The 72,089-nt window shown below is 30.3% G+C and overlaps 3 protein-coding genes and 1 long non-coding RNA gene across 4 annotated transcripts; 2 read left to right on the forward strand and 2 right to left on the reverse strand.

Moving 5' to 3' along the window:
- Positions 1 to 2,256: 2,256 nt before the first annotated feature.
- Positions 2,257 to 9,790, reverse strand: LOC100241072 (isopentenyl-diphosphate Delta-isomerase I). The gene is given in 6 exon segments (NM_001317130.1): positions 2,257 to 2,749; positions 3,139 to 3,276; positions 3,362 to 3,464; positions 6,026 to 6,117; positions 6,701 to 6,756; positions 9,552 to 9,790. Coding segments are annotated over 6 exon segments (882 nt in total). The 3' UTR covers positions 2,257 to 2,495.
- Positions 9,791 to 12,204: 2,414 nt separating this feature from the next.
- Positions 12,205 to 12,929, reverse strand: LOC132253592 (uncharacterized). The gene is made up of 2 exons (XR_009465456.1): positions 12,817 to 12,929; positions 12,205 to 12,678 (listed from the first exon to the last, which is right to left on the reverse strand). It is a non-coding gene; the product is annotated as an uncharacterized LOC132253592 (long non-coding RNA).
- Positions 12,930 to 35,235: 22,306 nt separating this feature from the next.
- On the forward strand, positions 35,236 to 48,289 carry LOC100854667 (uncharacterized). The gene is made up of 3 exons (XM_059736591.1): positions 35,236 to 35,299; positions 35,377 to 35,518; positions 47,626 to 48,289. Exons 1-3 carry the CDS (start codon positions 35,236 to 35,238, stop codon positions 48,287 to 48,289), a joined length of 870 nt encoding a protein of 289 aa, XP_059592574.1.
- A 10,585-nt stretch (positions 48,290 to 58,874) lies between these two features.
- On the forward strand, positions 58,875 to 59,477 carry LOC104879162 (uncharacterized). The gene has a single exon (XM_010650996.1). The coding sequence runs from the start codon at positions 58,875 to 58,877 to the stop codon at positions 59,475 to 59,477; it is 603 nt and encodes a 200-aa protein (XP_010649298.1).
- The last annotated feature ends 12,612 nt before the right edge of the window (positions 59,478 to 72,089 follow it).

Raw genomic sequence — 72,089 nt, forward strand, 5'->3', positions numbered from 1 at the left:
TTCTATTCTTGACTCATAAGACATAACTCATTCAAATTCTTAACAAAATGAAATTCCATGAATTTAGGTTGATTTCTAATTTTAATACCAAAATCATAAAATTTAAATTAAAAATGAATTTACTATAAATTTTCAAATTTAACCACTTATGGAAGAACAAAGCCAAGACAAACGAGCTGAAATTTTTAAAATTAGAACTCTAAGACACAATTCACACTCACGTTCATATCCACTAAAATCAATCATTCTAGTTCATTCTTAAAATAATAATAATAATAAAATAAATAAAATTAAAAATCCAAAAATTAATAAATTAATTTCAACATCAAAAACATATCTCAATCACAAATATATACATTTGAAGAAATACCACATAAAAGTAATCATTAAAACTTAAGTTAAAAACCTTAACAACTAAGGATAATTACCAATTTTTTAATTAATTATTATAAAACTTTTGCTATTGTCATAAATTCTAGTATTATGAGATAAAAATATATTAAATTACTTTTTTTAATTATTTCTTAATTATATAAAATAAAATGAAACATAATAATTAATTTTAGAAAAATTATCAACATATAAAAATAAAAATAAATTTTAAGTAATTAATAATGTTAAGTATTATTATTTATTTATTTATTTATTACTTGAGTGTTAAAGCATCTAACTTTAAGACTTCACTCATAAGACAATTTTATCTTTTATTTATTTATTTATTTTTATTTTTGTTTACTTTAGACTTCATTCAAAAAGAGTCATTTGAAATATAAAAGATAATTCTAAAATTTTAAAAATAACTTAGATATAAAAAAAAAATATTGTGAAAAATGAATAATTTAATTAGTAAATCATCTCATGGGGGCACGAATTAGGCGTTAAAAGATGTTTTCAAGATATGATATTCGTTCTAAACCTAAAGAGGACCTTCATGGCTTTAAAATGGATGTACAATATACATATATATAATGAAGAACATCACAAACAACCTAATTAACCTAACCTCAAGTTAGTTGAAGTTAACAACACTTGTATTTTTCAAAGTCTGTGTTTGTAAGACTAGGTTTAGGTTAAACTTTGAATTGGTGAAGCCTCCACCCACCCAATCTTAACATTAAGGCTGCAACTTAGGCAGGTTGATCGGGATTCAAGGCTAACCCAAACCCAATCCCAATTAAGAAACAATAAACTTAAGTTCAACCCAATTTGAAGTCTAAACTAAGATACTCAACTTAAGTCCAATCCAATCCCATTTTTCTAAAATAGGGTTAAGCTCGAATAGATCGAATTAAAATTAGGTTGCTCGAATAAAACTTAGGTTGCTTGGATTAAACTCAAGTTTATCAAGCTAAATTCGAATTGGTTGGGTTAATTAGATTGGATTATTCAAAATTTATTCATAGTGGGGTTTCTTTTTCCCTTAAAATTCTACATATTTATACCAAAATTTAAATAATAAATAAGACAAAATTTCAAGGTAGCAATAAAAAGTAAAAATAAACTTATACATCTTTTTTTTTTTAAATGAAGAAGTATATGATATAATTATAATTTAATATTTTTTTCCTTTAAAATCTAAAAAGAAATGGGTGCAAGATTGAACTCAAAATCTGCAGAAATAAGAATCAAATAAAAAAACAAAAAATTAAACCCAAAAATGTAAATAAATGAGATTTTTTCAGAAGGGGATTGTGATTAGATTAGATGTCACTTTTTGATAAGGTAGATAGACAAAAGAAAGAAAGCAGAAGAAGCAACATGGTGTTCTGTTCTCTGTTCATCCTAGTGAGACAGACTAAAGAGATTTCCAAGCACCCATACAACACTTAGACGACATATGACCGTAAACAGCATAATTCTCACTAGTTAGTCTATTACAGAGCAATTGTGGATTTGTACTTAAATTTAGCCCCTCAAATATGCTAAGCAGAAAGCTCAATTCAATTTCCTAATCACAACTTGAATTTTCAACCGAGTGGATGGACTAAGGACTCGTTGAGTTACAAAATTTCAAAGATACTAATTTAGAATGAGCCTAGCCAATAAATGAACTAAAAGAATCCTGCATCATGAACTTTGTGCAAAACTTAGTAGGACACTAGAAAATCATTCAAGGGAAGATGAAGAAACAGAAATTGCATATGAATGAAAATACAAAGAAATGAAAGGGGCTTGGACTATATTTGCACTCTCACTGAACCCCAAACATCAACAAAAACCATTCAAGATAACGATGAAACTCAAGATCACCAATGGTAGGAAAAGAGGCTTCTTCCTGTGGTTGGAAACCACCAAGCCAAATTTGAATTACCAGTTCTCAACAGTTCACAAGATATGACTCCAAATTGGACATAACAACATACAGATACGCGTTCATGACAAAATTAGAAAACAAGGAGGATATTCGCACACCTTTGAAAAGAGGGGTTTGGAACTCTTGCAGCCAAATTTATTCCAAGTTATGTAATAGCACTGAAGGTGGCTGCTCTTTTCCTTCAAGTCAACTTGTGAATGGTTTTCATATCTGCAGCTTCAAGGAGGGTCCCCTTCTCAACATGGTCCCACCACTTGAAGAGGAAGTTGTCGACCACCAGTCTGAACCAAGGGGACAGCTTCAGACCTTCCTCACCAGCATCCGCTTTCCTCAACAGCTCTTTCAGATCATTCCGGGACACATACTTAACATCAGCAACTTCATCAGGGTTTGGATTCACATTAACATCTCGGACAATGAAGAGTAGATAATCAACTGTAATTGTGGAGATAAGGAAAAAAGGGTCAACATTATAGTTAAAGGTAGAAACACTCACAACTGGCAGTATAAACCGGGCAGCTGGCTAAGCTAATGAGCTTTACAATGGATAAAAACAGGTTTTGAATAATGTGAAGGCTATGTATAGCCTAGGAATATGTACATAGCCTAGGAATATGGATTTTCCATGAGATTCCATCGGCAACATCATTTTGTCAATCGACAGCTATGCATTTTGTCAATCTTGGTTCGTTTATAGCCATTACAACTTGAGCTTAGAACTTATGACCCTGGCTCAAAGCTTCAGACAACTTTATGAAACAGTTAAAACAAAGCACCATATAAATCAGTTGAGATTTGAAATAAATCAAAGTTCAGATTATTACGTTCATGCTCTCCCCACTTGCCATCTGATGGTGCCTTGTAAAGCATGCGGCCCAGTGGAGTGAACTGATCAACAGGTGCATCTTCAGCAGGAATGCCGAGTTCATCCAACAGCTTTCTTTGTGCAGCATTCCGCACTCCTGGTTAGTGAATGAACAAACAACTAAGAAAAGTCATAGTGACAAAGCATAATGGCATTCCAAAAGAAGAAAGAAAATGGAATACCAAGCGCATTCTCATCAATAAGCTCTGATTCACGGTAAAGAGGATGGCTGCAGCAGGTGTTTGTCCACACCAAAGGGAATGTCACCTTTGTGGCAGACCTTTGCTGTACAAGAAACATGCAGAAAGAACACAGCATGTGATTCTCAAATTCTGGCTGATGTTTACAAAGAATGCTATATCTTGATAGAATCAGGGTGAAACAAGAGAACACGCTGCGCTGTATTCTATGCAGTATCTAAATGGCAAGAACAAGGGGACTCTGAGGGTGGACCTGGAACAAGGATGCTTTTGAGAGTGATGTGCTTCCAATTCTTATTTTAAAATTATGGGGAGTCCTTGCTTTTGTAGGGACCAAGGCAGGAGGATGTCCTGTTAGGATTTTACTCCCAAATTGAGCTACAGACTAAACAGTTAATGTTGACTGGACAGTGTGAATAAGATGTCAATAGAACACATGACATATATGATAGGTACCAAAAGGCATTGCTAGAAGGAGAGAATACTAAAAATCTACTCCCTTATTTAGATCGCATCTAATCTACAAAATCCATTAAAGACATTGACCTTTTCTATGTAAAATGCTAACCCATAATGCTAGATTTCTAAGGAAATAGCACTTTAGAGATTGAACTAGTTGCTCTTCACTTTCAAACACTCTTCAATTCCTTTCCTTCCAAATCGTCCAAAAATTGCATAGGAGAGCGATTTTCCAGACTTTCTCGTGTTTTTTCCCACAAAAGAGTCATGTCAAATTAAAAGAGCCTCCTTAGCCATAGAGGGAAGGACCCACACATTGCCGAACAAAGTGAAAAGAAGCTGCATAGTGTAGGAGAATATAATCCATTGATTCCTCTTTTGCTTTTGCAAAGGAGATGTCTGTTCACCAATGACCACCCTCTCTTCTAAAGCTGAACTAAAGTCAACATCTCACCCTAACTAGCTTCCCATGCAAAAAGCCTCACTTTAGATGAGACCCATGAATTCCAAATAACGGCATTTGAAAAAAGGAATGGCATGCCCTAACTTCAAAATGGAATATAAAGATTTAACAGAGAAGACTCATTCCTTGAGACCATCCTTATTACCCTATCCTTCTCTTCCCTCTTCATGAACCTTCCTTGTAGCCTTGAGAAACAAGCCTCTACATTATCTAGCTCCCAATCATTCAAGTTCCTAGAGAAACAAGGATTCCAATCCATGCCCCCCTTCCCAGGATTCCAACGGTTGGCCCCTTTCCCAAATCATCCTTAATATCCTCCACCCGAGCTTTTTTTGACACTATTAAGGCATACAAGGAGGGGCAAGACAAACATGAGGGTTTGTCCCCACACTACCTATCATTCCAAAACTTTATCCTCCAATTTCCCATCTCAAAGGATACTCTACTACTGACCAGGTCCCATCCCATTATGATATTTTTACATACCCCAACCCCATACCTTTCCCTCATTTTGGAAGAACTTCCATGAATAACCTTTGTCCAAAATATTTCTCCTTTTGAAGCATATGTCCAACACCGTTTTCCTAAAAAAACCCTATTACATAAAGGAAAGCCTCTCATCACCAGGTCCCCCTTTCTTTTCTCCTTGCAAATAATTGATCATTTCACTAAATGCGTCTTTTTCTTCAAAATCCCACCTTCCCAAAGGAAATCTCTCTAAATTTTCTCAAGCCTCAATCTAACCTCTCTGGGCATGTTGAATAATGACATAAAATATACAAGCAAATAGGACAACATACTTTGTATCAAGGTAAACCTCCCCCCATTCAAAATATATTACCTTTTCCGCATTGATGGTCTTCTGCAAAATATTTCTTTCACACAATCCCAAATTAATGTTGCTTTTGGATACAAGAAGCCCAAGGTAAGTAGTTGGAAGCTCCCCAACCTTACATCCCAAGTCTACGGCCAGAACTTCCACATCAGCCACCCAGCCAAAACTTCCACATTAGCCACCCTACCTATTAGAATCAATTCACTTTTCTCAAGATTAATTTTCAGCACCGAGATAACTTCAAACCACATAAGCACCTGGTCTAAATATAACATTTGACTTTTTTTTTGTTGTCCTTTCCCTTTGGGGTTGTGCCCTTTGGCACCCTTTATATATGTTATGTATACCTTGGTGTATGGTATCCTTGTTTGTCATTTATAAAATTTACCCTTTTACTTATCATATATTTATGAAGAAAACATTATTTGACCTTGTGTGGTCTCACAAAAGAATAGAGTATTATTTACAAACAACAAATAGGATGCTCCCACCCCCTTACCGCCCTTCACCCTAAATCCCCACAAAAAAACCACCCTCCCTGACCCTTTGCAATAGACTGCTGAGTGGCTCCGTTTCCAACACAAATAGATAGGGATACTTTGTTTTGTTTTCCCTTCAACTTCTCAAGGATGATGACAAAAGGTAAAATCCTCCAAAAACTACAATACCCAAATTTTACAACAAAAACTTTCTATGATGATATAAATTATACTGCCCTAGTTAGGCATAGTCTCATTATGTACTCTATGATATAAAATTATTTGTGTAGATTTTTATATGATTACAAAATGACAATAAATGAACCACTGAACAGCCTCGTCAAGTTCCATATTTGCACCCACACCATGCAAGCAGGAAACTTGTCACTTCCCAAAATTCAACCACATACCTGAAGGAGTAATTCAAATTTCGAGTTAAACAGAAATACACTGAAAGCTCTGTGCAGCAAATTCTCAGATTCAATCTTTTCCATCAAATGACCTGCAAATGAGCAGTAGCTCTGAATGATGAGTAAACCAAGATATCCATACATTGAAACATCAATCTGATGTCACATTGTGAGTGCAATTCATGCATGTGGACAGCGATTTGTGATAATGGTTCCTATACTCAACCAGCAGGAAACACAATAGAAAGCTCACTTCATATTTCAAAACAATAAAGAGGCTTGAAAGAAAAAGGGCCCTCACTTTAGAGAGACCATTCTTTTAATGATTTAATAGAGGAACTCCTTTGTTCCCAGATTAAAATTAACGTGCAGCACACAATAGAAAAAAGATAAACAAAGAGAAAGCCCAAGAAGCAGTGTCACTCTGGGAAGAATGAAATTTCAAATAGCAAAGCAAATGTTATTATTACAGTGAACAGAATATTCTTCCAGGGACATGAGACAACCAGGTTCTAAAACTAACATGACAGCATCAGCCTGAACATATCAGTTAAGAAAGAGAATATATGCCTTTGAAATGAAAGAAACTTGTTCAAATGATCACAATTTTTACAGTGTAATAACCAATGGTCATCACCTCGACACAGAAAGTAGTAACATGGAAATCTTACTTACAATTGTATTTGGTATCATGACCAACAATACGATCATTCTCATCCACCAGAATACATCTGAAAAGGGTCAGAAAGAAAGAAGTGTTACAATAACTAGGAAGAAACATAGGCTTCCTGTATTGCTAAACAGAGAACCTAATTAATAGGTTTGGAATAGAAGCAAGGGAAAATGGCTCCAAATGGAATGAAATACTAAAACAAAATTAAATTAGAAAATAAAATAACCAATTTCATCAAAACAATGACATGTGGTTTTTAAAGTTCAAAACATTTTAGCAACTCAGACATACAGGGTAAAATACAGAACTGATTAAAAGCTACTAAAAAACATATTAGTAATCAAACGAATACACATCGACAGAAGATATAAAACCACTTCAACCAACAGTAGTTCTACCTGTGCCTAATACTGCACATTAATTTTCGGTCAGAAGCTTGATTGATGAACACAGTGATTGAATTACTGAACAGTCATCCAAGAGTACACAAAAGGCAACTCATATAGAGGATTAGAGAAAGAAATTCTCAATGTAGTATCCCAAGGAAGATAGATCAATATATCTAGAAGAAACACTTCCATTCAATGTCAATATATTATCCCTGTTTGTCCATCTAGAAAAAATAACTCCTACATTAAAAGGCCTCCTCAAGCATCATAGTGATAATGAGATTGAATGTGCCCTTGAGGTACGGCTCAAGTGAAAAGGGCATGGAGAACAAGCGGACAGAAGAAAAAAAGGTTACCTATAATCAATGAGATTGAATGAGTTTCAACCCTTAACCAGATAACAGACAACTACTGTAACAAGCTCAACCAATCTTGGTTACACCCATGGATGCAGATAGGTTTCAAGCAACAAAAAAAAAATAAAAAAAAATGGAAGCTCAAATAGCAACAACAACATTATACAAATCCTGATTAACTGCACCTTACAACCAAACTACAAACCCCTTTCCATTTAGCATGCTACCAGAGAGTAAAGTAGGACTTTGTTTCAGTTTTGAGTAACCGGAATCCTACTAGATTATCCATATATCAGATCATCAAAATTGAAGCCATTTGAGGGGAAAAGTCTTCTAGTGCTATTGCTATCAAGGGTATTAAACCTTTTCTATTTTGATTTCAGCATTCACTGTGGACCCAACAAGAGTTGAAATCCCAATGCAAAAGAAATGACTATCTGCCCCTCTTAAAAGTATATTTAGGGGCTGATTTTAATATGTTAAAAGCAAAGAAAGAAAAGTACAATTTACATATATATAAGATAAGCCAAATAGATGTACGAGGTTCAGCTCATCGGGTGCTTTCTAAGTTCTTTCATTTTCTTCATTTCTCAGCAAACAAAAAGAGGGTTGAGCAAAAGAAAACAACAAAAGAGATTGATAGAACAGCAACATGCCAAATACAAACAAAAGATTATCAATCAAATTTATGAAGATGACAAATTATATCATCAGCAGTGACCAAATATGAGAAGAGCCCGTTCCTGTAATTCACACAGAAAAAACAGGTCAATATAATTATCCGTATGTTTGGTCAGTGGAAAAAAAAGTGGGGAAACCAAAGAAAAATCAGAACTGCAAAACTTGCATCCTTCATTTAGAGCTCCAAAAACAACAACCTCTTTCACAGCTATTGCTTTAGCTGAAGTGAATTAATAATTTCTTATTTCACAAAAAAAAAAAAAAACAAAAACAAAAACAAAAGGGTAGAAAAAAAAGCCTCTCAAGGTTCCAGTTCCTCTTTCCCAGCAACCAAACAATGAGCAACAGCCAAAAATTAAAATAGGAATAAAAATAAAGTGTTCCATTAGCACTTTGACAATCATGGATTGGATTGGAAATAAATAAAATGTGCAAAATTCAAATTCAAAGAATCAAATCTAATTCCTTTTGACAACTGAGAAAAGGCAAGACCCTCCACACCAAAAAGTAAAAATAATAGGAAAAACCGAGAAAAGTTCATGCTGATTAGGACACCACTAAAAGGTCCGACCATGGAAAGTTTTGCATTCTTCAGAAACTACAAGAAAATAAAACTTACAAACTGGAAATTTTCAAATTTCTTTCCTTTTCCTTCATTTTCTCAGCAAAACTTTTTCTTCACATATTTCTTTCTCAGAAGCCAAACACATGGCAACAGTAGGAAGGAGACAAAACATGTAGTACTATTATCAATATGACTATCACAATATTGAATTGGACATACAAATAATACCGAAAAGTCAAAGTCGGACAAAAGAGAAGAAAAATGAGTGGGTAATCATCACCATCTAAATAGAATAGTGAAGATTGAAAGTCAAACCATCGAACCTTAGCCCTCTTACAACTGAAAAAAAGCAAGAAAAATTTAGAGAGGAAAATAGAAATCAAATCTTCCACTCAACTAAGCAGTTTCTCATTTTTCCAATTACCAAACAAAATAGAAGAAATTCAATAAAAACGCCAAACAAAAAAAATCACAACCAAAATTTTCACTTTGCTTCATGTTCTCGGCAAAAAAAAAAAAAGAAAAGGAAAAGAACCGCATCATCATCACCATCGCGATCACAGATTGGGTATAAATAGTAAACACAACATCAGTAGTTCTCCGTCAAACCACCGAATCCAACTCCGTTGGGCAACTGGGAAAAAGCAAGAAAAAAAATGAAAGGCAAAAAAAAAAAAAAAAACAATCAAATCCTACAAATTTTCACTGATCAACAGGCTACGAACATGAACAACTTCTACTCAGTCGAGCAGAGACAAAAATCCAACCAAAAAGTTCCATTTTCGTTCAGTTTCCTTGATTTTCTCAGCATCCAAACAGATCAAAAACAACGAAAGAGAGTACAGAGAGAAAAGTGACTCACTCGTCCTCGAACATGAGGCGGCGCTGAACAGCGTCCATGCCGGCGTCAACAGCGTCACCCATGGCGGTGGAGCGGGTGGAAAAGGACAGAGATGCCCTCCGAAAGTGGGAAGCGAAGGGGAGGCTTCTGGTGAGAATCGGAGGGTATTTTAGGGGAAATGATGGAGAAATTTGAGGGCGAGCGCAGTGCTTCGGAAGCTTCGGAGAAGCAAAAGTATATAAGCGAGAAGACAGAGTCATTTGGGTGAGTTTTAAGATTGGAAGCGACCACATCTTAAAAATCTATATATATTATTTTTATTTGTGACTGTTATTATTATTATTTGGAAATATTGTAAATGTGGATTTGTATGATCTTACTTTCTTAAATTTATTTATTTTTTTGAAAAAAATATTAATATTATAATTTTTTTATAGAGAGAAATTCTAGGCATGATTGAAAAAATAGTGGGGGAAAAATGATTAAAAGACTTTTCTTATTTTTTAATAATTCCCATATTAAATTACTCATACTTTTAAAGTTTAATCCAGTTTTATTTATTTCATTAAAAGTAGAAAAAAATTACAACTTTTGGATATATCATCAAAAATACTATTAGAGTCACTCTTTCGTATTCTTAAGTGTTTTTCATAAAAGTGGTATAGAAAAAAACATTTCCAATGAAATTACTTCTATTACAACTACGGCCAAATCGCCTCTATAAATAATTTTTTAGTAAAAAATGTTCTTAAAATTTATCAAAGACCTATTATTTTTTTTCAAAAACATTTTCTAGGTTACAAGTGCTTTTTAAAATTACTGTCAAATGAGTTTTTTAAGTATTTTTCCAAAACGCTGCAAATAAGTTTTTGTATTGATTTTTTAAAATTTTAAAAATATTTCATAAATTTAACCAATCACTTAAAAGTGTATTTGGTAGTGATTAAATTTTTGTATTGATTTTTCAAAATTTTAAAAATATTTCATAAATTTAACCAATCACTTAAAAGTGTATTTGGTAGTGATTCGAAAAAACGTTTCTAATTTTTTTAACACTTAAATGGTATAAAATTTCAAGTATTAAAAATATTAGAAGTGTTTTCTAAAATCACTATCAAACATATTCTTAAAGCGCATTTAAGAGTGATTCTAAAAAATATTTTTATACTTTAATGATAAAAAATTTTAAGTACCAAAAATATTAAAAACACTTCATAAAATCACTACCAAAAGAACTCTTAATTTAAAAAAAAATATTTTTTTAAAATTAAAAATATTAATTAGAATTGAATCTAAAAATTATTATTATATATTTTTTAAAATTTATTTCATTTATTTTCTTCAATTACATAAATATTAAATAATTTTAAAATATATAAAATTTTACCTAACTTTAATATTATTTTACTTTTTCATATTTGTTTAATAATGAAATGAGAAAATGATTTTCTTTAACATTCTTTTTTTCTGAAGTACTTTTCGAGAAATAGCAGCATTAAAAAACTCTTTCAAATATGATTTAAAAATAAGAATAATTTAAAAGACTTTAATATTTTAATTAAATAAAAATATTTTTCTTATTTTGTATTCACGCACTGATTCTTTCTAAACATAAATGAGAGAAGTATAAAACTCACGTTTATCCAAATATTTTTCAATGTTCAAAAAAATAGTTATTTTTATGAATAAAATTAATTGTTATTTTTATTAACTTATTAAAAATGAGTATTTTAATGTTGAAAAAAAAGAGTATATTTTCAAAAATTCCCAAAGAAATGTCTTAATCACAAACCCTAGAAGAAGCTTAAAGCTTCCTTCTTGTCATTTTTGGGATCCAGTCCATGGTATCTTTGGATTCGTCTATGTATGGAAGAGAGAGATCCACTCGAAGCGCATGGAAGAGAAGACACAAATGAAATGTAGAAACAAAAATGAGAATAAATAAGGAACCATTTCTAGAAGAAGCCCTCTTAGGATTGGCAACGAGGTGGGTTTGGGCCGGGCCACCCTTGCCCCATTCCCGTCCCAATTATCTGAATCTCTTCCCCATCCCCGTCCCAAACCCGGGGCGGGTTAATGTGTCCCGTTCCCGTTTAGAATAGACTTGATAATCCCATCCCCGTACCAAATGTGTTTTCGGGGCGGGGCGGGGCTCGGGTTCGGGTTCGAGTTCGGGTATTGGGTTTTTCCCAGTTTGAAAAATTCTGTGACATAGGTTCCATGGTTATTTTGCTGTCTTATTCAACATCACAATGATATAGATTGCAACTCTTAAAAACATCAACAATTAGCATTTTCTTCACATACTATTTAGCATTCAGTCAATGTGGCAAAACACAAATTTATTTTCAATAAATATACAATCTTTTGAATCTGTTTTTCTATGGCAAAAAACACAACCTAAATAACAAACACAACCACTACATGTGCCCACTCAGCAACATTCTTCTAGTGATACTCCTTTCTGCTAAAATTCCACTGTCACCTGATAAACAATTAACGAAATGGCTAATTGTGATGTTGCCCTACCACTTCAAACCTCTGAGATATAAAATAGTCAAGTAATTAAACTTCCAGTGGCCATTCAAATGGTGACCACAATGGATGACTCTGTAGCAACTGCAACCCACCTCTGTTATGCAGAAAATACTTCAGAGTTGGGTAACATTGGAAATCGGCATCACCTACATCCTTATACGATTACTTGTCCACTGTGCAACATCCACCAATAGCAATGTGCAGAAGATGAGCATAAAGCTTCAGATGCGTAATGTACATGTCTACATCAATTTGCCTTTGGGAATTGGGAAAAAGTGCAGCCTTAACCAAAGACATTAAGTTTATGGTTTTTTTGTTTCTTGTCCCAGAATATATGGCTGGAACTTAGACCATTTGAAAGAAAAATGGAACATTCTATACGTTACTCAAACTAACAACAGAATGCAGCTAATTCTCCACAGGGCACATCTGAATACAAGTAAAATGCATTTTATTAGTGACATCAACAGAAGTGCAGTGTAGCTACATTGCACAAACCTCTCTTCCACATTTTGCAAGGCATCTATTAGAACCTAGTCTCACCACTGCCCATTGGCAGTGCTTAGCAAGAAATTCAAGAGCAGCCTCAGGACTAGCATTTTCGTCATCTCTACAACCATCATAAGAGAAATTAGCACCATTTACCACAAATTGCACCAAAAATTTTAAGCTGGATGAGGAGGATTAATTCTCTTTCATCACCGATTGTTTTAGCATGATAGGTTAGGAAAAATCAATTGGCAATCACCTTAACAGCTCTCTTGTTTCATCCTCATTGGCAAAGCAAAGATCTATATCCCCTGATTGCAGTAACTCTAGAAGAGGTCCTCTAAAGTTCCGAACCATCTGGCCAAGGTAAAAAAAAAAAAAAAACAATGGTTAAAAGAGACAATTCCTCACCCAGTAATTCAGAACAAGTCTATTCCAGTGCATGAGTAGGATATTGCAGTCAAGATTTATTTCCTTAGCAGTGGCTGGAGCATAAAAAAGAACATGTCGAAGTAGCAAATGCAACAAACATATTATCCTAATAATGCATTATAAAATGAAGCCAATAAAATCACTAAAATGCAACAAATGGAATGATAACTAGTATCAGCAATTGAAGGGGCATAATAGCTAAAAATTTTAAATCCTAAATATCAGTAGTAACAAGTAAATCGCATCTCTAGAATGAGCATCCAATCTGACATAATGCATAGTTCTACAGTGACTGCTTCACAAAATGACAGCATCATTATCTTATCTGCCAAATATTATCATCACAACTGGGCAAAGTGGTTTTAATACAGTTACCACAGCCTGATCCTGTCAGAATGAAGATGTAAAAACAGGCCGCCTCTATAAATGTCACATAGATGCCACTTAAGCATTATTCATTTGGGAAGCCAAAGTATGGCTCCACTTTCAAACAGGATTATATTATGTAGAAAAACAGGGTGCCTTAAGTATACTTAATTGTTAAACATCACATTATGCACTCAAACCATCTAACAATAAGTACCTTCTAGCTTCTTCATCTCGTACTTTTGCATCAAACTCTTTACTGTGAGGATACTTAGGCAAGCTTGAAGGATCACAAGGAAGTGGCTTTACTGTAAAGAACTGGGAAACATAAATCAAAACAAGTCAAGAACTACTACAAGAGAGAGAGAGAGGAGAAATCAATTAAAAAAGAAGGAAAGGGCTCCCAAAGGACCCAATTTCTCCAGAATTTCATACCTCACTTTTAAGAGCAGAGGCTGCAGATCCACGATCAGTAGGATCTATGGAAAGAAGTGTTTCCATAAGCCCTAATGCAGGTGTAGGAAAGTCTTTAAATTTTTCTGCAACACAGCGCCTATAAGGCTGTTGGGGCTTAAATATGGTTGCATGTGGCAACTTTGATTTTCTCCAATAATCCTCAGATGGAGAGCCACAAAGCTTGAAAATTTTATGCAACTGTTCCACCTACAAAGGAGAAGAACCAAACTTAATGAGGACATCCTAAAGTTGAAGAAGTAGATGGAGATGTTACTTGATTAGTGGCAGGCCCAACGAAATAATTAAATAGAAAGAATGGGGGCATAGATTCAAAATTCTTCAATGAAGATAAGCAAAAATAGAATGAACAGACTCACAATAGAATATAAGAATGAAATTTTTTCCCTTCAATTCATTAGTTATAATGGGCTAGACTATAATTTAAACCAGCCCACATCCTATAGAGTCTACAGCTGCCAACTCCACCATCTCCACCAATAATAGCACCCCCACTAACAGAAGCATCCTTACCATTATCAACCACCAACCACTGTATTGCCACCATGTCAACCCATAACATGAACTTCCTTCACCACCAGGCAACCACCACCAACCATCATACTACCAGCACCACCAACATTGCACTACCTCTAAGCCCACTTCCCACCTACACACCATCACAACCTTAGTTGTTAAAATCCTACAATGTACCATTCACAACCTATAATTGCAAAGTGAAACTCAACTGGATTATTTGATTCCAGATCTAAACCGTTTTTTTCCAAGAACTACTTCAAACCCCTCCTTAATTTTACAATGATATAAATCCTAACTGCCATCAATAATTCTGACTTTAATTGAAAGCCAAGTGGTATTGTTTTGTACAAAATAATAGACTCTAATTCTCTTTTTTTTTTTTTTTTTTTTTTTAACTTTTTCCTTTTTATAGCAAGAAGATGGATTAATTGACAAAACCGCATGTTCATGCTAATAAATTGTAAACTCCAAACACTGAAATCTGTTCCTAGCATCCAATGTGAAATAATTCCAAAGCAACTTCAATGTAAAGTGATGAACCCAAAGATAAGCCAAGTCTTTGGAAACTATCTCCAATTTGCACCATAATCTGCCACAATTTTTGCATTTTGGAAACCATTCCAACATGAGAATCTCACTTTTAATCTGAAATTTATAACGGAAATTTTCATAATGATTGAGACACTATTTCACAGTTTATAAATGTGATATAAAAAATCTTCTATGCAGATTTTGTACCACTAGAAACTTCAAGGTGTTGCAAGGGAAATTCATCACCCAGCAGCATAAGTGAGGGCAAGTTTGGGGCTTGGACTTTATCGTTTAAAATCACATAGGTAGCAAACTTCAGCTGGATTGTTGAGCCTCATTTTCAGTGAGACTAAAAAAAAAGAGTGATTATTATAACATGTTACCTAACACAAATTAAAATGGAAAGTTTCAGTGTTCAGCACTAGTTTGCCATCAAACAGCCATTAAGAGTAAACCTCTTTTCCAACATTTTAGTCATGATCCTGAGATGAATGTCACCATTTTTATTTTTTTTATTTTTTTCATATGCCTGAAAGTAAGCAGGTAAAATCAGACTCAATTACTGTTAGTATTTTACATCCAATATTATGTTCAAAACAGAACTCTAATAACAACAAATGCTAGGTGTTTTTTCCAAAGAGAAAAAATATGTAGATTGCACAATCATGATTCCATGAATAACAGGCAGTACTCTGCACATCTTGTGGGAAATAAATAAGCATAAATGATACCTCTGTTCTTCCTGGCATTATAGGCTTGCCAGCATATAGTTCAGCCAGTATACAACCAGTGCTCCATAAATCCACAACAGTCCCATAGTAAGTGGCTCCAAGTAAGAGCACACAAGCCTGTTACCATCCAAAGCACTAAGAGCACACAAGCCTCTCAATAAAGTTAATGCCTCAGGCTTTAAACCCAATCCAACATATTAAAGCACATTTTTACAGTCATATTGAAATCATTCCATCATAAATTATTCTTCAACAAAATTGCTTCTGAAAACAATGCAAACAATAAAATAAAATAAAATAAAAACTTCAACCTGATTTGTTGTTGCTAGTGTTCCTCAAAGATTCTTAGGTGTTATTTCAGCAATAAAGACTGGTACCTGTTCATCCAGAGGAAGAGAGAGATGTTTAATGCTTCTTAAGTTGAATAATTATTGGAACTTCATATCCAAGAAGAGAAGCTTCTCATAAAAGCATACCACATAAGAAAGAACACCAATTCCATATAAGATGAAGAAATCTCCTAAAATAAAGGGAAAAAGATCCCTACATTGAAACATCCAGAGGGTAAAACATGAAGAAAAGCATATACAAATATATCAAAATTATAATTGAAAATTGGAGATATCCTACAAAAGATAAAGTAGATTGTGAGCCATCCTGCTATACAGATCATGGATGACATCCCCATGGCCTGATTCCACCCACAAAGAAAGCAAGTTGTGAGAGAAGGTTTGTGTAGGAAAAATGCTCAAATATGAACAATCTTGACAGAATATCCTCCATCTTACCCCTTTTCGACCACAACAATCTGCCCACTTATGATAGCACCAATCATTACCCCTTTTTTGACTAATAGAGTGGGTTAGGATTCGAATGAACAGGGCATAGAAAATAATAACAATAATGTAGTCACTGAAACAAAAATGATTACAAGTTCTTACCTCAGGTGCCCGGAAGCCCTTGGTTCCAACACAAGGGCCCTCTCTCTTTTGCTTTCCATTTCCTAGGAACAAATTAAATGTGATTGACTCTAGAAGAAAAGATAGATTTATCAACCCAAATCATCCAAGTTATTTAGGCAGTATACCTTTGTTCTTTAATAATCTAGCACCAGCAACAACAATTCCGAGAGGCATTGGAGAAATATAAACACTAATGCCCCAACAAGCAGCCCCAACATCTTCATTTACTGCAATTAGGTCAGCAATAATGCCTTCTTTGCCAAAAAATACAACTTTGATGCTTAATACCATGGATATAACAATATAAATTATAACATTAAGATAAAAATGAAAAATAAATAAATATCACAACTACAACATATAAAAATAGAAAATCTCCATGGATATGGCAACATTAAAAAAAAACATTAAACATAAAGTCTTCCCAACATATTCATACATATAACCACATTAAGATTAAAAAGAGCATTAAAATAAAAAGTGTATCTTGGGTCCCAAAATATATCTCCAATACCAACTTCACTTCAAGAAAAGAACCTACAGCAAGAGTGATTCATCATCTTCATCCATGATTGTGAGTTTGCCCCCTGGGTTAACAAGCAAAGAATCACCCAATAAAAGTAAGAATAACAAGAAACAACTTTATTAAAAAATTCAACATAGTTGTTTCATAAGATTGAAAATATTTTAGATTAACTACCTTCCATTTCATTTCCCAACCAACTTTGAGCACACATTAAGGCCTCCAAAGTATTTGGATGGAGTCTACTACGATGTTTTGATACCATCCTACCACCCGTACTGAAGGCTGACTCAGATGCAACTGTAGATACTGGAATGGCATAGATATCTCGAACAATCATTTGTAAAGTCGGATACTTAATACCATTTGTTTTCCACCAACTCAAAACATCAAAATCTAAAATCCTTGGCAAAACAGTTTCTTCTAAGTAGTAGTCTAACTCCGACTTCGCATGACCTTCTTCACTAGTACTATGAACAAATAAGTCAAACTTCGAAAGAGGATCTTGTTCGTCATAGGTCAACTCAAAGAGATTTGAAACTGATGAAGCACCATGAGATGAAGTTTGTTGACCCATCTTAGACTTTGATTGGTACTTAGAAAGCAAATCATAACATAGTTGACGAATTTTTCCAATCTCACTTGAAGCTTCAGACCCATACATTATCGGAAAATAAAATTCTAAAATCTTCATCTTGTATCTTGGGTCCAATACAACTGCTATTGCCATTACAATATGACATCCACTCCAATACTTGTCAAATTTTTCTAACATACTTGATGTCATTGTGCTTACAACTTCATTTGAGCAAATCAACCAATCATACAATGCTTCTTTAATCTCACACACTTTGATGAAAAATGTATTCGCAGTGGGATAATTTCGCCCTGAGAACAACTTTGTTATATTATAAAACAATTTCAGCCTTTCACATATTTCTCCTGCTAAATTCCATTCTTCCTCTGATGGCACTATGGTGTAGAGCTTTTCACGTTGCTTCAAACACGGGAACACATCTTTATAAGTTATAGCTATTGATAGCATCAAGTATGTAGAATTCCATCGTGTTTTACAATCAAGGCATAGCTTCTTGTTACATGGAAGACGCAATTGGCGAGCTGCATCTTCAAACTTTTCCACTCTTGATGGTGTTGCTGACCAATATGCAACACTCTCACGAATTTTTTCAATTTCTACTCTAATGACATCTAGACCTTCCTTCACAATCAAGTTCAAGATATGTGCTGCACATTGCATATGAAAGATTTTTCCATTTAATAAAAGTGAACCACTTGAAGATAATTTCTCTGAGAGGATATCAATCATGCCATCATTACTTGAGCAATTATCCACGGTGATTGTAAATAGTTTCCTATCCATATTCCAATCCAATAAAAAATCTAATAACACATCAGAAAGAACTTCTTTTGTATGTGGAGGAGGCACATAAACAAACCTACATTAAACGATATATAAAAACATATTATTAATATAAGTGACATCATTAAATGATAATAAAATAAAATAAAAATTGAAAACTTGAACAAATAACATATCTAACCTTACAATATGATGATGTAGTAACCAAGACTCATCAATGTAATGCACAGTGATAGCCATGTAACCTTTCTTCTGATTAGATGTCCACATATCAATTGTGATAGCCATTCTAGTTTCAAGCTTTTCCAAGTAGCTACTCATTTTCCCTTTCTCAAACTCATAAATCTTCATTATGTCATCCTTAATTGTATTGCGGGAAACCATCTTAAACAAAGGTTGAAGGCTACTAGCAAAATCTCTAAAGCCTGCATGGTCAACAATTGAAAGAGGGTACTCATGCAATATAATTGCACATGCAAGCTTCTCTCTTGAGATATCTTGATCAAATGTGAAACCACCAATTTGCACTTTTCCATAGCCTTTTCTCTCTATTGCTAAAAATTGTTGCTTAATATCAACATTTCTCCGTTTGATGCACCTATCTAAATGTACATGCAAATGTTTAGTCCCATTCTTACTATCGACCTTGAGTTTTGATTTACAATGCTTACAAATAGCATAATCTTGTCCATCTATTATGACTTTCTCAAACTCATTCCAAACAATTGAAGTCAGCTTTCTTTTTTTACATGTCAATGATCCATCAGTAGTTGAAGTACTACCTGTAGCTGTATTAGAACCAGTACTTGGCATGAAAAAAATTTCCTCCTCTTCTGATGTCATTTTGTTGAATCCTTAGGATATTCCGAAATAGTTTGAAACCAATTTAACCACAATAAAATTCTATTTGTATGTTTCTGGAAGCATGAATAATATGTTTCCAGAAGTTGTTTAGAAAAAAAAAATAGGGTTTTCATCTATGAAATTAGATCATTCTCTTATAACAACTTGTTTATGCAAAAACATGAATACCAAAATTGAACCCTAAAATAATGAAATTATAACAACTTGTTTCTGCAAAAACGTGAATACCAAAATTGAACCCTAAAATAATGAAAAACCCATAAATCATCATTCTTATTTGTATAAACCCCAAAAATCAGTTTATATGTGGATGAAATTGATTTGGACAGGGTGAAAAATAAAGTCAGAAACATGAACAATAAGAGCCAAAGACGAAAGTTGATTCAACTGAAAAATACATATAAAACGAAGACCAAGAGTGCATATAAATTACAAATCTACTGATAAACAATTGAAAAAACCTCAAACTCATAAACTAAAACCAAAAAAAAAATTGAAAAACAAGCCAAATTTTAACAAAGCTTCAAAAGTTAAGGTTTTCTTACCTGGAAGGAAGAAATCCACAAGAACTCCAATAATCACTTGTTTACGAGATTGAAAATCTGGTTTTTAGAACAAAGATTTTGATTTTAAGGCCACTCGAACTGAGAAGATGAAACCTTTCTTCCAAGAGAGAAAAACCCTAAACCCATAAACTAAAACCAAAAAAAATTTGAAAAACAAGCCAAATTTTTAACAAAGCTTCAAAAAATTAGGGTTTTCTTACCTGGAATGAAGGAATCCACAAGAACTCCAATAATCACTTGTTTATGAGATTGCAAATCTGGTTTTTAGAGCAAAGATTTTGCTTTCAAGGCCGTTCGAACTGAGAAGACGAAGTCTTTCTTCCGAGAGAGAAAAACCCTAAAACTCTAGGAAGGATAAATTATATATACAGAGGAGATTTTGGGTATTTTATAATATTTAAGGGCAAATTGGTAATTCTAATTCCGGGGCGGGGCGGGTGACCCGATTGACCCACGAAATTGCCATTCCTAAGCCCTCTCTCTCTCTCTCTCAATTTTGCTAATAAAAGGAATCCACCCAAATTCTCTTTCTCTCTCTCTCTCTATGCCATCTCTCTCTCAATTTTGCTAATAAAAAGGAATCCGCCCAAATTCTCTCTCTCTCATTTACTTAAAATATCTTATTTTTCTCTTTCTCCCACTCTATTTACCTTTCTCGAATAAATATTACACATGAATCATATTTCAAAACGTCTTATTTATTAAAGTGATATTTATTTTTATGACTAAATAGAAAAAATCAAATAATTTATTATTAATAAATTTAATTTGCTTATGTTAATTTATATTAATATATTACTTTTAACTGAATAAATAAAATAAAATATTTTAAACCATAAAACAAATATTATCTAAGACTATGTTTGATTCTTAGAAAATATAAGAGAAAACATTAGGGAAAAAATATAAGAAAAGAAAAAAAATAAAGAAAAATAAAATTTTGATTTAAAGTCAATAAATTATTTATAATTTATTTTACTTATTGTAATTGTTTTATAGGATGATTAAATAATTTTAAAATACATAAAAATTTTAACTAATTTTAATTATATTTAATTTTCTTTGATATTTAATACCATTTTCTAAGAGTTATCAAAATTATTATGAATGTTAAAAAATATATAAAAGTTATTTGTGATAATTTAAAATTTTAGAAAAGTTGATAATTTAGAATCCATTTGGATACATTTTCTATTTTTGTTTTTAAAATAGGAAACTACTATATAAAAAATTAAAAATTAAAAATACAACATCTTATAAAAAAATTAAAATTTTGAGATCATAATTTTTTTTAATACTAAATTTTTAAGAGTTTTAATATTATTTTTAAATTCTAAAACTAGATAAACATAAAAGTGTAGACATCGAGAAGGTATAGGGCTTGTTTGGTAATTATGTTTTAAAATAGTTATGAAAAACAATTTTTTAGAATAGTTTTTGAAAATCGTCATGTGATGTTTTGTAGAGCAAAAGTTTGATTGAAAATATAAAATGTTTTTAACTTATTTTTAATATTCTTAAATATGTTTTAAAATTATTTTTTATATTATTTTATTTTTAATTATTTTACATGTTTATATAATTATTTTTTAAAATAATCATAAAAAAAAGAATAAAAACAATTAAAAGATATTATCTAAAAACATCATATTTTTTGTTATTAAGAACTAAAAACAAAAAATAATTTTTAATTATCAAATGTGTTTTTGGTTTTTGGTTTTTGGTTTTAATAAATAAAAAACTATTCTTTAAAATAGTCACCAGGCCCATAATATGTTATGATTTTTTCTAATAAAAAAAATAAATTGAATTATAAAATTATTTTAAAATACATTTTTTTTGTATGTAAAGGTTTGAAGAAATATAAGGTTCAATATTATGTAATTATTATTTTACAATATTATGTAATTATTATTCATTTTATTTTAATTATAATGCCCTTTAATAGTTTATTTGACTTTTTGGTGGAGTGATTAAGGTTAAATCAATCAAGAAAAATCTAATATTTCATTTGAGATAATCCACTTGCAAATCTTGGTTTGTCTTATCATATCCAAAATAATTAAATAATTAAATAATTATTAAAAATGGTTTTTTTTCTTTTCATTTTTTAATTTAAATTTCCATTTTTATATTTCAAAATTCAAATTTTTATTTCAGTCAAACACATCCAAATTTGATATAAAAATAAATAAAAATGAAATTAATGAATTTGGATTTTATTTCCAAATCCAACAAAAAATAATTGCATTAATGACTTTTCTCAAATTAATAAATTAGGCAAGGACGGGTAGGTGTGTGTGAATGATATTAAAACAACTTCAGGGCCTTCTATGATATTCTATTCAATTTGATGATACAGTGACGGCGGAAAAGCGGCAATCAGAATGACAGCCCACTCAAAGTCTTCGTTTTCCGGGAGGAAGCTTTGACTGGGTAAGTTTTCCACACCATGGACGGCTCATGATTTAGCTGTGGTTGTTAAAGATGGCATAATGCTGTCGTGGTAGCGTATATCAAGTTTTTGACGATAAGACTCGTGGGACACGAGCACCGGATTTCTTTTTGGTTGCATGTGGCGTGTCCTAATGAATGGACACGTGGGATGCGTTGGTAGAATAATTTTGATTTCCGATAACTAAAATCGCACATGTTATGCACGTGATTTGGATGCCACGATGGATTAGGAACATCATATCAGTTCAACAAGTTGGCATTTAAATAAAATGTCACGTGCAATATACACGATTTTAATAATTAAAACAACCTAAAAAAACATGATTGTTATTAAAACCATTGTCAAATGAGTTTTTTTAAGTATTTATCCAAAACACTATAAATAAATTTGGTATTGATTTTTCAAAATTTTAAAAATATTTCATAAATTTAACCAATCACTTAAAGTGTATTTGGTTGTGATACTGGAATAGATTTTTAATTTTTCTAACGCTTAAATGATAAAAATTTTCAAGTATTAAAAATATTAGAAGTGTTTTTTAAAATCATTATCAAATATATTCTTAAACTGTATTTGAGAGTGATTCTAAAAAATATTTTTAATATTTTTAATACTTTAATGATAAAAAATTTTAAGTATAAAAAATATGAAAAATGGTTTTTACCATCACTAATAAATGAACTCTTAATTTTTTTAAAAAAACATTTTTTAGATTAAAAGTATTAATTAGAATCACTATGAAAGGAATCAAAAAATTATTGTTATATATTTCCTTAAATTTATTTTATTTATTTTCCTCAATTATATAAATATTAAATAATTTTAAAATATATAAAATTTTACCTAACTTTAATTATATTTTATTTTTTCATATTTGTTTAACAATGAAACGAGAAAATCAATTTTTTTAACATTCCTTTTCTCTTGAGTACTTTTTGAGAAATAGCAACATTTAAAAAACTCCTTCAAATATTATTTAAAAATAAGAATAATTTAAAAGACTTTAATATTTTAATTAAATAAAAATATTTTTCTTATTTTGTATTCACACACTGATTATTTCTTAACATGAATGAGAGAAGTATAAAACTCATGTTTATCCAAATATTTTTCAATGTTTAAAAAATAATTATTTTTATGAATAAAATTAATTGTTATTTTTATTAACTTATTAAAAATGAGTATTTTAATGATGAAAAAAAAAAGTATATTTTCAAAAATTCCCAAAGAAATGTCTTAATCACAAAGGCAGATCCATGTTATTCCTGGTTCCTCTACATCAAAATAATTCAAGAAAGCGCTTTAAACCTTCTCCACATGCCCTCGTGTTCCCATGTGCCTTGTTTCACATCACTCTCTCTCCCTAATTGGGATTCTTCAACCATAAAGTTTTTTTTTTTTTTTAATATCAAGTAGTTATTCTAGATGCTTATCAGCTCTCACTGATCTGAACCCACCAATTATAATTTATTTTGTTTCCTCGTTACTTTCCCAATATCAAACATCCACAGCATTTAACATTTGATAAAAATTAAGGTGTGGCACTCTTTATAGTTGACTAATTTTAGTGGTTGGTTGTTGTTAGAAGTTGTGTAAATCAAGTTAAGGATAATCAAATCTGCAACTACTTTTACCTTAATTTTGATATCCGTTTTTACATTTTTATTTAGTCCTTTTTACTCATGTATCTTTACATTGATCATAGGATATATGTATGAATTCTGCATGTTTCATTGCAGATAAATGAGTGGTTATTCATAGGACAGTGCATTGTAATGACAGCCTCCATATCATCTTAGTTCGTTCAAAACATTGAATAGTTTATTATAACATCCTTTTTAGTGCAGGATTACCGATTAGAGAGAAGAGTTATTTTATTTTATTTTATTTTTTTGCTTATTCTGAATAAGTTTGTAGGGTAATTCTAGGTTTTCCAGATTTCTTCTCTTTTTATCACACTCAATCTATTAATTTAGCTGGAGGTTACCTAAGCATCATTGTTACTCGTCTTTTTAAGGGAGGAAGAATTCTTGTACACAATTCCAAAATAGCTGAGATTTAAGGCTTTGTTGTTATTTTACATGCCACAGTTTTTCTAGTGGGACCCTTAATGGCACATCTTAATTGCAAAAACTCAGAACATAACTGAGCGAGGAGAAAAAGTTGAGTGGATGCTAACTAGCAATCCACAATTCAACCTAGCTGGAACATAATTATTATTTTGATTGTAACATTTAACCTATTTACTGGAAAATGACTTCTTAAATATATCTTTGTAGGGACCCCTCCCCTGATGACACGTGGCACGCATTTCTATCCGAATCAGCTCCATCCGGATCTCCCCAAGAGGACACGTGGCGCACCTCCCTTATCCGGACTCCCTCAGGGAAAGACACACGACACTCTCAAACATTACATCCGGACGACCGACATATCCTATCCGGATATGTTTGTCCAGATCGTTGACTAAAGTAAGCAAGTCTTACTACATCATTCCGACAGCCTGTCACGGCCCACGTTCCGCCGCCTACAGAGCGAAAGGACATGAATGATGGCAAGTCACTTCCCACAATCTCTGTCAGCCGCCCGTAGGGTGATGATGACCCTGCCACCACCTAAAGGCATCATGACAAGCCAAAAAGTCTCCCTACCATTAAAGAGGGAGACAGAGCTTCTGATACTATATATAAAGACCTTCACACAAGGAGGAAGGTAAGCTTGTTATACCTAGTAAAAAGCCAATTGCTTAATCTCTCTAACCATGACTGACAAAACCATCGGAGGGTGTGTCCGGACACCCTGTTCGGACACCTTTTGCAGAGACGACTGAACCAAAACTCTATCTTGGTTGAAAGCGTGCGTCCATTTGACAGTTATGTGGATCATTGGGACGCATGGCCTCAACAATCTTCAACCTTGAAAATGGAGAAGTGAAGTCTTAAACAAACATGTCATAGAGTGACTTTTTTCTTTTAGTTTTGTATTAAATATATCTCCAAATATTTAAACTGGTCATGCTGCATCAAGAAGACAATTAGAGGAACCGGTAGAGTTTGCAAAGGCAAATGGATCAATCTTTGAATGAGATTGATATCTTTCTACCAATCTACTCCAAGAGTTCAATTTTTGTTTTTCTGAAAATTTTTTATTATTCAACAAATTGATAACCATTTAACACAAGTTATTGATTTTATTTTCGTACCATTTATTTTTTTTTGCTTTTTTTTCATGGTTAACAAAACAAAAGAAAATGAATTCTTTTTTTTTTTTTTTCCTTTGAATATTCCATGAATAACCAAACAAGTGAAAAAATTTATATTCATTTTCTTAACTTTTTCTTTCCTTCCTTTTTTCCTCTCAATTTTCTTTTTCTCTCATTTTTTGGGAACCAAATATAGCCTAAAGCTTCCTTCTTGTCATTTATGGGATCCAATCCATGGTATCTTTGGATTCATCCATGTATGTTAACCATGTAAATGAGAGAGAGAGAGATCCACTCGAAGTCCATGGAAGAGAAAAGACACAAATGAAATGTAGAAAAAAAAAGAGGATAAAAGAGGAACCACTCTCACAATCTTTGGATTCATCTATGTATGTTAACCACCCAAATTCATGCTATCATATTAGATAAATAATTCACAAACAAAAATGAGAATAAATAAGGAACCTTTTCTAGAAGATGTCGTCTCTCTCGCTCTCTCTCTCTCTCTCTCTCAATTTTGCTAATAAAAAGGAATCCACCCCAATTCTCTCTCTCATTTACTTAAAATATCTTATTTTTCTCTTTCTCCCACTATTTATCTTTCTCAAATAAATATTACACATAAATCATATTTGAAAACGTCTTATTTATTAAGGTGATGTTTATTTTTTTTTAACTAAATAAAAAAAATCAAATAATTTATTATCAATAAATTTAATTTACTTATGTTAGTTTATATTAATATATTACTTTTAACTGAAGAAAAAAAAAATATTTTGAGTCAAAAAACAAATACTATATGAGACTATGTTTGATTATTAGAAAATATAAGAGAAAATATTAAGGAAAAAAATAAAAGAGAAAAACAAAAGAAAAGAAAAAAAAATTTTGATTTAAAGTCAATAAATTATTTATAATTTATTTTACTTATTGTAACTATTTTATATGATGATTAAATAATTTAAAAATACATAAAATTTTAATTATATTTAATTTTCTTTGATATTTAATACCATTTTTTAAGGGTTATCAAAATTATTATGAACGTTAAAAAATATATAAAATTTATTTGTGATAATTTAAAATTTTAAAAAAGTTGATAATTTAGAATCCATTTGGATACATTTTCTATTTTTGTTTTTAAAATAAGAAACTACTATATAAAAAATTAAAAATACAACATCTTATAAAAAAATTCTAAAACTAGAGAAACATAAAAGTGTACACGAGAAGGTATAGGGCTTGTTTGGTAATTATGTTTTAAAATAGTTATGAAAAACAATTTTTTAGAATGGTTTTTGAAAATTGTTCTGTGATGTTTTGTAGAGCAAAAGTCTGTTTAAAAACATAAAATATTTTTAACTTATTTTTAATATTTTTAAATATGTTTTAAAAATATTTTTTATATTGTTTTATTTTTAATTATTTTACATATTTGTATAATTATTTTTTAAAATAATCATAAAAAAAAATAAAAAAACTAAAAGATATTATCTGAAAACATCTCATTTTTTATTATTAAGAACTAAAAACAAAAAATAATTTTTAATTGTTAAATACGTTTTTGGTTTTAATGAACAAAAAAACTGTTATTGAAAATAGTCTCTAACCCCATAATATGTTATGATTGTTTCTAATAAAAAAACAAATTGAATTATAAAATTATTTTAAAATACACTTTTTTTTGTTGTATGTAAAGGTTTGAAGGAATATAAGGTTCAATATTATGTAATTATTATTTTACAATATTATGTAATTATTATTCATTTTATTTTAATTATAATGCCCTTTAATAGTTTATTTGACTTTTTGGTGGAGTGATTAAGGTCAAATCAATCAAGAAAAATCTAATATTTCATTTGAGATAATCCCGCAAATCTTGGTTAGTCTTATCATATCCAAAATAATTATTAAAAAAGTTTTTTTTTCTTTTCATTTTTTAATTTAAATTTCCATTTTTATATTTCAAAATTCAATATTTTTTATTTATCCAAACACATCCAAATTTAATCTAAAAATAAATAAAAATGAAATTAATAAATTTGCATTTTATTTCCAAATCCAACTAAAAATAAGTGCATTAATGACTTTTCTCAAATTAATAAATTAGGCAAGGACGGGTGGGTGTGGGTGAATGATATTAAAACAACTTCAGGGCCTTCTATGATATTCTCTTCAATTTGATGATACAGTGACGGCGGAAAAGCGGCAATCAGAATGACAACCCACTCAAAGTCTTCGTTTTCCGGGAGGAAGCTTTGACTGGGTAAGTTTTCCACACCATGGACGGCTCACGATTTAGCTGTGGTTGTTAAAGATGGCATGATGCTGTCGTGGTAGCGCATATCAAGTTTTTGACGACAAGACTCGTGGGACACGAGCACCGGATTTCCATGCATTTTTGGTTGCATGTGGCGTGCCCTAATGAATGGATACGTGGGATGCGTTGGTTGAATAATTCAGATTGCCGACAAGTAAAATCGTACATGTTATGCACGTGATTTGGATGCCACGATGGATTAGTAACATCATATAAGTTCAACAAGGTGGCATTTAAAAAAAATGTCACGTGCAATACACACAATTTTAACAATAAAAACAACCTAAAAAAGCATGATTGTTTTTTTTTTTTTGAGCTTATTGTATGAGTATAAGGATATTTTTTGGTTCATTTTTTCGAGATCATTAAAAATTTGGATACTTGGATTCATTGCTCTTTGTTTAATCAAAGTAGCACGAGAATCATTTTTAAATAGTTTTTTAAATGTTAGAAGCAAAGTTTGAAACTTTCAAGAATTCGAGGATTACCATTTTTTACCAACTCATTGGTTTATATTTTTTGATCCCATTATTATATACTTTAAGACAATTTTTTTGTCGTAATTCTATTTATTTAATGATACAATTTGAATGGTTTAGATTAAAACTTTGATGAGCGTTAATTGAAAACCTTAAATTTTGTATTTTTTCTAATTTTTAAGCATATTCTTTTCAAAAGTTCTTAATAAGTTAAAAGAATGATATTTAGAATAAGAACGGAGTAGAAATATGGTTCAAGAGGAACAATATAATAGAGATTAATTTCAAGAGGGCAAATATGAGTCAAAAAGCAGCATTTAGCTTAATAATTGGTTTGTTTTTTTTTGAAATGGAGGTCATGGAATCAAAATGATTTTTCAATTTTCCGGATAGCACATGCCTCCTTTAGGCACAAGTTAAATCCAACAATACTATGAAACAATTTTTTTTTTTAAATTGTAATTCTATTTATTTAACTATTTAGATTTTATGATACAATTTGAACAATTCAAATTAAAACTTTAACGGGTGTTAACTGAAAACCTTAAATTTTAAATTTTTTCTAATTTTAAGTATATTTTAATTTTAATTTTTTAAAGTTCTTAATAAGTTAAAATAATGATATTTGGAACAAGGGTAGAGCTAAAAATATGGTTTGAGAAATCAATATAAGAGAGAGTGGTTTTAGGGGGCAAATATAAGCCAAAAAAACAACATCTGATTTGTTTCTCTTTGAAATTGAGGTCACGAGATCAAAATGATTTTTTAATTTTTCAGGTGGCGCATGCCCCCATTGGGCACTAATTAAATTGGCCAATGATTTGGAAGTTCGGTACAAATTTAAAGATATTTCAATAAAACTCTCACATTTAGGTTTCTTCTAATATGGTGCTTGAATAGCATTCTTTTTCTCAAATATGGTGTCAAAAATAATTTTTTATTTAATAAAAAATTTTAATTAAATATTTTTGTTAAATATAAAATAAATCTCATAAATTTAAGTGCCTATCTCAAACAAACCATCAACTTCCGCTTTTTCACTTTTTCCTTCTTAGTAGAGGCTAGCAACTATTCAAAATGGGCGCATGTAAAGCAAGATTGTAATAAGATTAATATTAAAATGCAATATGGCATAATTTTAAAATATTAATTTCGATAAAAGGGATAATTTAATTGGATCATACCACCAACTCCAATGGTGGTAGTGGCCTTGGTCAAAGTTGTCACCTTGGCCCAAAGTCAAATTTGTTATATTCACCCACCAAAGTCAAGTCATATTTTGGACTACTAAAAATCTTAAAATATAAACATCTTTGATATAATGAATTAGTGTCCATTTACATTACCCAATCTTATTATTTTGGGTAGGTAAGAAAAAAGTGTCACCAATTATGTGATGATATATGTGGGGTATTGAACATAGGAGACGGTCAATCCGTGTATTTGCTCACCCGTGTGGACACCTTGGGAATGAGAGCCCGGATCCTTATTGTGAAAAAGTATTGAAACCTGTATTGTCTAATCAAGTCTTTCTAGTAGGGAAGCTTTCGGATCCATTCATTCCCAAATTGTTTGAGAGCTTGTATTGGTCGACCTTGGGAAATCTAAACATATGGATTCTGGAAAGAACATCCTACCTGCTTGGTAATTGCATGACATAGACACCAAGGATTGCGATAAGACTTGTACAAGGAACAAAGGGTTGTGACGAGACTTATACGAATAACAAGTCTTGAAGGGGAACCTCGTCCAATCACGTTAGCAACCAGTGTTGGAGAAATCAACCATACACTGCCTAACACGAGATTTGTCCAACCTATCGTAAACACCACACAACCTTGAACATTTGACTCCTAACATGTCAAATGTCTTTGGTAAATTTTATTCTTCATAATATAAAATAATTTTTAATTTAAATATATTTGGTAAATTTTTTTATAGAAACTAATTTTAAAAAAATCTATTTTGAAAGAAGATTGCTTAAAAATATATTTTAGACTCAAATTTTATAATTTATAATTATTATTTTGTTAATTGGATGAAATACCATATAGTCATGGACATGGTATATCCTTGTCTTTAATTGTTGCCTACTAAAGTCCAAGGAGATGTTAAGATATATTTATTTTAATATAAATAAAGAATTATAAAAATAATTTTAAAAATGGGAAATAATGTAAACATGAATAGTCTATAAAATATGAATGAATTGACAACCCAAGAAAGCCACTTTCACTAGGAGTGGATTTTGAGGAAAATAATTTTCATTTCATGCCTTTATGCATGTTTCCAAGATTACGTCTCGTCATAAATGCGGGTTGCCACCCAAAAAAGCAAAGCATGTGTGGTTTTTTTTATTTCCTTTCCTATTTTTTTCCTTCCCCGAATCAATCCTCCCCTATTCCATTTCTTTTCATGTCGTGTAAAACGTTTTTTAATTTTGGTTTCTTTTTAAAATAATTCTTCCCCCCCCCCCCCCCCCTATTTTTGAAAACCTATTTAATTAAAAAGAGCAAAATTTATTTTTTATATGTACAATTCATTTATTCTTTTTTTTTTTTTCGTTTTCCTTATCGAATTTTAATTTTAACATGATATGTAATAAATTAGTTTTAATATAAAATTATATTCACCCATAATAAATAACAATCCAATAAATAATTAAATAAATACTAACATTTTAAATAATATTGATTTCATATATATATATATATATATATATATATATATTATTTTATTTTATTTTTTATTCATAATATTTTTACATTTATAATATTTATAATTTTCAGATCTCATTTTTATATTTTTAATTTTTTTTATAGAATATTAAACCTGCATTTTTTTTTTAAAAAAAACACTATCCACATGTGTTTGAAATTAAATTTTTTGTTTTCTTCAAAATAAAAATAGAAAATAATATAAAAAAATATTAACATATTAACTTACCTTTAATTTCATTCAACAAAAAAATTAGTAATGATCATTCTTTAAGAGTATTTAATTTTAAAATTAATATATGAAGGTAGGTAAAATTAAAATTTTAAAAGTGTTTGTATTAAATTTTTGAATATAAATTCACAATTCCCATCATAATACATTGATATTTAAAAAGAAAAAAAAACAGAAAAACTGATAATTTTTATTAAATATGTAAAAAGGTATATTTTTGTTGAATTAAAAATTTAAACTATTAAAATTGTTTTTTATTTTTAATAAATATTTTTTAAAAGTACATTATGTGTATTTTTTTTAGCATATTATTTAATAATCATTGCCAAAATCATAACAATGACAATAAAAAACTAAATAGGTTAGTACATCCTATTATCTACCGTGACACTTTTAGCTACTAATATTGTTACTTTTAAATAAAAACAATGTTATTATCTCTAGTTACACGTTTGATATGTAACCTAAAATCGTGATGAGTGATAAATAGGCTAATATATACTACTACTTATAGTGGTATTTTTAGTTCTAACATTATTACTTTTAGGTAAAAACAATCATATAGATGTTGAAGTGATAATCGATGATATGATAACTGTGTACGTGAGGCCTAATCAAGTGTGTCTGTCATTTTATTTTTAGTTCTAACATTATTATTTTTAGGTAAAAACAATCATATAGATGTTGAAGTGATAATGAATGATGTGACAACTATGTACGTGATGCCTAATCAAGTGTACCTGTCATTTTACCTGATAGAGGTAGCAACCCACCTTCAATCGGTTGAAAGGTGGTCTTAGAAGTATGTACAAGTTACTATTTGAGTACATGATTTATAAATTATTTTTCCCAAAATATAACTCCATAAAACCCATTTTTAAAAGTTCTCAATTCATTAATATTTTTTAGATGGTGCATCTTTACATATTTTCCCCTTAAAAATTTTTGCATCAAGGGATAAGAATGTGATTATATTTAATAATGTATATGGAATTGACATGGTGGTGGCTTGTCCTAAGCTGACAATCTTGAGATCCCCGATTGTAACCACACAAAAGAATGATATGACTTTTATGAAAGTTGTACCATTTTCGATTGTAACCACACAAAAGAGTGAGCCACAACTTGGCAAAATTGAATCAGGTTTTTAACTTATCCAAGCCTAATTCGAATTAATAAATACTTAGTAAAATTGAATTAAGTTTTTAACTAATCCAAGGCTAATTTGAATTAATAAATTCTTAACTCAACTCTATTTAAAGTGTTTAACTTAAATTTAATTTGACTTTAGTTTTTTAAGTGAATTTAGTGTGGTTAGATTCAATTGTTCTATATAAGAAATTCAAGATGGATGAGGTTAGATTTGATTCGCATATAAATATTTTTGTTTTAGTTATATATTTATGTCATGATTAAAATAGTAAATTATATAATATTTGAAGTAATAAAAACGAAAATAAAATTTATTTATATTTCTAAGAAAATGCAATTTAGATAACATAATTACTATTTTATACTTTTTCTTCAAAATTATATTATAAATAAATGAAATTAATATTATCATACATAAAATTACATGTATTAGAAAGTGATTAAATGGGATTTATGTTAGGCTTGTGATACTCGAGACTTGAGTTAAGCTTAATTCGAATTGAATTGGGTTAAAAAGTTATAATTGAGTTTATAAAAGTTATATTGAATTGAATTAAATATTAAAAATGATTATAAAAGTTAGGCAAAAGGTTTGAATTGAGTTTAGATTTGGTTGTATTATTCCATCAAAATTGCTCCAAAGTGTCATAATAAGAGGAAAAAAAAAGAAAGGTTAGAAGGATATCTAAATTCCTTTATTCGGTTTACTATGGGAGAGTACAATTGAAAATTATTTAAAGATTTTTATATCTTTAAATTCATCAGTTTATATATTTTTGAAAATATAATTATCGAGTCTTTCAAACTTTCCATGGGATCTAAACCTTAGGGTATTGACCACATCTACAATAACTAGTATCGAGTACTTCTCCATAGGATCCAAACCTCCCAAGTATTGATCACATCTACCATAATTAGTATTATGTAGTTCATGACATTCAACCAGTAACAGGAATTGAATCTACGATTGTGTTGCACATCCCGTCGTTTACCCTAACCAATTAGATACTTTGATAGACTAAAAATTTGCAATAATTATGTAAAAGGTTTGTCTAAGTGAAAGAAAATTAGGGTGGTGCCCTTCAAACTCTCTCAATGGGATCCAAACCTTAGGGTTATTGATCACATTTACAACAACTAGTACCAGGTAGTTCTCCATGGGATCCAAACCTTTGAATATTGTTCACATCTACCACAACTTTTACTAGGTAGTTCATGACATTCAACTAGCAATAGGAATTGAATCCACGACTATATATCTTTATTGCACATCCTATTGTTTCCCTTAACCAATTAGGTACTTTGATAGACTAAAAACTTACAAAAATTATGTAGAAGGTCTATCAAAGTGAAAGAACATTAAGGTTGTACTCTTCAAACTCTCCATAGAATTCAAATCTCAGGGTATTAATCACATCTACAACAAATAGTACTGTATAGTTCTCTATGAGATCCAAACCTACGGGTATTGATCACATCTACCACAACTAGTATTGGGTGGTTCAAGACATTCAATTAGTAATAGGAATTGAATCCATGATTATGTATCTTTACTACACATCTTATCGTTTGCCCTAATCAATTGGGTATCTTAACAAACTAAAAATTTACAATAATTATGTAAAGATCTATTTGAGTGAGAATATTAAAGTGGTGTTTGTTTTTTAAACTTGAATGCAATTTGCTTTTAAATTTTACATGATTTATTTTTAACATTTTTTTACTTATTACCTTTTAAAAATTTTTTTTTTTGATTAAATAAAGAAAGTCAAAATATTTAATTTTTTACTCAATACTCAAAATAAATTTTTGAAACAACAAAAAATAATATTATTATGACCCTCACCCTATTAATATTTAATATAAATAAATAATACTTAATCCTATTAAGTTGTATTTAGAGTTTACTTGAATATTCTATTTAGATTTAAGTAAAAAAAAAAACAAACAAACACCATTTAGGAGTTTTAAATAAATTACTTGTAATAAAAAAATTATAGGTATTGTTTGGATACATTTTATTAATCAATATATTTTTTAAATTAAAATTTTGAAAATTTTGAGGCAATGCCTTTACAAGAAGCTCTACCAAGTTGACATTTCAGAAAAGATACAAACTACCTATCCTTTTGGACAAAATAGAATTGCACATGTTTAAAAGAATACATTCTTGATAATTGTTTTTTTTTTTTTTTAATTTTTTAATTCCAATTGTTTATAAAAAATTACTGATGGTATCATCATTATCTGTGTAACCAAACCCAACAGCTAGTTTGTGAAGAATTTTTTAAAAACAGTTTTCTATTCTTCAAAATAAAAAACATAGAAAACATGTTTAACAACCAAAAATTATTTTTGGTTTTAAAAACAAAAAATAGGATATTTTCATAGAACATGTTTTTTTTTTTTTTTCACATTTTTTCTTCTAAGGGTTTTTTTAAGAAATAATTATATAAATATATAAAATGATTAAAAATAAAATACTAGATAATTTTTTTTTTAAAAATATATAAAAATATTAAAATCAGGTTAAAAATATTTAGGTTTTTAAATATATTTTTGTTCTACAAAAAATCAAAGCATAATTTTCAAAAATTATTTTAAAAAACAGTTACCAAACACGCCCATAATTTTCCGTTGGGAGGTGAGCCCAATAAAAGGCAATGAAGCCCAAGCCCACATTAAAAAGGGTAAAGAGGCCCATGCCCACATCAAAAGTAGCCATATTTCATAGATTTATGAGTTGGAATAATAACAACATCATCAGCAATGCCAAGAGAGACGAGCCCTGGCTTGAAGATCCTCTGGCTATGGACGATTGGCACTGCTGGCAGTACTCTCTCTAATCTTATTCTCGCCAACCTTTTTTCTCTTCTCTATCTACACATTTATGACCCCATGGTTTTGCAGTTCTTGTTACAAGTGTGATGAGGACAAGGCTAAGAGACATGGAACAACAGCTCACCAGAACTCAAGAGCAAGAGGCCACTCCCAATGACTCAATCATAACTGATGTGGTACCTGAATCTGAGGGATTTCTTATAGAAGACAGGTCATAGATTGAAACCCATCAATGGTTTGCTGTTTTTCTCAGCTTTTGCTGCGTTTTCCTTGATATCTATGAGCACATGCCCTATGTTTGATGAATTGCCTGGCTGACATTGTGGAATCCCATTTGAATGTGTTGACTGAGGTTGTTTTTGGTTATTGAGATTGTATCTAGCATTTCAGTATGCAACGTGTTTGTTGAAAAGTTTTTGAGTGGCATTTTGAAAACCTCTAATCCCCATGTCGATATTTGAACTGATTTTGATTTGCTTGAGAATGCTTTATTTTGGTTAAACTAGCGATGGATTGACCTGAAAGCCTAAACTCTTAGGAAACAGACAGCCAATAGCGTATATCAAACCGCAAACCCTTTAGCATCTTGTCTCAGGTGAGCTGCTCATGGGTTCAACAAATAGGGGAATAAACAAAAGGTTGAACCCTATACTGAAGATATAATACCATGTTCAACCATCAATTAATCCAAAGCCCTTATCAATCTAGTTACTATAATAATTCAAATTGCAAAAAACAAGAGATTGAACCATGGAAAAACTCATTGTTGAAAAGGGCTTGTAGAAGAATGAGTATTGGCTCCGAAATGCAACTTGTTTGGAACATCTTTAGTACAAAAAAGGGAGTCATTTCTAGTTTAAACTTTGAACTTCATGATCATCCTTGTGGTGTGAGCTTCTGAGCGAAAATTCGTTATTTTTGGAGTCAGAAGTCCTAAAAGACCAAGATTCTTTATGGAAGCCACAGTTGATGGACTTTTTGGGAGACTGATTAGATTATGAAAGTAATGTTAGTTAACATTCTGTTATGGTTTCTGGTTCATTTTTGGGTCCTAATTTCTTGGTTTCTATAGTTCCATGATTAGAGTGACATGGGTCAGTGAGGCTTTTGAATGCATGGGCTGAAGATTTTTAATCAGGGAAACACTGTGATTAGTGCACCCGGGTGTGGAGTTTTTGCACAAAGAGATTTGTTTTTTGGTATAGTGGATATCTATGCTTATGCCGATGATTGATTGCATATGTGATTGCTTCTCTCAAAAATGGGATTTCACATTATGTGGCCCTTATCTTGATTAAGGGTAATGAGTTGGCTATAGTAGTGTGGTGATCCATGTATTGTCCTCAAGGATGATTATGTATAAGTTGATCAAGGTATAAATGGTGTGAATTGATATGGTGAGGGTCCAATTGATGTATTGTAACAAATCAAATTTGAAAAAATTCTGGATATCAAAATTGGCTGGAAATCAAAATGAAACAACTATTAATGACAAAGCTCTCAGAATTGGATTTCACTAGAGATTAATTTTCATGGTGAATTAGATCTCATATTGATCCATTTTTCATCTAGTTAGGTGAAGATCTTAAATCATCGCTAAACCAATTTTAGATTTGGCAATAGGTCTAGATCAAATAATTCTCTATGTAGAAATTCCAGTTCAATTGATCAATTATTCACAATTCAATCCAGTTGAAAACAGAGCATGGCAAGTTGTGTCTCTTCTTGCTCACTGAGCAATCAAATTCAGCTATAAAGCATGCTAACCCAGCATCTAACAAGCTTGAATGAGTTGAAAGATGAATTGAACTTGATTTCACATCCATCTGCAAAGATTAAAGCTTCTCTTCTTCAACATCATTTGAAATCAACCTAGTTCTTCAAGAAGTCTCACCAGAATGCAGGTGCAATAATTCAAAAACGTAGAAATCCCCTCACAACATTCTCAAACATGATTTCTAAACATCAACAAGGGAAGATTGATTGCACAAGAGATGCAATCATCTTCCTTTTGCAAGAACATTCAAACCAACTTGGAGACAACTTTCAAGTGATGATTTGAACTTTCGAACCAGCACATGACATGTGAACTCTTGAACATTTTCATCTGAGTCTTGAATTTTATTCCAAACCATCTTTGCATGAAAACTTTAAAAACACAGTTGCCGTGTAATCTCACATGGACATTTGAAATGGCAGAGCACAAGTTCGCATGGGGTTCCAAACTGAGTTGCTACATCTCTCGAATTATAACCTACTGGTCCTGTTCAAATGGCTCTTTGAATTTGCACTGTAATGAAGTTTCAAACTGCACTGTCAAGCATCCCAAGTTCGCACATGCTACCCCATTTTGAATTGTCATTCAAACTTGACCAAAACATGTATATTGCTTCTGTTTTCTCACCCATAAGCTGTCTATCATCTGGTTCCTTCCTTTGCATGAATTTAGCCCCTTTACTATCCAATACCCATATATCAACAGCATCAATTAAACTTTCAATCTGGGTTTTTGTGTTGTTCCTCTAAATCCATTCATTACTTCTATCCTTCCCTTCAACACACCCACTTCCTCTTCCCCTGACACTTCTATTTGATGTTATGCTCACCATCCACAATTTTAATACAGCTCAATCATTAACATTTCATCCACCATTCCAACTTCCATCTTCTTAAGCTCACCCTTACTTATGCATAATTCCTTGCCAATTATACCTTAAAACATTTCCACAGCTCATAAAAACTATTGGTAAGCACTGCAAGAGGACAATATGTTAATTGCATAAGTTTAGAATGATCATTACCTAAAACATGTCAATAGAGTTCTAAATTAGCATCAATAATATGCGCTTTTTAAGTAGTAATTAGTTGAGCAATGAGATGGTTATTTCAGTTATGGTACATGTGGCTGAGAAAGAACTTTGCATTTGAATTTTGATTCTATAGGCAATGATGTTGCAGCTCAAGTAGCTTCACAAGGATGCGACAAAGTGGTGTTGGTGAGCCAAGGAGGGTTTCTCACATAGGTTTTTTTTTTTCTCTTTAATCTAAATTATTGTGCTCAGGCAAAGAAAAAAAGCGGTTTCTTGATTCAATTTGCGCAAGATCCAGTTGTTTAGTATGGAAACAAAGCAATAAGAGTAGGAATGGATTGGTTTTGCTACTTACTATGCTCATAACAGAAGCAGCATCAATTTTCTTTTCTTACGGTTATATTTCCTGTTTCTGCCAGCTACTGTTTTTTATCATATCCATTGTCAACTCATTAAAGAACAGAATGTTTGGACACTTCTTTATTTATGTGCTTATTATCATTAATCAAATTGATTATATTTTAGTTGGTTTGTATTGATATGAAAATATAGCAATAGAACAAATGGAAGGATATATGAGTAGGTTGATGGAAAACAAATTTTTGTAATGTCTCTATATAAGGGGATGATGGAATCATAGGAAGTAATATTCCTTTTTTCTTTTTCCCCCAAGATGTAGATCAGCTCTAGTGTCCTTTGGCAATAAGAATTAAGACCAGAGGTCCTTGTATTTAGTTGTAGGGTAGGGCTTGGATATTCTTTTATTTTATAGTTAGATCAATATGTTTAGAATATGATGATTAGGATCATGAATCATCCTCTTCCTTTGACAAGAATCGATAGTAATGTATCATAGATGATGCCTCGAGTTGATGAATAATGTCACAATCTGCTCCATAATTTGCAAAAATCTGCTCATACGATTCAAGAATCTCTGAAGTTGTATTGCAATATTTTGTTTGTCCTACAAGTTTAAGATAAAAGCCAAAGTAAGACGAATACCTTTTTTCAAATGATATATAGTATATCAATCCTCTAGAAACATAGAAATGCTGAGACCGAAAATTTTGTAAGAAGAATGATGAAGATTGTTGTCAAAATATGAAACATTTTTAAACAATAGAGGTTGTCAATATGAGGAATAATATACCATCTAGGTTCAAGACGTTATTATAGCTTTAGCATGGAATCGTGTGTAGACTTGGATAGTTGGAAACAAAAAATATAGACTTGCTATTAGAAATATAAGCAACAAATTGCTGAGATTTCTTATTATATATATATGATCCAAATCTCTGTACAACCGGCTTTTTATTTCATGTGCCTTTGTCTCATTTAATTACACAAGTGATTATGGAGTACCATGAAATCTCATTGCCATCTCTTGAAGGCGAACATATTGGGGATTTGGGGCACAATCTCTTGGAAATTCATTGTCATTTTTTTTCCGTCTACCATTCAAGTAGATCGATACTTTTATTTCAAATGATACAATATGAATATAGTATATCAATCCTTCAAATTAGGAATTCTAAAACAATGTATAGGAAAGAAAATGAAGAGGAAAAACAAAATTAGATTTAAATACAATAAATTATTTTTACAAGCTACCCTCACTTATATTTTTCTTTCTATATAAATATTAAATACTTTAAAAATGTATAAAATTTTAATTGTATTTATGGAATACAAGAAAACCATTTGTCTTAATATTCTTTTTTCTTTTCCTAATATTTTCTAGGAATCAAACATCGTCTTAGAAACATAGAAAAATTTTGTAAGAAGAATGATGAATATTTTTAATGTATTTGTGGAATACAAGAAAACCATTAGTCTTAATCTATATATATATATATATATATATTAATACTTTCTAGGAATCAAACACTGTCTTAGAAACATAGAAATTTTTTACAAGAAGACTGCTGAAGATTGTTATCAAAATATAATTTTTTTTTTAAAATAATAGTGGTTGTCAATATGAGGAACAATATACCATTTGTTTAGCATGAAATTTTGTGTATCGAGCATATGAATATATTTTAATATTGTGAAATATTTATCTTTTAAAGTAAAGGAGACATCAATGAAATCAATAGCCATTGTTACCTACCTTTTTGAAGCAAAATTAAGAAAACCATGAAAAATTTCACAAGTATGATGATTTTTTTTTTCCTTTTTTTGGTATATCTTAGGCAAGTATGAAAAATAATAATAATAATAAAAATATTAAAAATACCAAGTACCATGGAGACACAAATATAGAAGATATCACGTGGATATCATAGATTATTTTATTTTAATCCTTGTTTATGTCATGAACCTCCTACAACTAACGGATTTAAATGTCATTGCAATTGGAAAAATTTGGAAGGAAATGTAGATTGAGAAACAATTAAATACCTACAATAATTAATTCTTTCATGTACTCTAATTAACTTATTTTATTCAACATACTCATTTGGATAAATACCCTTTCATTTTATCTTTTAATACACCAATTCATTCTTTCAAATAATTTATTCTACTTAACAAATCTAATTTGAATAAATATCCTTTCATTTTATCCTTTTAACAACAAAAATTTTCAAGTGTTCCAAAACTTTCTTATTAGCTTGTAATTTCTCTTTTTTAAAAAATCTTTCCTTTATAATCAAAGCCTTTTTCTATGTAATCATTAAGCTTGTGTCAAGATTTAAACTCTTTGTATCAAGGTATTATTTCAATACAAAGTTTATTTCAGATTCAATTATTATGCTTTATTTTATACTTTAAATTACATTTGTAATTAATCTTGTTGACTCTGTTTATAGAGAAAATTGACGGACTTGAAACTTGTTGAAATCCACGGGATTGAAACTTGTTGAAATTGACAAAGTAAAACTTGTTGAAATACACAAATTATTCGAGTCGACAACTTTTTGTTTTTTGCAAAATAAAACTTCTCCCATGTCATGAATCGTGTTTTCTATCAACTTTATATATTTCACACGTTTCTTTTGAAGTAACTGTTTAAATGGAGGACACCACTTCTTCCATTTTGAAAATTTTTCAAAAAGCTTTTCACCCATTAACTTTTCCATCCACTTTCTTTGTTTCCAACTTTTTTTTAATCGTTAGATAACTATAAAGATACAATTGTATAAAAAATTCTTGAAATCTTTCAATATATTATTTCTAAGAGAAGATTTTCAAATTCTTCTCTAGCTTGCCTTTCTTTGACATATTTTCTTTTGTACATATCCACAAGCTAAGAGAATTGAGATTGAAAAAGAGAAGGGACTTTAGGAAGGTCATTTGAGGAAATGGCTTTTTGAATATTGTTTTCAGTAATGAATTTGTAGTTAGAAGAACCATAAATCTCAAAGTCTAATTGTCTAACAATCATTCCTGATCTCTAATGATGAATTTGTTTTTTGAGACTTGGCCAAGATGCCTCTTTTTCGAACAAAGGATGCTTTATCAATAGACTTTAAGGAAAATGAGATGTTAAGATGGGTAAACTCCTCCATCATTTGACTGCTCAGGAGGTTTGCTTTCAATGATGAGTTCAATTGGCTTTACAAATACTATGAGTGAGAGCACACTTACAGTTTTGCATTTCTAATAAAAAAAAAAGAAAAAGAAAAAAAAGGTTGTGAAAAGATGTAAATATTGAAAAAAAAAAAGTTGTAAAGAAAGAAAGTGGATGGAAAAGTTAGTGGATGAAAAACTTTTTGAAAAGTTTCCAAAATGAAAGAAGTGATGTCTCCCATTTAAAGAGTTACTTCAAAAGAAACATGTGAAATATATAATGTTGATAGGAAACAAGATTTGTGACATCGGAAATTTTTTATCAATAATCTATAAGAAGAAACAAAGACGTGTCAACTCAAATAATTTTATGGATTTTAACAGGTTTCAATCTCGTGAATTTTAACAAGTTTCAAGTTCGTCAATTTTCTCTATAATTAGAGTTATCAAGATCAATTGCAAGGTAGGGACAACTAAGAGTAGATAAAAGCTAGAAGAGTGTTCCCAAAAAATCTTTTTTGCCTTTTGTAATTCATCTCATTTCAAAAATCTTTCATTTGTAATCAAAATATCTCTCTATGTAATTATCAAGCTTCTATCAAGATTCAATAAATGAGAGGAATTACAAAAGACTAAGAAGATTTTTTAGGAACACTCTTAACTTGATTTGTTCATTATTGAATTTGATGATTATTGGGTCATAACTGTCTAAGTCTATTTTGACTTTGCAAATATTATAAGTGAGAGCACACTTATAGTTTTGTTTTTTTAATAGAATTTTTCTACACAAAGGATCAAATACTCATTATTGATGTTGTTATAATTAGTTTACCAAATAAAACTCATTCCTTAAATAGAAATTCTAAAAGTGCTACAATTAAAAATAAATTGCATTATGTGTTTTTACTATGCTTATCTTGTAACTTGAGCCTTCGAATTTATCATTTAAGATCTTAAAGAAGATTAAAATTTTTGTGCTGATAAAATGAAAATCTTGAATTTCTTTTGAAAGTTTTAGATCTTTATTTTGAAAATCTCAATTTTTTTTTTTGAAAATGTCACATTTGATTCTTCTTTAAAAAAATTTCTTTGTTTCCTACAATTGAAAGTTTCAAGATCTGTATGCATTGTTGTGCAATGTTTATTAGAACTTGAAGAATTAGTAAAACTATCTAAATTGTCATTTATCTATTTAAAATACAAAGATAATGCATTTAAAGCTTCCAATTTTTTAACATCAGAAACTTGTTGAAATCCACGGGATTGAAACTTGTTGAAATCCACGGGATTGAAACTTGTTGAAATCCACGTGATTGAAACTTGTTGAAATACACAAATTATTCGAGTCAACAACTTTTTGTTTTTTGCAAAATAAAACTTCTCCCATGTCATGAATCATGTTTTCTATCAACTTTATATATTTCACATGTTTCTTTTGAAGTAACTGTTTAAATGGAGGACACCACTTCTTCCATTTTGAAAATTTTTCAAAAAGCTTTTCACCCATTAACTTTTCCATCCACTTTCTTTGTTTCCAACTTTTTTTTAATCATTAGATAACTATAAAGATACAATTGTATAAAAAAATTCTTGAAATCTTTCAATATATTATTTCTAAGAGAAGATTTTCAAATCCTTCTCTAGCTTGCCTTTCTTTGACATATTTTCTTTTGTACATATCCACAAGCTAAGAGAATTGAGATTGAAAAAGAGAAGGGACTTCAGGAAGGTCATTTGAGGAAATGGTTTTTTGAATATTGTTTTCAGTAATGAATTTATAGTTAGAAGAACCATAAATCTTAAAGTCTAATTGTTTAACAATCATTCCTGATCTCTAATGATGAATTTGTTTTTTGAGACTTGGCCAAGGGGCCTCTTTTTCGAACAAAGGATGTTTTATCAATAGACTTTAAGGAAAATGAGATGTTAAGATGGGTAAACTCCTCCATCATTTGACTGCTCAGGAGATTTACTTTCAATGATGAGTTCAATTGGCTTTACAAATACTATAAGTGAGATCACACTTACAGTTTTGCATTTCTAATAAAATATAAAGAAAAAGCAAAAAAAAGGTCGTGAAAAGATGTAAATATTGAAAAAAAAAGTTGTAAAGAAAGAAAGTGGATGGAAAAGTTAGTGGATGAAAAACTGTTTGAAAAGTTTCCAAAATGAAAGAAATGATGTCTCCCATTTAAAGAGTTACTTCAAAAGAAACATGTGAAATATATAATGTTGATAGGAAACAAGATTTGTGACATCGGAAATTTTTTATCAATAATCTATAAGAAGAAACAAAGACATGTGGACTCAAATAATTTTATGGATTTTAACAAGTTTCAATCTCGTGAATTTTAACAAGTTTCAAGTTCGTCAATTTTCTCTATAATTAGAGTCATCACGATCAATTGCAAGGTAGGGACAACTAAGAGTAGATAAAAGCTAGAAGAGTGTTCCCAAAAAATCTTTTTTGCCTTTTGTAATTCATCTCATTTCAAAAATCTTTCATTTGTAATCAAAATCTCTCTCCATGTAATTATCAAGCTTCTATCAAGATTCAATAAATAAGAGGAATTACAAAAGACTAAGAAGATTTTTTAGGAACACTCTTAACTTGATTTGTTCATTATTGAATTTGATGATTATTGGGTCATAACCATCTAAGTCTATTTTGACTTTGCAAATATTATAAGTGAGAACACACTTATAGTTTTGTTTTTTTAATAGAATTTTTCTACACAAAGGATCAAATACTCATTATTGATGTTGTTATAATTAGTTTACTAAATAAAACCCATTCCTTGAATAGAAATTCCAAAAGTGGTACAATCAACAATAAATTGCATTATGTGTTTTACTGTGCTTATCCTGTAACTTGAGCCTTCAAATTTATCATCTAAGATCTTGAAGAAGATTAAAATTTTTGTGTTGATAAAATGAAAATCTTGAATTTCTTTTGAAAGTTTTAGAATTTTATTTTGAAAATCTCGATTTTTTTTTTTGTTGAAAATGTCACATTTGATTGTTCTTTAAAATATTTTCTTTGTTTCCTACGATTGAAAGTTTCAAGATCTATATGCATTGTTGTGCAATGTTTATTAGAACTTGAAGGATTAGTAAAACTATCTAAATTGTCATTTATCTATTTAAAATAAAAAGATAATGCATTTAAAGCTTTCAATTTTTTAACATCACTTCATGCATTTTAGACAATAAAGGTTGTCTAAAATGCATTTATGTGATTTGTCTAGAATTTTTATATCTTTATGAATCCTAAAGGAAAGATTACTTTTAGGAAATATGAGAAAGTAAATTTCCTAAAACTAATATGTTCTAGCTAATAAAGTTGTACATTAAATTTTGTATCACATGTTTTAGTCCATTGTGGATATTTATATTGAAATATTACCATATGATAGTGAAAAAACAAAGAAATTTTGGTCATTCTCTTAAAACTAACAATAAAAAAAACTAAAAATTTAGATAATCACTAGATTTTGAAAATGCATTTTAACTACATTTATTTTGTAGGTAAGTTATTGTATCTCATTTTATATTTCCTTTCAAATTATTTCAATTACAACATTTGACATTTAAATGTGTAATTTGGAAGATATCCTCGTATCTTTTATAATCATATCTCCATGTTTTTTTTGGTATTTTCTTCATACATTATTATTTTTATTTTTCATATTTGCCTTAGATTTACCCAAAAAAAATAAAAATCATTATACTTTTTAAAATTTACAATCTTTATAATTTACTTCATAAGGTAGGTAGCAATGAGTATTGATTTCATTGATATTTCTTTTCAATGCTATTTGCACTTTTAAGAAAAAAAATACTTCATAAGATGAATATATATATATATATTTATATTTCAAGCGTTCAATTCCCTTCTCGTCGTGTATATGCAAGGTTCAACACTGATTAATTCATTCAATGGATACACAGGTTCCCATACAATAGGCCAAGCAAGATGTGTGACATTAAGGGATAGGATATACGACAATGGAACTGACATTGACACCACTTTGCTAGTACCAGGAGACGCTGTTGTCCTGCTGATAATGGAATGTGATGTAATCCTCCATGTTCCTTAAAAAAAAATGTTTTTCTTCCCATTTGTCAACCTTTCATTATCAAAATTTAAAGGGATGTGCTTTCATTACAATCAAATATATGAGGCAAGTCATGTGCATGATGGGACCAAGATTGAATGGTGTCATTGGAAAATACACATAGGGATATGAAAACAAGATTCTAAAATGGGAGAAAAAGTCTTTTATCAAGAGCATATTACATAAACACCACATGAGGTTGTTGGAATTTTTATGTGTGGACTTACATAATCAATATAATAATGCCATAAATCAATGTTAATTTAATTTGTGCATTGTGGTCCATAATGGGGCTGAACACACTGTTGCTTAATTTCTATGGGCTCACCTTAATTCACTTGACTGGCCCATTAAGTCAAGTGGTCCAAACTGTGAATGTGTGATATGCAATATATATATATATATATATATATATATATATATATATATATATATATATATATATATATATAAGGGAAAAAGGTAGGGTGGTTATCCTATTCTGTTCTGTTTCTCTTTGGGACTGAGAAGAGACTGTACGAACTCACTCTTTAGAGCACATTCTTTTGGGTGTTGAAAGGGAAGAGCCAATTGAACTCGGGACTTCTCTCTTTCACGAATTGAGAGCATCTTTGAATATCAGACGAACACAGGAATGACTTTCTATGGAATCAATCAAGGTCAATTTTTCTTAATTCACAATTTATTTTACTGTATGCTTTAATGTCTTTCATGAGATCTTGGTTATGGTTTAAATTTTTCAACAATTGGTATCAGAGCAACCATGAATGACATTTAAGCTGCAATTTTTTTTTTTAATTTTCAGATTAATCAAGGTTTTCTTGAAGTCAATTTTTGGGGGGTTTTTTTTTTTTTTTTGTTTGATGTTAATTCTCCATTTTGAAGCAAAATTGATGTGGGAGACTTGTATAAAACACATTTTGGAGGAAAACCCATAATTTCTTTTGGTTTTTGGAACTCAATTGATGGGATTTCGAAAACTAGGGTTTCTTATGGCTTTTCGTTTATCTGTTTGTGTGCAAATTTTTGGTCAAGATTGATGGATTAATGTTTGATGATGGAAAACCGGTTGTTTGCGTAGGAAATTGCATAATTTTTTGGGCAAAATTTTTTTTTCCCTTCTCCAGATTTGTACAGCCAGAACCAGGGTTGTTCAACCCGTAGAGAAGATGATGATGTCATCATGACATTATATTAAAAAAAAAACAAATTTTTTTATTTGTCTTGACATTCTTGGAATGATAATGCATATGTTGAAATTATTATGCATTTATGAAATTTGGCTTTATTGGGACAATTATTTTTATTATTATTGTTCTTTTGGGTATAATTTTTTGTGTTATACCAATAATGTTGTCCTAAGCTATTTTGTTGAATATCTTAATTTATTATGACATTGAAAAACACTTGTGTGATTGCCTATTGCAATTCTAAGTGTGTCAAGTTGTGCAAATTGAGATATTTTGAATTCATCATGATAATAGTGAACATATATGTGATTACCTATCGTGATCCTATATGTGTCAAATTGTCTTTGTTGTTGTATTTAATCTCCCACATTTTGGTTGTTTTATTATTGTGATTACTAAGATCCATACGGGTATTGTAATTGTCCTATCGATGATTATAATACTTGGTAGGATGCTTAGATTGGTGAAGGAAATTAATTATATATTATGAATCGTACTAATTTTCTTTGCCATTTCGGTAATAAAATTAGTGTATCTTGGTTGTGATATTTAATTAGTTATCCTTACCACTGTGGAATTTTCAAAATTCCAAGCTATTGGTAAATTGAGTAATTTTGGAAACTAGCAAATAACATGATTTTGTAGTAACATGCATATTGTTTTATTTTTCTATTTTCCAACTACTAGAAATCCTGGTATTTCTCTGCCATTGTCTACCATCAAGCCTCTTACAGGAAATAATTTTGAGGAATGGTTTGAGTCTTTCAACATCCATATGACCTTGCAAATTCTGGACTTGGCTTTGAGAGTTGATGAGCCAAGTAAACCCACTGATATGAGCTCTGCAGACGAAAGATCCTTTTATGAGAAATGGGAGTACTCCAATAGGAGTTGTTTGATGGTGATGAAATACACAATGGATAAGTCCATTAAAGAATGTGTGCCAAAGACAGAAAGGGTCAAAGAATTTTTGAAATATGTGAAGGCTAATTATACCAAGACTGATAAGGCAGAAATGACAACTCATTTGAAGCTTCTCACAACCACTGTGTATGATGGAGTAGGTGGGATTAAAGATCACATCATCAAACTAAAGCACTATTTCAACAAGGCAAATGAGATGAAAGTAGAGTTGAGTGAGAAATTTTTGAAATGGTTGATACTTGAGTCTCTTCCTGCTCCCTTTGATGCAGTGAAGTTGACCTATAATGCCTTGAAGGAAGAATGGACTTTGGAGGAGTTGATGTCCATTGTGGTGCAACATGCAGTCTCACTGAAGAAAAATGAGACCCACTCTATTGCTTTTGTTACTAACCATGGGAGCAGCATGAAGAAAAAACCTTTACACTAGAACTGGAGGGTATAAGCAATTCAAGAGGAGAGGGAATTCGAGTCAAGGAGCCCCTAGTGGATCTGCTTCATCTAATGCTGCAAAGAAAGAGAAATTCAAGTGGAAGTGCAACTTTTGCCATAAGATTGGGCATAAGCGGGTTGATTGCTTTAAGTTTAAAAATTGGCTAGAGAAGAAGAAGAAATGTAAAATTGTGGTTATGGTTGATTTGAATGCAAACATGATTGAGACTAATATTGTTGATGTTCATGCCAATTCTTGGTGGTTAGATACTGGTGCCACTATTCATGTTACTAATTCTTTGTAGGAGATGACAAAGAAAAGGAGGCCGTCAAAGCATGAAGAATTTGTGTACATGGGTAATGGAAGCAAAGTGAAAGTAGAATTTTTTGGCATGATAAAACTAAGATTGGCCACCGAAAGCTTTTTACTGTTACACGATGTTGCTTACATTCCCTCACTTAGGAGAAATTTGATTTTTGTATTTGTTTTGGATAGACATGGTTATTCTTTTCACTTTGGAGGTGGAAAAGTGGATATTTTAAGCAACTCAGTCTTAATTGGCAATGGTGTTTTGTTTGGCAATCTTTATAGTCTCAGTTTGCATCATGGTCCTTTGTGTGTTTCTTCTTCCATTAATTCTGTTGTTGGTTGGTTGCAAGCATGCTAGAATGAATTTGAGTCCTTCTATGTTATGGCACAAACGCCTATGTCATATTTCTAGGCAAAGATTAGAGAGATTGGTTAGAGATGGTGTGCTTTCTAATCTTGATTTCTCAGACTTCGAGACTTGTGTTGTTTGCTTGAAGGGGAAGATGATAGCTAAGACCAAAAAGGAGAAGATTGATAGGTGTGGAGGCACTTTAGACTTGATCCACACAGATATATGTGGTCGTTTGACACCAACTACTTTAGGGGGTTATAAATATTTCATCACTTTTATTGATGATTTCTCTAGATATGGTTATGTTGAACTAATCCATGAGAAATCTGACTCCTTAAATGTGTTTAAGGCCTTTAAGGCTAAGGTGGAGTTGTAGTTGGGAAAGCCCATTAAAGCTGTGAACTCTGATAAAAGTGGTGAGTATTATGGGAGATATGATGAGACTGGACGAAATCCTGGACCATTCGCTAAGTTTCTATTGGAATGCGGCATTGATGCTAGATATACAATGCTAGGTACTCTCCAATAGAATGAGGTTGCAGAAAAGAGGAATCACACATTGTTGGATATGGTGAGATGCATGTTGTCTAATTCCTCCTTACCAGAATTTTTGTGGGGTGAAGCCTTAAGGATTGCGACATATATTTTGAATCAAGTGCACAGTAAGTCCGTGCCTAAGACACCTTATGAGCTATGGTCAGGGAAGAAACCGAGTCTTCATTATTTCCATGTTTGGGGATGTAAGGCTGAGGTTAGGCCCTATAACCCACAGTCAAAGAAACTTGATCCTAAAACCATCAGTGGTTTCTTTGTTGGTTATTGCATTGGATCAAGGGGTTCCAGATTTTATTATCCATCTCATACCACCAGGATCATTGAGTCAGACAGGGTTGTATAGTTTGAGGATGAAGTTAATGTTGATCCAAATTTTGTGCCTCGTGAGATACCTCTTGGAGAAGAGCATGTTGTGATTCCTTTCCCTACATCTCATGTTCCAAATGCGGATGTTCCTATTGTCCAACTGCCAGCCATTAATCAAGGAGAGCATGGTGATCAAATGGAATTTGGCATTCCTGTTGATGATACTATTGTTGATGGGGTTCTTTTGAGAAGATCACAGAGGGTTCGTAGGCCGGCTATTTTAGATGACTACATAATTTATTTGTAGGAGCATGTGTATGGTGGTTATGATGCTTCTGATCCAGTCACTTATCAAGAAGCAATTCATTGTCCTCAATTCACTTCTTGGAAATAAGCCATGCATGATGAAATGAATTCTATGTATATGAATGGTGTTTGGGACTTGGTCGAATTGCCACATGATTGTAAATCAGTTGGGTATAAGTGGGTCTTCAAGACCATACGTGATTCTAGTAGGGGAATAGAGAGATATAAAGCTAGACTTGTGGTCAAAGGTTATAGTCAAAGAGAAGGGATTGATTTTAAAGAAAACTTCTCACCTGTGTCGACCAAGGACTCTTTTAGAGTGATTATGGCCATAGTAGCTCATTTTGATTTGGAGCTACATCAGATGGATGTCAAGACAACTTTCTTGAATGGTGATCTGGATAAGGATGTGTATATGGAGCAGCCTACTAGTTTTACAGAAGTTGGAAAGGAACACTTAGTTTGCAAGCTCAATAAGTCAATTTATGGTCTTAAATAGGCTTTGAGGTAGTGGTATCTGAAGTTTGATAGGATTATCACCCCAAATGGTTTTAAAGAGAATACAGTTGACAGATGCATATATTTAAGGGTCAGTGGGAGTAGTTACATATTTCTTGTTTTATATGTTGATGATATACTACTCGCGAAAAATGATTCTAAAAGCATATGTTGTCAACCCATTTTGACATGAAGGATCTTGGTGAGGCTTCTTATGTTTTGGGCATAAAGATTCTTCGTGATAGGGCTAATGGGGTGCTTAAATTGTCTCAAAGAACCTATATTGAGAAGATATTGAAGAGGTTCAATATGCACAATTGTAAATCTTCTAAAACACCAATTATGAAGGGTGATAAGTCTCAGTGTCCTCAAAATGATGATGAGATAGAGGAAATGAGAACCATTCCTTATTCATCCGTGGTTGGCAGCCTTATGTATGCTCAAGTATGTACACGCCTTGATATTGCTTTTGTTGTGGGCATGTTAAGGAGGTACTTGAGCAATCCTGGAAGTCAACATTGGAAAGCTGCTAAGAAGGTCCTTAGGTATTTGTAAGGAACTAAGGACTTAATGTTGACATATCAGCGCACCAACATACTTGATGTAGTTGGGTTTTGTGATGTTGATTTTGCTGGCTGCATAGATGATAAGAAATCCACTACAGGCTATATTTTTATGATGGCAGGAGGAGCTGTATCTTGGAAAAGTGTGAAGCAAACACTTACAACATCCTCAACTATGGAGGCAGAGTATGTGGCATGTTATGTGGCTTGTTGTCATGCTATGTGGATGCGGAATTTTATTTCAGCTTTGGGAGTTGTTGACTCCATTTCTAGACCGCTGAAATTATTTTGTGATAATTCCGTAGCTATTGTTTTCTCTAAGAACACTAGGAGTATTTCTCGCTCCAAACATATTGATGTAAAGTTCTATCTTGTTAAGGAGAAAGTGGCTGGGTCTCTTATTGATATTGAGCACATGTCCACAAAAAGTATGTTGGTAGATCCACTAACAAAAGGCTTACCTATAGTTGTTTTTCAGGAACATGTATCTCAAATGGGGTTGTTGGAAGCCTAGGTTGTATTAAGTTAGTGGGAGCCACTTTTGGTATTGTAATATCATGCTATTGTTGGAAGGATTGCTATTATTGTATATTTCCCTGTGAATCAAGTAATGAAGCATATATGATTGCTCTTGATTATTTGTTTTTGATGAGATTCTATGGGATATTGATTTATGATTATGTATATATTGTGATGTTTGATTATGCAGTCCAAGTGGGAGAATTGTTGGAATTTTTATGTGTGGACTTACATAATCAATATAATAATGCCATAAATCAATGTTAATTTAATTTGTGCATTGTGGTCCATAATGGGGCTGGACACACCGTTGCTTAATTTCTATGGGCTCACCCTAATTCACTTGACTGACCCATTAAGTCAAGTGGTCCAAACTGTGAATGTGTGATATGCAATATATATATATAAATTATTTTTATTTTTACATATATATATATATATATATATATATATATATATATATATATAAGAGAAAAAGGCAGGGTGGTTATCTTATTCTGTTATGTTTCTCTTTGGGACTGAGAAGAGATTGTACGAATGAACTCTTCAAAGCACATTCTTTTGGGTGTTGAAAGGGAAAAGCCAATTGAACCCGAGACTTCTCTCTTTCACGAATTGAGGGCATTTTTGAACATCAGACGAACACAGGAATGACTTTCTATGGAATCAATCAAGGTCAGTCTTTCTTAATTCACAATTTATTTTACTGTATGCTTTAATGTCTTTCATGAGATCTTGGTTATGGTTTAAATTTTTCAACATGAGGTAACTAACAATACCTTAGTTCTCTAAAATTACATTGACAATCCCCACAGGCCCACACTCAAGTTGTGTGTACTTGTTATTCAAAGAAAGGATAATGCTAGTTTCCATAATGATGAAGCAACATTCATTTTAGGACAGTTTATCATTGCCCATTTTGCAAAGAAACTGCTGGACCTGGTGCGGATGCAAATAGATTTGCCAGCACAGAGTACCTTAACATAGCACTTATTTGAAGTTCAAAATTTTCAATTGTGATAAGTGCCTGGAAACCTACCGCTTTTATCGTATTTGCAGAAATGATTTTTTTTTAATACTATCTTCAGTGATGAGATTATAGTTAGATGAACTATAAATCTCAGAATCTAGGTTTCTGACAATCATTCTTGATCTCTAATGATAAACTTGTTTTTCATCTACATATTACAGACAATTCCATGGTAAATATTTTGAAGTGGTATATTATTCCTCATATTGTCAACCTCTATTGTTTTAAAAATAAAAAAAATAAAATTTGATGACAATCTTCATCATTATTTTTGCAATTTTTTTCCATGTTTCTAAGGCCCTATTGCCAAAAAAAAAAAAAATTATTTTATCATATTTGACATATATAGTTAAAATTAGTTAAAAATTTGTGTATTTCTAAATTATTTAATCTTTATATAAAAGAGGAAATATAAGTGAAATGACTTTAAAGTAACTTATAGAAATCATTTACTGTATTTTAAACTAATTTTGATTTTCCTCTCTATTTTCTTTCCTTCACTTGAGAATCAAACATAACCTAAAGGATAGATATACTATATTTCATATTATATCATTTGAAATAAAATATTGATCTACTTTGATTAATTGAAGGGAAAACAAAACATATTATAGTACAAACTCAGAGTTTCCAAGACATTGTGTCCCAAATCCACAATATGTTTGCTTTTAAGAGATGACAATGAGATTTGGTTGTTTGAGATTTGGATCATATTTATAATAAGATATCTTAGTAATTTGTTGTTTATATTCCTAATAGTAAGTTTACAGTTTGCTTTCAAACTATCCAATGTTCATTAACCATATACACTATATTATGATGTATTTATTAAATTGTTTTAAGGGTTGAATATAGATCAATTTGGGCATTGCTTTCAACTTTGAATTTTAATCACCTAGTAATGATGTTCAATTTTCATTATTGGAATTGAACTTTATACAAAATATGAAATAGAATTAGAGGAAAATTAAATTAAGATTAAATTTGTGTTACATGAATTTGGGAATTTATATAAAAGATGAATTGATTGAAGATTAAATATTGTTAACAAATGAAGTCAATTATAAAAGGTTGAGAATTTGATGATATTAAATTAAATGATAAAAATAGAGGGTTAAATTGAGAGTATGATAGAATATATTTTGATTTGAATGTAAGATAAGTCATGATCTTTTCTTTCTCTTCTTCTTACCATTTTTTCAGTAAACTTTTCAAATAAAGTAAATATATGGTCTTTGTTTTTTATTTTTTATTTTGCTTCTTTCCCTTTTGTTATGTTAGAGGCAACTACATAAATATCATTAATTATTCATGTGGAAAGTTAAGAGTCCTTAACTTTCACTTAAGAAGGAAATAATATAATTTTAAATTAAGTTAATACGCATTATTTTGTACTTAAACTTTATAATAAGTATCCTTAAATTCTGATATGGTGATTTTTATCAATAATTCCAAAGAAACTTATATAATATTTTATATGAGATATGCATATCAAAGCAAATTATTAGTAAAAGGAAAAATATAAGAAAGTTCTTAGAGATCAAATAATAGAAGTGTCTAACATCCAATTTATTTATTTTATTAATTTAAAATATTACCTATTCACATACCTCACATGAAGTTTCCATGGTACTTTTCTAAAATGTTTATGCAATATTTTTATTATTGCAATATTACTATTGGTCCATTAGGTGTGACTTATAAAAAAAAGAAATCCATTTTAGATCATTTGAAAGTTGATTTTAGTAATCTTTTTATAATTAAGAAATCCATTTTAAGATATCTAAATTTTTTTTTTGTTATCTTTAAATAATTAGAGAATTCAGTTTCTTTCAAGACATTGAAGAATAATGACTAGAAAGTGTGAATTATATATAATGATTTTACATAAGTTTATTAGAAATGTTTTTCAAGTCTTTGGTTCCGTATTGGTGAAAGAGTAATGAAAGTTTGAAAAGTATTATAAATCAAGGGTATTTAATTAAATCAATTAAATTTATAAGACATTAATTGAAAGGATGAAAGTAATTTTAATTAATCAAATGAATCAAAATTAAGTATGTTGAGTGAATGTGTCTTGTGAAAGAAAAAATTCATGTTAGGCCATTTCACAGTTAGTTTTAGTAATTCTTTTGTAATTAAAAAATTCACTTTAGAAGATTTAAAAATTTGTTTTGGTGGTCTTTTTTATAATTAAAGAGAAGTAATTGTTAGACATTCTGGATTATAAATAATGGTTTCACATAGCTTTATTAAAAATGGATTTTTAACCTCAATCTTATCAAAGAATTCTCTCTTTCTTTTTGCTCTGCATCCAACAACACTGACAAATTTTAAAGAATTATTAAATCAAAATGGTGAACAAATCAACCAATTATTAACAAATGTTGCCAACCTGTTTGACAACCAGGATTATTACATTTTTGGAAGATGACATGGCTAAAATGCTGGCAGAGGCGGGCAAACCACTAGACATGTGCAGGAGTGCTTAAACTGATGCAATTTACATTTGCATTTCTGAACCATGCTTCTCGCACCGTATTTTGATGACATCTCTATGAAGCAACCCAACATTTTAGTTGGACATTTTCCTGGAAAATACTCCGTCCTAGTGCAATATTTTATTTCCCCTTAAAGGAAAAAAATGAAAGATAAAGTTCGTATTAACATTTTCTTTTTTGAAAAAAAAAACACTTTTTCTTTTTTTGTTTTTTGGTTGTTAAATGTGTTTTCTTATTTGTTTCTTCTTCTAAATAACAAAAAACTGTTCTTGAACATAGAAAATTATTCTTGAAAATGATTGCGAAGACACCCTATGTTTTTTGTTTCCTCCCTGATGATCCCCCTTTTTTTTTTAGAGAATATAAAACCATTTTTAAAAAAAGGTTAATACCTTGAGCTTGAGCGAATGTAAGCAGACTTGACAAAAGAAGGAGAGAAAGCATGAGAGAGACTACCATATTCTTCTTCATGATTTCTTGATTTTTCAACTCTTCCAATCATAATGACAAAAATAATCAAATTTATAGACATTGAAATCACATATATAGAAGTTAAAATAAATTTGGCAACTAATTGAATATTAGACTTCTTAGACTTGTTTTTTTTTTTTTTTTTTCTAAAATACCTTTTCACATGTTGAAAATTTTCAATATCTGTCATGGATTATATATTTATATTTTTGCACATTTTTTCTTTTTTACTTTAAAAAAAAATATTCTTTCAAATATTAAAAATTAAAACAGTGTTGCATATATTTCCATATTCTAGTAATTTTTTTTGAAGTAATATATGCTATAAAAAGAATAATTTACCTTATATCTTTAAAAATAATTTTAAAAAAAATAAAAGAGAGATAACGAAGGTCAAACCTTATGGAGGAAAAATTGATGGACTCACCAACGAGTCTACTATTTATGGGTAACCTTATTGGTAAAAGATAAGTCCAAACTAGATGGATAATTATCTTCATTCTATTTTTTTTACCAATATAATTCAAAAACAAAATTTGAATTTAATGTAATCTTATCTACTTATCTACTTATGTATCCTCCTTTTTATTTAACCCGCCTATGGATGGTGAATTTAAAAAATATTTAAATTCTAACATAATTCAATATTGATTTTTATATAAAATAATGAAAATTATTTAAATTTTCATCATCCCTATTTTGACATTATAGATGTCCATAATAAAATAATCACTTAAATTTTATTTTTAAAATTGATAACACTTTGAAAAAAAATCATATTTTACTCAAAGTTTTTATTAGAAACTTATTATTCTTTAAGAAAAGCTAATAAAATTTTTTTTCTTCTAAAAACAACAATAAGACCAAATTGGCTAAAAATTTCAATTTAAATAAAACAATAAACATAGAAAAATGATATTTAATTACAAAATAATTATTTGAGTTTATTACACTTTACCCCCAACCTATAAAGTGTTTTGCACATTGCTCCATTTAATTTCAAAATTGAGCAATGTACTCTTCATTCTTTATAATTGTATGTAATGTGTATTTTTTTTATAGACGATGTTATTTTTTTTTTTTTATGGAAAGGCGTGTGCTCTCCGCATGACCAAGGGTAAAAGGGTCAATTTTTAAAAAAACCCTAACCAGCAGCCTTCTCTTCTTTCGTTCTTCTTCTTCTTCTTCTCTCCACTTTTTCACTCCCCTTCCTATTTCCACCGTGGTCGATGTTAGATAAGCATTTGGACATCTGTTTTTCACCTATAAAAAGATACCCACCAAGGAAAAGTTTTAGTTTCGCTAAGATTTTTGTTAAAAAATTTGCAGAATTGTGTGATATGGGACTTCCAAATTCTTGATTTGGGTTTTCTCAAAAAGCTTGGTTTTTTTGGATTTTTGGTTGTGATAAGAGGTAATCATATTGAATTGAAGTGTTTTTTTTTCCCTATTTTAATTTTATTTTTTGAAGGGTTTGGAGCTTTGACATTGCAATTGGATTTTTAACTCCTTATAGCCATAAACCTGATTATGTTGAATTGTGGGAGCTATTGGTTTGAATAAAATGGAATCTAGGTTTGGAATTTGGGTTTTTTGTTATTTTCATCACATCCTTCCTCAAAGCTCATCTTTGAATACTTACCCTAGTTGGGTTTCAAGGCTGAAATTTTAAGAGATTGGGGAAGGAGAGAGAAAGAGTGGAGATAAAAGAAGAAGAACAAAGAAAGAGAAGGGAAAACTGACTATAAATTGATCATTTTGCCCTTGGTCACGTGGAGAATACATGTCTTTCTGTAAAAAAAAATGATACCGTCTCTCAAAAAATGCACATTGCATACTATTATAAATGATGAAGAGTATATTGCTTGATTTTGAAACTCAAGAGGGCAATGTGCAAAACACATTATATGTTGGGGGGTAAAGTGTAATAAACCAAAAAATGGACCATTTTACCCTCGATCACGTGGAGAGCATGTCTTTTTATTTAAAAAATTAACATTGTCTCTCAAAAAATGCACATTGCATGCAATTATAAATGATGTAGGGTACATTACTCGATTTTGAACTCGATGGAGTAATGTACAAAACATGTTATAAGTTGGGGGGTAAAGTGTAATAAATCCTAATTATTTTTACTCATATGTTAATATGCAGACATAAATATTATCTAAGAAGTAACAAAATTAAATGCGTGACACCAAATTTAAATTTATAATTTATAGATATTATTTCACAATAACATTTATATGGACTCAAATATTTCTAAAATTCCCATCTTCAAAGTAATATAACAACACATTTAACACAAAATTTAATGGATAGTTTTATTAAAGTTTTTCACTAGTTTAGGTGTTCTCTTGGACAAAATTTTGTTTTTACTATTTTTAAAAGTATAAAGAATTTAATTATGTTTTTAATTTTTAAAATATTTAAAATAAGAAACAAAAATATATTTAGTGATTATACAACCAGAAGTGTACAATTTGAAGATTTTTCATTAAGCTATTGTGATAAATTAATGTAATTGGTTTGGTACAAATGAAAAAAAATGAAAAACTTTCTTAATAAAAAAAATCAATAATATTTATATTATTAATTTATTCGACATTCAAACATTTACAAGAAAGTAAGATATGGTAAGAAAATTGTCCTTTAAAAAAAAATGTAAAAATAGAAAGAAAAGAAAATAAAAAAAGACAGAAAGAGTGAAGAAAAATAACATATTTCTTCAAACTCATTTTATTTTGAAAATACGTCATTTTCTAATTATTTGTAATTATATTTCACTTTCTTCCATATTTTCATGATAAACATGTTGGGATGTTCAGTTAAAGTAGTCAAAGTTGTTAGAATTTCATTCTGTTAATAGTTCCTATTTTTTGGGACATGTTGGTAGGATTTGACTATTTCCTTAGCCATTTACCATGTTCTTACGTGGGCTGTTTGTTTCCTTTTTAATCTCTTTTGTAAGGCTTATATAAGCCCATAGCTTGTTTTGAATTGAATAAGACTCATTCTCATATTGTGAGTTAATTGCATTATGTCTACAGTTTACAACAATTTGGTATCAGAGCCCTATCACGGGGCCTGATTGTCAGAGAAAAGAAACCGCAGTTTCTTGTAGAGAGAAAGAGTGAAAAGAGAGTAAGATAAGAGAAAAAGTGATCAAAGTATGGCAACTGAAAGTAGTAACTTTGTTCAACCTGCAATTCCTAAGTTTGATGGCCATTATGATCATTGGTCTATGCTTATGGAAAATTTTCTTCGTTCAAAGGAGTATTGGAGCCTGGTCGAGAATGGAATCCCTGCTGCAGCAGAAGGAATAGAGCCTACTGAAGCTCAACAGAAGGCAATTGCAGATCACAAGCTGAAAGACTTGAAGGTCAAGAATTATCTGTTCCAAGCCATAGATCGAAACATTATGGAGACCATCCTCAATAAAGAGACTGGTAAGCATATCTGGGACTCTATGAAGCAGAAGTACCAAGGTTCCATAAGAGTCAAAAGGGCACAACTTCAAGCACTTCGAAGGGAGTTCGAGGTTCTGCAGATAAAAGAGGGTGAAAGTGTTGATGAGTATTTTGCTCGAACACTCACCATAGCAAACAAGATGAAGATTCATGGTGAAAGCATGAAGCAAGTAGTGATCATTGAAAAGATCCTGAGATCAATGACTTCAAGGTTTGACTATGTTGTGTGTTCAGTTGAAGAGTCTAATGATTTAGACAATTTAACCATTGATGAGTTGCAGAGTAGCTTGTTGGTTCATGAGTAGAGGATGAATGGGCATGGAAGAGATGAGCAGGCATTGAAGGTGACCTATAATGATCAAGTTGCTGGAAGAGGAGGTCGTGGTCGTGGAGCTTTTCGAGGAAGAGGCAGAAGAAGGGGTAGGCAAGCATTCAACAAAGCTATAGTTGAGTGCTACAAGTGTCATCAATTAGGGCACTTTCAATATGAGTGTCCTAAATGGGAGAAGGGAGCACATTATGCAGAACTTGATGAGAAAGAGGAGATGCTATTGATGTCGTATGTGGAGCTTAACCAATCAAGGAAAGAAGATGTTTGGTTTCTTGACTCGGGGTGCAGCAATCATATGTGTGGAAATAAGCTGTGGTTCTCGGATCTTGATGAGGAATTCCGACAATCTGTAAAGCTCGGGAACAATTCCAAGATGACTGTATTGGGAAAGGGGAACATTAGAATGCAAGTTGCTGGAGTTACTCAGGTAATTACAGATGTTTTCTATATTCCTGAGTTGAGAAACAATTTGCTAAGTGTTGGACAATTGCAAGAGAAAGGAGTGGCTATTCTGATCCAACATGGAGAATGCAGAGTCTATCATCCTGAGAAAGGGCTCATTATGCAAACATCAATGTCTGCAAATAGGATGTTCATACTGCCCGTAAGAGTTATGCCAAAAGCTCCCACTTGTTTTCAAATAACTCTTGAAGACAATACATACCTCTGGCATTGTAGATATGGGCACCTAAGCTTTAAGGGTCTCAGAACATTGCAGTATAAGGAGATGGTGAGAGGGTTACCACAGCTGAAAGCATCATCCAAAGTATGCACTGATTGCATGGTGGGAAAGCAACACAGGGACGCAATTCCAAAGAGGAGCTTGTGGAGAGCATCACAGAGGTTACAGTTGGTACATGCTGACATTTGTGGACCCATCAAACCTGTCTCCAACAGTAAAAAGAGGTACCTTATTAGCTTTATTGATGATTATAACCGTAAGGTATGGATATATTTTCTTACGGAGAAGTCTGAAGCTTTTACTACCTTCAAGAATTACAAAAATCTTGTTGAGAAAGAGACAGGAGCTTTTATTTGTTGTTTGCGCACAGATAGGGGTGGAGAGTTCACATCTCTCGAATTCAATGCCTTCTGCAAAACTAATGGTATTAGTAGGCAACTCACTACAGCCTATACTCCTCAACAAAACGGAGTAGCTGAGCGCAAGAACAGGACAATCATGAACATGGTTAGAAGCATGTTATCGGAGAAGCAAGTCCCAAAGAATTTCTGGCCAGAAGTAGTGAACTGGACAACTCATGTGCTCAATAGAAGTCCTACATTGGCAGTAAAAGGCGTGACCCCTGAAGAGGCTTGGAGTGGTGTTAAACCCAATGTTGATTATTTTCGGGTTTTTGGATGCATTGGCCATGTTCATGTGCCAGATAACAAGAGAAAGAAGCTAGATGATAAGAGCTTTCAATGTGTGTTGCTAGGGGTGAGTGAAGAGTCTAAAGCATATAGACTTTATGATCCAGTGTCCAAGAAGATAGTTGTAAGCAGAGATGTGTTTTCGAAGAAGATAAGTGCTGGAATTGGGGGAGGAGTAATGAAGAAGTAAGACTTGATGTGCTTGAATGGGGAGATAGCAATGAAGAAGGGAGTGAAGATGAACAAGGTGAAGATGACGCTGAAGAGGGGGTGGCAGTAGAGGGAAGAGAAAGAGAGGACAGCTTGTCTTCGAGTGAGTCACTTGGTGAAAATTCAGGAGTATCTGGAGAAAGCTCACCAAGCTCACAACAAGGGAGGAACAAAAGAGTACCATTCTGGATGGAAGATTATGTGAGTGGGGGAGAATTTTCAGAAGGCGATGTTGAGCACAACTTGGTCCTATTTACCTCAACTGCAGATCCAACTACTTTTGAAGAAGCTGTTCAAAGTTCCAAGTGGAGAGCTGCAATGGACTTGGAAATAGAAGCAATAGAAAGGAATGAGACTTGGGAGCTGACGGACTTGCCTGAAGGAGTGAAGAAGATTGGAGTAAAGTGGGTTTTCAAAACCAAACTCAATGAAAATGGCAAGGTTGACAAGTGTAAAGCTCGGTTGCTGGCAAAAGGGTATGCACAACAACATGGCATAGACTATACTGAGGTGTTTGCTCCTATGGCCAAGTGGGATACAATTAGAATGGTGATTGCTTTAGCAGCTCGAAATGGTTGGAGTGTGTACCAGCTTGATGTCAAAAGTGCTTTCTTACATGGTGAGCTAAATGAAGCAGTGTTTATTGAGCAACCACAGGGCTATGAGAAGAAAGGTGAAGAGCATAAGGTGTACAAACTAAAGAAGGCATTGTATGGGCTTAAACAAGCTCCTCGTGCATGGTATAGTCGAATTGAAGCATACTTTATCAAGGAAGGGTTTGAGAGATGCAGTTGTGATCACACATTGTTCATCAAAACAGGAGATGGAGGTAAAATTCTGATTGTTAGCTTATATGTTGATGATCTAATTTTTACTGGTAATGATGAGAGTATGTTTGTTAAATTCAAGAATTCTATGAAACTTGAATTTGATATGACTGATTTGGGAAAGATGAAGTATTTTCTGGGTATGGAGGTTTTACAAAATTCTGAGGGTATTTATATTAGTCAGAGGAAGTATGCAAAAGAAGTGTTGGAGAGGTTTGGGATGGAGAAAAGTAATAGTGTGAAGAATCCCATTGTTCCTGGAGATAGATTAACGAAGAATGAAGGCGGAGTTAAGGTGGATGCTACTAAGTACAAACAATTAGTTGGAAGTCTTATGTATCTGACTGCTACAAGACCACATTTGATGTATGTGGTGTGTCTTATTAGCAGGTTCATGGCAAGTCCAACTGAGATGCATCTGCAAGCTGCGAAAAGGGTGTTAAGGTACTTGAAAGGTACTGTAGATTTGGGAGTTTTTTATCAGAAGGAGGGTAATGGTGAACTAATGGCATATACAGACAGTGACTATGCAGGGGATGTGGATGATAGGAAAAGTACTTCTGGCTATGTGTTTTTGCTCAGTGAAGGAGCTGTGGCATGGTCTTCTAAAAAGCAGCCTGTGGTTACTTTGTCTACTACTGAAGCAGAGTTTGTGGCAACTGCTTCTTGTGCTTGTCAAGGAGTATGGATGAGGAGAGTATTGGAGAAGCTTGGTCATTCTCAAGGAAAGTGCACTACCGTGTTATGTGACAATAATTCTACTATAAAGTTGTCCAAAAATCCAGTAATGCATGGACGCAGCAAGCACATTGATGTAAGGTTTCATTTCTTGCGTGATTTGACTAGAGAGGGAGTTGTTGAGTTAAAGCACTGTGGCACACAAGAACAAGTTGCAGACATTATGACAAAACCACTCAAGTTGGATGTGTTTTTAAAGTTGCGTGAGTTACTGGGTGTGAGTGTGGTACCAAGAGTCAACTGAATGCATTATTGCAATCAGTTTAGGGGAGGAATTGTTGGGATGTTCAGTTAAAGTAGTCAAAGTTGTTAGAATTTCATTCTGTTAATAGTTCCTATTTTTTGGGACATGTTGGTAGGATTTGACTATTTCCTTAGCCATTTACCACGTTCTTACGTGGGCTGTTTGTTTCCTTTTTAATCTATTTTGTAAGGCTTATATAAGCCCATAGCTTGTTTTGAATTGAATAAGACCCATTCTCATATTGTGAGTTAATTGCATTATGTCTACAGTTTACAACAAAACAAAACATGAAAAAATAATTGTTTATCATTAAAAATATTAAAAAAATCAAATATAATTAAAATTGGTCCGATATAATTTTTAAATTATTTAGTCTTCATATAAAAGAATTAAAATAAGTAAAATCACTTTCAAGTAGTATATAGAAATAATTTATTGATTTTAAGTTTTTTTCTTTTTTTTTTCCTTTCCCTTATTTTTCTTCAAATATTTCAGAACTAGCATAACCTAAAGAAAAAAATATATATAAATATTCTATTTGGTGAAAGAAAATAAAAAGAAAATTAGAAGGAAAGAAAAAAAATGATAAATTTGTTTAAAGAAGAAAGAAAAGAAAAAACAAAGGAAAATTTTAGGGTGATGGAATCCTAGGTGGATGAGATGGTGAAAGAGCATATAATAAATTTTATTTATTTATTTTTATAATAAAATTAACATTAAAACATAATTTTTATAGGCTTTTTATTAAATAAAAATGGTGAACAAATCAACCAATTATTAATAATTGTTGCCAACCTGTTTGACAGCTAGGATTATTACATTTTTGGAAGATGACATAGCTAAAATGCCGGCGGAGGCGGGCAAACCACTAGACATGTGCAAGAGTGCTTAGACTTATGCCATTTGCATTTGCATTTTTGAACCATCCTACTTGCATCGTATTTTGATGACATCTCCATGAGGCAACCCAATGGTTTAGATGGACATTTTCCCGAAAAATGCTCGCTCATAGTGCAATATTTTATATTCCCTGCAAGAAAAAATGAAAGAAAAAGTTTGTACCAACGTTTTCTTTCTTTCTTTCTATTCACTTTTAAAGAATTAATAGATTTTTTTAAAATGTTTTTTTAGTTAACTAAAGAAATAGAAAATATAAGAGCTTTTTCGGTAACTATTGTTTAAAAACAATTTTTTTTAAGAACATAAAATATTTTTAAACCTAAAAATATGTTTGAAAGATTTTTAATTGAAAATGTTTTTTTGATAATTTATTTTTTTAAGCAAATGTAAGATGTTTTTTAGTGCTTTTTTATTTATTTATAGTGTTTTGTGAAACAATGAAATATAGATAACACTTTAAAAACTTTTGTATTATAGAAAAGTATGCATTACTTCTATAGAGAATAAGGTAAAAAGAAGTGTTTTTATATTTGAGTTTGCAAATAAAATTTTTCTTTTTTAAAAATAATTATGAATTGATTTTAAAATTTTATTTAAATATTATTTTTTTAAAATTATTTTTGAAAACATCACAAAAGAAATTGAGGCTATGTTTGGAAAATGTTTTCGAAAATTGTTCTAAACAACGGTTCTCTCAATATAGTACAAGAGCCAATGTAGGAACTTAAAATGTTCTTAGTCTTATTATATGTTTTTAAATATATTTTAAAAATAATTTTTAGATGTGGTGTTTTATTTTTAATTATTCTTCATATTTGTATGACCTTAAAAAATAAGTAAAAATAACTTAAAACACTATTACCATATTTGATAACTATTTTCGAAAATATGAACAATTTTTTTAAAATTTTCTCTTATGTTTTATAGAACAAAAGTATATTTAAGAACTTGAAATTTTTTTAACTTATTTTAAATATTTTTATTATGTTTTTTTAAATAAAAAAAATATATCTAGTGCTTCATTTTTAATCATTCTACATGTCGATATAATTTTTTTCAAAAAACAACTAAAAATATTCTTTAAAAACACTCTATTTTCTAGTTGCTAAACGTGTTTTCCTAATTTTTTATTTTAGAAAATGGAAAATTGTTCTTGAAAATATTTGCCAAAGAGACCCTATGTTTTTTGTCTCCTCATTGGCAATCTTTTTTTTTTTCTTTTTTTCTTTTTTTTTTCTCTAGAAAATATAAAACTATTTATAAAAAAAATAGTACCTTGAGCTTGAGCAAATATAAGATTACTTGACAAGATAACAAGAGAAAGCATGGGTGGGACCAAGGATGAAAATATCGGTAATCACGGATATATCGGCGAATATTTTGGAAAAAAATATCGATAAACCTAAAATTGATCAAAATTTATAAAAATATAAGAAAAACTTCATAAAAATGTAATTAGAAGTATATTGATATTTTAAAGTTGTTTTATTAAATAATTTGATATATGTATAATATGATTTATCATATTTGATAATAATATCGTATGCATCGATAAAAATATGAATTTTACAAGTGTACATTTATTATTAAATTACATCTAATATTATGATATTTGATTGTAATATGTTTAATTTTAAAATATATATTAATATTAAAATTATGATCCATTTAATTCAATTGTATTAAATAATATAAAATAAATTATGATATATGTATAATTTTTTAATATTTAATTAATTATTAATGATATTAAAAACATTATGAAGAAAATTATATAATTTTTATATTTTTGGTAATCAATTAAAAGAAAATTTTGCATTTAATCATAAAATAATTATAATTAATTTGCTCTTTAAAATATTCTTTTAATATTTTCTTTATATAATCAGTTTAACTATATATATGTTTAATGCATATTATATAACAATGGTGAGTTTGCCAGGATGGTTTGGGGTTCAAATCCCCTCAGCAACAAAAGGGTTTTTCAGGGCACTTCGCCAAAATCGCTAATATATTCTTCATGATTTCTTTATTTTCCAACTCTTCCAATCATAATGGCAAAAATAATCAAATTTATAGACATTTAAATCACATATATAGAAGCTAAAATAATTTTGGCAATTAGTTATATATCATTATTCTTGACTTGTTTTTTTTGTAAAATACCTATTCACATTTTGAAAATTTTCAGTGTGTCACATATTATATATTTATATTTTTGTACATTTTTTTCTTTAAAAAAAAAAATTACTTCACATATTAAAAATTCAAAAAGTGTTTCGTAGATTTCCATATTCTAAAAATTCTTTTTCTATAGTTTTTTTTATAAATAATTTACTCACTTAATATTATACACTTTCTGCTTTTGATTTTTAAAATCAGACACTTTCTATAAAAAATAACATATTCTATAAAAAGAATAATTTATCTTATATCTTTAAAAATAATTTTTAAAAATTATTACATGGAGGTAATAATATTTTTTTTATATCTCAATTTTTTAGAAACATTTTAAAAACATTACTTTTTCTATACAATGGCCTAAAATTTTTTATCTATATAAAAGATACTTCTATTATCTAATTTTAAAAATAAAAAATAGAAATTGTATCAAATCAGCACTAATTCATTACTCTAAAGCTTTAATGCTCTTTTCTTTCTTTTTAAATAAAATTTTTCTAAACTAACTTTCCATATTTTTTTAATATATTATTCTTTTTATAATTTTTTTAAATAACTTGTAGTATTATTACATATATTACATCTATTAGAAAATTTGGCTAATCCAACTTAAGGTAATCATGAGAGGTGGGGAGAATACAAGATTTTTATAGTGGTTTGGCGCAATACAACATAAGTCCACTCTCTTCTAACTTCAATTCAAAGCTTGAGGTTTCATTAATTTAAAGCTTCCAAACCAAACCTTTAAACAATACAATTGGATTATGGTTCCAATCAACCATCTTGTACTTTTGGCTCTAAAAACCCTTTATAATCATCAAGAGATACCTTACTCTTGAACAACCCCTCAAGTAATGCCCCACACTTGAAAATCCCTAAGTGATGCTTCACACTTAGATTTTTCCTCTCAAAGATTTACAAATAAAGATATCAAATGGTCTCACAAAATCCTAGTATAAAACTTTAGACTCAAATGATACTAGATAAAATAAGATTGAATGATGCACTAATAATAATCGAGTTTTAGAACAATGGTGCACTAAAAAAAATACTTTCCTAAGGCTCAAATATATTCAAGAAATGTTTAAGAAGGTTAAACTCTTAAAACAATGAAGATTGAAGTCTTTTTATAGAGAAGAGAAACCAAACTAACCATTGGGGGTTTGTCTGGTCGAGGTCTGGTTTGATTGATTCACTAGTCATTAGCATTTAATTACAGGTGATCGTTGAACCTCGACCAGTACTTCATCGAATGAAGTTGAACCTTGACAGATCAAACAAAAATTCTGGAATAGAGATAAGATTTTTACATCCTTCAACTGGTTGAGCTGAACAGGTTGACTAGTTTCTCAGCTGGTTCAACCGGTTGAGTAGATTCTTCAATCGGTTGAGTTGATCCCTCAACCGGTTAAGCCGTTTTTGGCTTAACAACCATTTTTTTTTAACATAAAACCTTCTAAATAAGTTTGGAAAGTATTTAACACAAGGTTTTAGTTGAAAACATGAAATCATCCAATTTTAAAAAATTTAAAACAAAATAACTCTATGAAGCTTAAGTCTTGAAAAACATTTTTTTTTTAGGTTTTCTTCCTCTTATTGATTTTCCTTTGACTTGATTTTGTTTTTATGATTGCCACTTTGAAAATCATCTTACCTTAAAATATAATCATTAGTTTCAAACTTTATTTTGTTATCATCAAAATTGATATTAGTTAAACCTTAGTTTCACATACTCTATTTATCAAGTTTTTTTATTATTACTACAAAATATGAAAAAATTTGTTTTTGTTTTTTTTTTGTTTTGTAAAATATCTCTATAAAGCTAATTTTTTCACTTATATATAAAAATTCTTTTGTTTCCTCATTCTCAATTGTAATTATAAAGCAAATTAAAATTTTTATTCATTTGTTTTAAATAAATTTTTTAATGGTAGTTATATTGATGTGTTATTTTTATTTTGATATTTTAGATATAAAATAAAACCAGGTATAATTAAAATTAGTTTGATACAATTTTTTTATCATTTAATTTTTATATAAAAGAGTTAAAATAAGTAAAATCACTTTCCAGTGGTAAATAGAAATAACCTAAAGAAAAAAAAATGTTATATTTGGTTAAACGAAATATAACCAAATGAAAAAAACATTAACTCTAAATGTGGCTTAACAAAATAAAAGAAAAAAAAATAGAAGAGAAAAAACAAAGGAATATGTTGGGGTGATGGAACCTAAGCGCATGAGATGGTGAAAGCCTAATATAATAAATTATATTAATTTTCTTTTGTATTTTTATAATAAAATTAAACATTAAAACATAATTTTCGTAAGCTTTTTATTAAAAAAAATGGTGAACAAATCAACCAATTATTAGTAAATGTTGCCAACCTGTTTCACAACTAAGATTATTACATTTTTGGAAGATGACATGGCAAACAAGTAGACATGTGCATGAGTGCTTATATTGATGTAATTTGCATTTTCATTTCTAGACCATGCTACTTGCTCCGAATTTTGATCACATCTCCATGAAACAGTTTAGTTGGACATTTTTCTCTATAAGGAAAAATAAAACACAAAGTTTGTATCAACATTTTCTTTCTTTCTTTTTTCTTTTTAAAAAAGATAGATTTTGAGATATATTTTTAGAAAAATTTTGAAAAATTAATGGACAATGATTTTTATGTTTTTTTAGGCAACTAGAGGAATAAAAAATTATAAGAGCTTGTTCAATAATTATTTTCTGAAAACAATTTTTTCCCTAAAGAACATAAAATAGTTTTTTTTTAACCTAAAAATGTGTTTGGAAGATTTTTAATTGAAAATGCTTTTTGATAATTTATTTTTTAAAAGTAGATATAAGATGTTTTTAATGGCTTTTTATAGTGTTTTGTGAAACAATGAAATATAGATAACACTTTAAAAATATAATCATGAATTGATTTTAAAATTTTATTTAAATATTTTTTTTAAAATTATTTTTGAAAACATCACAAAATAAACTAAGGATATGTTTAGAAAATGTTTTCTAAAATTGTTCTAGAAAGGAAATCTCTCATATTTAGTTTTAGTAATCTTTTTATAGTTAAGAAATACATTTTAGGATATTTAAAAATTTGTTTTGTTTATCTTTAAATAGTTAGGAAATTCAATTCCTTTCAAGACTTTGAAAAATGATGGCTAGAAAGCGTGACCTACATATAATGATTTCACATAAACTTATTAAAAATATTTTTCAAGTCTTTGGTTTCATATTAGTGAAAGCACTGAAAGGGCAATGAAAGTTTGAAAAGTCTTTTAAGTTAATGCCAAGTGATTAAGTCAATTAAGTTCATCCAAGTGAGGTATGTTGATTGAAATGGTCAGGTAATTAAATCAATACTATTGTCTTCACATAAATTGGTACATACGTAAAGTACAAAAAAAGGGAAAAAAATCTATATTATATACTCATGCCTCTAACTATTAAATATTAGAAGTTGAGGGAAGTCTCTTTTAGATATAAAATTAATTAAAGATAAGTTTGAAATTAGTCCCGTATCTTATTTTTTCATGTCCTTACTCATGAGTCTATCATAAATCTATTGAGGAATAAGAAAAAGAAAATCCCTCAAGAAATCCATTTTATGACATTTAAAAATTTGTTTTAATTATCTTTTTTATAATTAGGGAATTCAATTACTTTCAAACCTTTGAAGAATAATTGCTAAAAATTATGGACTACATATAATGATTTCACATGACCTTATTAAAAATGTTTTTTAAGTCTTTGGTTTCATATTAGTGAAAGAGTAATAGAAGTTTGAAAAGTCTTTTAAGTCAAGAGCAAGTAATCAAAATCAATTAAATTCATTCAAGTGAGGTTTATTGATTGAAATGGTCAAGTAATTATATCAATTAAATTTATCCAAATGAGGTATATTGAATGTCTTTTTAAGAATTAGATTTTTGACAAAGCTAAACATTCAATAATCAATTTGAACAAGGGTTTATACTTGACTCCTATTTTTCCGTTTCTCCATGTCCTTTTTCTTAGGTCTATGGAGGAATACTTTCAAATCTCATGTCCTTTATAAATGATAGAAGAAAAATAATAAAATAAATTATTAAAATCTTATTTTTCCCTCTTATGATAGAAAGAAGAAAATATAATGTCACATAAAAAAGTGACAAAAATAATTATTAATTTAAAATATTAATACTCACATACTTTACATGAAGTTCTCATGATATTTTTTTTAAAGTATTTATCTAATATTTATTATTGTAACATTAATGTTGGTCCATTAATGTGTCACTAGTAAGAGAAGATATGCATTTAAGTCATTTGAAGGTTGGTTTTTAAGTTCAGAAATCCTTAGAGAATCCCGGTCCTTTTAAGACTTTGAAGAATGATTGTTAGAAATTATAGACCGTAAATAATGATTTCACATTACTGTATCAAAAATGCTTTTTAAGTCTTTGGTTTCATACTATTAAAAGAGAAATGGAAATTTGAGAAGTCTTCTAAGTACAAGTATAAATAATGATTTCACATTACTGTATCAAAAATGTTTTAAGTCTTTGGTTTCATACTATTAAAAGAGAAATGGAAATTTGAGAAGTCTTCTAAGTGAATGACAAGTATAAATAATGATTTCACATTACCTTATCAAAAATGCTTTTTAAGTCTTTGGTTTCATACTAGTGAAAGAGAAATGGAAGTTTGAGAAGTCTTCTAAGTGAATGACAAATAATTAAATCAATTAAGTTCATCAAGTGAGGTATGTTAATTGAAATGGTCAAGTAAATAAATCAATTAAATTTATCTAAATGAGGCATATTGAATGCCTTTTCAAGAATTTGATCTTTGACAAAACTAAACATTCAATAATCAATGGTAATAAGGGTATAGACTTGACTCTTATTTTTCCATTTCTCCATGTCCTTATTCATAGGTCTATTGAGGAATAATTTTAAATCTCATTTCCATTATAAATGATAGAAGAAAAATGATGAAATAAAATATTAAAAATCTTATTTTTCTCTTATAATAATAATAATAATAAAGAAAACATAATATCACATGAAAAAGTGATGAAAATAATTATTAATTCAAAATATTAATAGTCTCACATATCTTACAAGAAGTTTCCATAGTACTCTCTAAAGGTGTTTTATGTAATATTTTTATTATTATAACATTAATGTTGGTCCATTAAGGTGTGATTTGTGAAAGAAGAAATCCATTTTAGGTCATTTGAAAGTGGATTTTAGGAACATTTTTATAGTTAAGAAATCCCATTCCTTTTAAGACTTTGAAAAATGATGGTTAGAAATTGTAGACTATGAATAATGATTTCACATTACCATTAAAAATGCTTTTTTTAGTCTTTAGTTTCACATTAATGAAGAATACTAATGGAAGATTGAAGTCTTCAAAGTCAAGGGCATCCAAGTGAGGTATGTTGATTGGAATGGTCAAGTAATTAAATTTATTCAAATGAGGTATATTGAATGAACTGTGTAGAGTATAAGATAAATTAATTTGAACAATCCTTTCAATCTCAAGACTTAATAAATCCATACTAGTGGCTTCACATAAATTGGTATATACCTAAAATACCAAAAAAAAAAAATAAAAAAAATCTATATTATATATAGAGCATATTCAATCTCATGCCTCTAATTATAAATATTGAAAGTTGAGGGAAGTCTCTTTTAGATATGAAATTAATAAAAGATAAGTTTCAAATTAGACTTGCTTCTATTTTGCCATTTCTTTGTGTCCTTATTCATAGCTCTAATGAGTAATAATTTTAAATCTCATTTCCATCATATACGAGAGAAGAAAAATGACGAAGTGAAATATTAAAATCTTATTTTCCTCTTATAATAGAAAGAAGAAAATATAATATCACATGAGAAGTGACACAAATAATTATTAAATTTAAAACCTATCTACATGTTCTTACATTTCATTTTTCTGTCACAATCATATCCATGGAAATATTTAAATTATATCTCAAAGTCATATACCTTCAACCTAGTTCCAATAACTCAAGGAAATCCTTCATTCTTCAAAATTTCTCGGTGTTGGATGAAGAGAAAAAAGTAAGTTTGGAATATGATAATAATA

This window comes from Vitis vinifera, chromosome 4 (genome assembly GCF_030704535.1).
Source record: "Vitis vinifera cultivar Pinot Noir 40024 chromosome 4, ASM3070453v1".
NCBI classification, from domain to species: domain Eukaryota; kingdom Viridiplantae; phylum Streptophyta; class Magnoliopsida; order Vitales; family Vitaceae; genus Vitis; species Vitis vinifera.

Bases quoted from the DNA above. Each gene is read 5' to 3' on its own strand.
- LOC104879162 (XM_010650996.1), top strand. From the start codon at position 58,875: ATGGCAACTGAAAGTAGTAACTTTGTTCAACCTGCAATTCCTAAGTTT.
- LOC100854667 (XM_059736591.1), top strand. From the start codon at position 35,236: ATGCCAAGAGAGACGAGCCCTGGCTTGAAGATCCTCTGGCTATGGACG. The intron at 35,300-35,376 runs GTACTCTCTCTA...ATGGTTTTGCAG, and splicing joins GACGATTGGCACTGCTGGCA to TTCTTGTTACAAGTGTGATG. The intron at 35,519-47,625 runs GTCATAGATTGA...TCCAACTACTAG, and splicing joins GGATTTCTTATAGAAGACAG to AAATCCTGGTATTTCTCTGC.